The 72089-nt window shown below is 39.6% G+C and overlaps 2 protein-coding genes across 3 annotated transcripts; both read left to right on the top strand.

The window, feature by feature from the left end:
* Positions 1–16990: 16990 nt before the first annotated feature.
* Positions 16991–38207, top strand: LOC309715861 (protocadherin alpha-C2-like). Its single transcript, XM_082549298.1, has 6 exons — positions 16991–19831; positions 20807–20868; positions 20952–21064; positions 21375–21644; positions 30942–33391; positions 35704–38207. Exons 1-6 carry the CDS (start codon positions 17315–17317, stop codon positions 35728–35730), a joined length of 5439 nt encoding a protein of 1812 aa, XP_082405424.1. The 5' UTR covers positions 16991–17314; the 3' UTR covers positions 35731–38207.
* A 9109-nt stretch (positions 38208–47316) lies between these two features.
* On the top strand, positions 47317–68837 carry LOC309715124 (protocadherin alpha-C2-like). 2 transcript variants are annotated; one of them, XM_082547973.1, is made up of 4 exons: positions 47317–50135; positions 52466–52524; positions 55815–55900; positions 64858–68837. In XM_082547973.1, the coding sequence occupies exons 1-4, from the start codon at positions 47595–47597 to the stop codon at positions 65169–65171; spliced, it is 3000 nt and encodes a 999-aa protein (XP_082404099.1). In that variant the 5' UTR covers positions 47317–47594; the 3' UTR covers positions 65172–68837. The 2 variants fall into 2 exon arrangements, with proteins under 2 accessions (XP_082404099.1, XP_082404100.1); XM_082547974.1 differs by lacking the exon at positions 52466–52524 and having other exon boundaries at positions 64858–64953.
* Positions 68838–72089: the final 3252 nt, after the last annotated feature.

The following is a 72089-nucleotide window of genomic DNA, read 5'->3' as shown; positions in this document are numbered from 1 at the left end:
TAGTTTATTATACATTTATACATTACAGCTATTGATCTTTTCAAGTACATTTCCTATTCGATTTAGCAAAGCATAGGCTGGTGTCTCTAGAATATAGTCTACTGCCAGGTGCATGTCCATGAAGTCTGTAGTGCACATGTTAGTGTTATGTACTTTTCTTTTCAACTGTGACAGAACAAAACCAAGCAGGCTTTGCTCAGTTCATTGCAAGATCTACATGGTGGCTGCTCAGCTAACTCCTACAGTGTGCAGGGAAGTCACAGATTCTCACCTAGAACTTTTGCTCTAACAGCTCACAAATTCAGACTGTAACTGTTTGGCTCTCAGGGCATATACAGCCAGCAAATTCTTATGCCAAGTCAAAGAATGCATTCAAAATAATTATGGATGAATAAATGTGCTATTCTGTGAACAGTATTTATGATAACCTGCTAATAAGAAAATGACAGTAGCTACGCAAAACCTGAAAATCAAAGACTGCATATTTTAATATTTGTCACACTTCAATGTTTGAAACAAATTTCACTATTAAACAAAGATAACCGAGTAAATAGAAAATGCAGTTCTTAAATGATGCATGATCATTTCATTTGTTATCCAAAAAGTAATTCACCCCTTGTTTGGGCGATCATGGCTCAAGAGTTGGGAGTTCGCCTTGTAATCGGAAGGTTGCCGGTTCGAGCCCCGGCTTGGACAGTCTCGGTCGTTGTGTCCTTGGGCAAGACACTTCACCCATTGCCTACTGGTGGTGGTCAGAGGGCCCGGTGGCGCCAGTGTCCGGCAGCCTCGCCTCTGTCAGTGCACCCCAGGGCGGCTGTGGCTACAATGTAGCTTGCCATCATCAGTGTGTGAATGTGTGTGTGTGTGAATGGGTGGATGACTGGATATGTAAAGCGCTTTGGGGTCCTTAGGGACTAGTAAAGCGCTATATAAATACAGGCCATTTACCATTAACATGAAATAACAGTAATTAACCACATGTTTTTGGAAAACTTGGTTCATTTTCATTAGACACACCCAGACCTGACTACTCCCAGACCTGTTGAATCAAGAAATCACTTAAACATAATATGTCTGGCAAAGTGAAGTAGGCAAAAGGATCTGAAAAGACATCATGCCACAATCTAAGTGAGTCTGTAAAAAGCTACAAACCCATTGCTAAGGCCTTGGTACTCCAGTGAGCCACGGTGAGAGCTATTATCCACAAATGGAGAAAACTTTAAAGAGTGGCGACCCTCCCCAGGAGTGGCTAGGCAACCCAGATTAATCTAATAACACATTAATGACTCATTCAGGTGGTCACAAACGAACCCAGAAAAATGTCTAAAAAACTGCAGGCCTCACTTGTCACAGTTAAGGTCAGAGTCCATAATTTAACAATAAAAACAGGCTGGGCAAAAATGGCATCCATGCGAGAGTTCCAAGAAGAAAACCCTGCTGACCAAAAAGAACACAAAGATTCTCACACATACTAAAGAACATTTTGATGATCTCCAAGACTTTTGAAATTATTCTGAGGACTGACAAGAGAAAAGATGATGCATTGCTGCTTCATAACCTGGACTATTTGCCATGTTTCATGGAACCATGAATTCTGCTCTCTACCAGAAAATCTAGAGACCGTCTGGCCATCATTTCATGACCTTAAGCTTAAGTGTCCATTTAAAACCTTTAATCAAAAAGTTTAACCTTTAATTAATCTTGAATATGTGGAATGGAATTCAAACTTCCTTTTCAGTAAGCCTTAAAATGCAAAACATACAGATCCAACTGGGATGCTGAAAAAAATAGTGTATTACTGTTTTGTTGTTGTTGTTGTTGTTTGTTTTTTAAAGTGAAATTAAGCAATGCATTAGGAACTATGTACAGCCTTTTCTATGGCCAAAGCATTCTGCGAGTTATGCTACAAGACACACAGACCTCATGGGTCTTTAAAATGGGATCATTTCCTTCTGTAGTAAATATTTCATTTGCCTTTGTCACAGCTAAAGGTCAGCTAAAGGTTCAATATCCCAAAAAGTTGATTCTGTTCATCTGGATGTTGCATTTTCAGTGGTAGCAATGTTTCATCACTCATCCAAGTGACTTCTTCAGTCTCAGCTGACAGCAGGTTCCTCCACTCTCATAAACAGTACATTTGCACAATGAGTGACACCACTGACTACCAATGGGCCGTGAGGTCAGTTTCATGATCATTAATATGCTAATTGTCATAACAGTGGCCATGAGTACTATTTACAGAGGTTTATTCAGTATATTCAGTTTTGAATATGATGAAACCGTGATTACATTTCTTCATCAGTAGTACAACACTGAAATATGTGACTAGTATTAGTTTGGACAACATATGCATTATAGTGCTCTGTATTTTCTACTCGGGAATGCTTCTTCCCTGCTGGCTTATTCATAATTCCACTTCACAAAGCTACATCATATTATTACTAATCTAAGACACAAGATGACACCAGAGCCTCTGCAACATCAGTTTTCATTCAATATATTCAGATGCACTCTGAAAAAACAAAAACAAAAAATGGCCATATAGCAGCCTTGCCTGCTTTGTAAGAAATGTCATAAAATACATTACTGTTAATATTAAAATAGTATACACACTAGATAGTGATCTAATTTTCTACATTTGAAAGGTGCCTTACCTCAAGAATCACCACGTTACCTTTATTAATTTTGCTTGCTTATGCAATTATTATTGCCTTGGTAATTCTATGCTTGTACTTTAATATTACACCACTATTTCCAGATTTTTTTTGCAGGATTTAGACACTCACTGTCTTTCTGTACTCCAAGGCAAATCCCATGACAGTGCACGATTCTGCTTTTCATTTGAATAAACAATTTTTCCTCACCAACATGGGACCAATCAGACACCTCCAGTATTGATGACAATATTGAGGAATTCTACAAATTACAGAACAATGAAAGAACAGGAATGTTACACATTAATGTATATTTGGGTCATTACATTTGGGGGTATAATCAAGCATAGATTTTAATTGTGTACTTCTGTTTTTCTATCTTTTTCTGCCAAGAGTCCCACAAGATTAACTCTAACTGAATATGATATACACCTGCCCAAAGAGGAATACCTATTACCATTTTTATTTCATCCATTCCACTTAGAACAGACTATTTTTAAACAGAAAATGTTATAATCCCAGGCTAATTCCATGACAATGCAGGACTCTGCTCTTCGTGTGAATAAACAGTTTTTCATCACCAACATGGGACCAATCAGACACCTGTATGACATTACTGAGGAATGATGAGAATCGCAGAACAATGAAAGATCAGAACATCAGAAGATTGTGTATTTGCCAAACAAAAAGATTTCCACTACTTTTTGGATGTAATTAAGGTTATTTTTTAATTGTATAGTTCTATTTTTTCTCTCATAGTCTGCCATGAGTACCACAAGATGAACTAGCTGACCACAGGGGAATACCACATACCATACATTCCAAACAGATTATTTTGGAACAGAAAAAATGCTGGTCATTTCATGCTCTGAATTACTTTCATTGTTCATTTTATTTACAGTGCTTCAGTGTAGTAGCCAGCAAGCTCTATTCAAGCAGAAGCTTTTAGATGCTATAACAGGCAGCACCACTGCTATACATGTCATAGCATCAAATTCTATTTCTAAAATGAATTTAATTCATAATATAATGTTAGGATGGAATAGAAGTGTAAAAAGATCAACAAAGCCTTTGCCCGTCTTATTTGCCTGTAGCATTATTGCCTTAGAAATGTTCAATGAAAAACAATTCTGCTACTATCGTTTAAGCCTGCACCAAAATCTGAGCAGCTTTCCATTAAAAAAAGAAAGGCATATTTTTCTTTGTGACAAATAATGAGGATAAACATATCAGAACATATCCTGTCTTCGGATAAAGATCGGCAATCAAGACTGTCCTGATATCCTCTGCAGTCTGCCATAGCTCCATTTCTTCTTGCTCTAGGGGAAAAGCTGCAGTGTGTCATCCAGCTGAGAGGGTCATTGCTTGCCAGTTGCTCTCCACTGAGCAGTCGCCTAATGCCAGAGCAAAGAGGAGGGCAGGGAGGATTGCCTCCGACACTGCCCACCCAGGCAATCAACTGTTGGAGGATTTGTGGGAGGTGGAATTAGTCCATCTCCACTGACTCTGCCTGCCACTTCTACAGGCTCTTCCCAATACCTGTCCGCCTACTCAGCTAGCCTTCCAACCTGAACTACATCTCTCATCTGACTGCCTCCATGCAAACCCTACATTGTAAATGATCTTTTGCTGTTTATCCACCTAAAGCAGTCACCCTAGCACAATTGCCTCATATGATTGTCACCTTTTGAGACGTTTTCTCTGCTGAATGTTTAGGGATCAAATTCAACATGCTCCGTTTCAAATGTGTGCAGTATTACATATTAAACTTTTTTTTTTGCATTTTTGTGGCCCTGTGGGTGTTTTTATCATCTTGTCTGATATACTCCCACCCACAGCTCTGTCAGATGAGCTCGAGTATCCCTTCAGTGACACCACCTGTCAAGTTCCAGTGTGTTCATTTGATTTGGTTTTAAATTGTGTGCTGGAGTATTTAGAGAGTGACATTACAGGAGTGACATTACAAGAGTGACATTACAAGAGTGACGTTAGTGATATTATGCTGACTTTACACAGAATATGGTCCTTTATAATATAGTCCTTGAGATGATGCAGTAGTCAAAAGTGATATTACATTCCAGATGCAATCCTGATGACAGTTTTGCTCCGTGACATTTCCAATTAAGTGTACACATGAAATAGATTATTAGGCTATGTATCTATGAGGGATGTTCTTATTAATGTGAGTAGAGTAGAAAATGTAATGTTCATCAAGGCTACAATGCAAAAAAACATACTAGCCTGACATTCAGAAAGGGGTTGTGCCAAGTGTGCTGTGCAAATTAAATAGCAAAGTGGTGTAATTGAGTTATAGATTACAGGCTACACCTTAGGCAGTCACCATCTATAAATTTAGATATTAATCTATTCTACCATATTTTGACACTGAGTAATTTCAGTTTATCAAATTTTCTTAGAAGAAACAGAAGAGGAAATAGAAATGTTTGAGTGAGTGAAGTTATATTTGAAATGTGATAAGAATTTATGACACTGTGTCTCTCAAAAGTAAAAACCACTGATTTAAGTTTGACCTCTATTAAGGTATAAGGTAATCTCTTAGGACATTTACCCCTACTTGTGATCCTATTACCCCGAGATGGCTCCCTGAACATCCTGTTTTCAACAGCTCCCTTGTACTGTTGCCCAACATGGAATTCAAGTTTAAGGGTCAACATTTTGACAAAGTGGGTGAAATGTAGAATTTCTTACAAATACTGTGTATGCCTGCAAGTGGTAAGAACAGGACTACCAAGGAATGATCCAAATGAGTGGCGAGTGAGTGGTGAAAACCTGCCAAGGAGACTAACTTGAAGCGTGCAATCTTTTGTTTTTTACAGGTGTGATCCCACTTGCATTTTGATTACATCCCATAGATATACTTTGTACATATACTGTGTTTCACACTGTGTTTTAAATAGGTAAATGGCACACATAATTATGGTTAATTAAAGAATTGTATACTGACAAATGTCTGTTGCCAGAGGGCTTTTATTTTTTTTGCCTTGTAACTTTCAGGCTTTTCACTCTGCTGAGAAATGACAAATAGAATGGCATGAGCACTAACAGGAACTGATACAATTAATTATTATTTGTCTTGAAATAAAAATGTGTTCGGCTTGTTTGAGAATTGTAATCGTCTGTTCAACAGTTGTCTAAATTGCCTATATTAAACGAGTCATCTTATGCCAATTAAAAAAAGAGAATTTAAATAGTTGCATGTCAACTATATTATTTTGCGCCAAATAAACAGTTCATTTTCATAAACAATTACTCAAAACAAGATTGCTGAATTATAAGTCCATCTGTTTGACAAGATGTATCAAATGATTATTTCCTGAAATGATTACTATGCATCAAATTCAGCTGGGAAAATAGTCTAGTGTTACAGCTTACTTATTTATTTTTACCAGATAGGTTTTAACGTATATTGCAAGCAGAAAAGTATACACTTGCTTTTGAATTTAAAGACACAAGGAGAAGGAAATTGTTTGTTTAAATTTTTTTTTCTCTAAAACTATTATTATGACTAGACCACATCCGACTGTTATTGTGGTCAAAAGTACTGGTTTAGAATTTTAAGGAAAAGGCTGTTAAAACTGAACACAATATCCATATTCCATGGGAAAAAGATTAGACAGATGCTGACCTCTACAGGTGTGTTGCTGCCTTGCATTGTTGATGGATATCGCTTCATATTGTGAGACTCATAATGTTGCTTTCATCAAAACAAACTAGGATGCACTGACATTGCTTGCAACGCACAAAGCTCCTGTTACTAAGCAAAGTTTATAGGCATACATGGTTGTATGCTCTGTATAGTTGTAGAAAGGGTAACAATAGCTCATTAAAGGGAACAAAATGATGAGCATGAGGTACTTTAAGAAATGTGGTTTTGCTGAGGCACTGATAGATAATGAAATGTCTCACTGGAGACAAAATGTAGTGGCAGAGCAACAGGGAGGCAGACAGCTAAACCAAATAACTGGGCAATCAGCCTCTACTGACAAACAGCCACAAGCCTGACTGAACTGGGAAAAATAGAGCAGTGGAGAAGACATGGCGGCAATGGAGCACAAAGTGGAGATGACAGCCTTTAGGACACAAGTGACAGCAATTGAGGGTAGACTGAGTACAACTGAGTGTCAGGCAGAAGGAAAAGCCATGCTGGTGCAACAAGCATTAATGGTGACTGGCACATGGTTTAAAGACAGACACAGGGGTCTCATTCAGAAGGTTCGCTTAGGCTGTAACTTGCTGCTTACCGGTCATCTGGTCAGCTGTTTATAATGATGTTTTACACCACTGACCTTTAAGTCTTATTTAGAATGGTAAAGTTAGCAGAGTTTCTTTGTACTGTTGCCAGTCCTCCACAGTGAGGAGAAGCCAAGTAAAGGAAATCATATGTGATTGCAAGAGTAGCACTCACCAGTTTTAATTTTAGAGACTAACATGTGACATTCTACAAGATCTAAATCAAATGGGGATTCTTCTGAGCAGAAAAGGCAATCAATCGAAGATTGATTGCCTTTATATGTATCCATATAAATGGGTGGGCCATTTATATGGATACACCGTAATAACATGGGAATTGTTGGTGATATTAAAGTCCTGTTTGTGGCACATTAGTATATGTGAGGGGGCAAACTCCTCAAGATGGGTGGTGACCATGGTGGCCATTTAGAAGTCGGCCATCTTGGATACAACTTTTGTTTTTTCAATAGGAAGAGGGCCATGTGACACATCAAACTTATTGGTAATGTCACAAGAAAAACAATGGTGTGCTTGGTTTCAACGTAACTTTATTCTTTCATGAGTTATTTACAAGTTTCTCTTTGTTCACAGCCATTGACATGTCGAAGAGGTTAATACGTGAGCAGCGGATCGAAATTGTGTTGATATCTAGTGAACGCAGTAACCGGGTCATTGCAGCAGATTTCAATGCAAGACACCCTACGAGACCACCCATCTCCTATGCTACAGTTAGCAAACTGCTTGCTAAGTTTTGTGAAACTGGTTCAGTGTTGGATTTGCCAAAATGTGGACTCAAGAAAACTGTCACTAATGAAGAATCATCAGTGGCGGTCCTAGCTTCATTCAGCAAGAGCCCACAGCGTAGCACTCGCCGCATGTCACTGGAGAGTGGCATTAGTCATACATCCCTTTGGCGGATATTAGCTACTCACAAATGGCACCCTTACAAACTCCAGCTACTGCAGCATCTCAACGAGGATGACCCAGATCAGCGCACAGAATTTGCAGAATGGGCAAAACAAAAATTGGACGATAGTGGGTCCATTCTTCATCAATGGAAACCTCAAGGCCACTGGATATTTGAAATTGCTACATGATGATGTGTTTCCCTCTTTATGCACTGAAGCGGACACGTTCCCTGAGTTTTTCCAGCAAGATGGTGCACCACCACATTACGGGTACCAGGTCCGAGCATTCCTAGATTAACAGTTTCCTGGAAAGTGGATTGGTCATCGTGGGCCAGTTGAATGGCCCCCAAGGTCTCCCGATCTGACCCCCTTAGACTTTTATCTTTGGGGTCATCTGAAGGCAAATGTCCATGGTGTGAAGATACGAGATGTGCAGCACCTGAAACTACGGATACTGGATGCCTGTGCTGGCATTTCTCCTGCGGTGTTGCTATCAGTGTGTGAAGAGTGGGAGAAGAGGGTTGCATTGACAATCCAACACAATGGGCAGTACATTGAACACATTTTATAAGTGGTCAGACACTTGTAAATAACTCATGAAAGAATAAAGTTACGTTGAAACCAATCACACCATTGTTTTTCTTGTGACATTACCAATAAGTTTGATGTGTCACGTGGCCCTCTTCCTATTGAAAAAACAAAAGTTGTATCCAAGATGGCCGACTTCTAAATGGCCACCATGGTCACCACCCATCTTGAGGAGTTTGCCCCCTCTCATATACTAATGTGCCACAAACAGGACTTTAATATCACCAACCATTCCCATGTTATTACGGTGTATCCATATAAATGGCCCACCCTGTAGTACTGCATAACCTCTACATGTGACAATTTAGAATTTTTTAATACATCTCATCAACTATCATCAAGCTTTTTATTTTTTTTATTCTGTATGTTGGTGTTTTGATGGGACCTAACTGCTTTCCCAAACAACACCTTTTGTTTTTCACCCCACAAGTTTGTTAAAATTACTTTTGTTGTATTATCCACATGCCTGTCTGCCTCCTGGGGCCTCCACTGCAGTACAAAGCAAGTTCAAATTACCCAATATTGTTCCCTTATCTGGCTTCACTTACACCAACATTGGAAATCCTGCTAAGCAGTCACAGACATAGACAGTCCTACTAACAGCAGAGCAGAGCACTATATTTTAAAAATAAAGATCAAAATATTGGCTAAAGAAAAATAGAAGCTGAAAGCAACAGTACTGATAAAAGAAAAAGAGAAAAGCTTTGACAGGATTGTAGTATGATTATAGCTATACACTTAAATGTCCATAGAGAGATTTTCCTTTTGTTACATTGTTCATAAATTGCTTTCATAGGTCTGAAAACCTAAGGTTAAGGTTACCTCACTAAGCCCCTAATCCTGCGTCATAGGACAAACCTCTGGTGTCTGCACTCTGGCTCGGTTTTGAAATAATAATGACAGCTCTTCCAGCATATCAGCAGCCTTTCTTACCAAATTCCCACACAACATCTCACTTTCCCAAATTGTAATGTAAAAGCTACTATCTATTTGAACCAGTTCATTAGTTAATGGGGACCATTTGGTATTTGATCATACTGATTTTGCTTACTTGAGTGTTTTTACATTTTTTTATACATTTTATTTTGAAACCAAAGAAAGGAACAGAAGGCGATATCGGGACAAAATAGTAACAAAATAATAATTTGGTATAAACATTAAAATGAGTGTGTGTTTTGTGTGTGTGTGTGTGTGTGTGTGTGTGTGTGTGTGTGTGTGTGTGTGTGTGTGTGTGTGTGTGTGTGTGTGTGCATCATTCCTAAGCACAACTCTGTTCAGTCTAAGAGGAACAAAGAGTAAGAAAAAAGCTAATGAAAAAATAGAAATAAAGCTAGATAAATAGTTAAGCATGGTTGTGTACTTACAAAAATATAAGGAGATGTATTGGGAGTACTGGAGAAGGCACTGGCAAATTATCGATCAATCATGAGCTATGGACACGGGGGTGACTCAGGATGAAGTCCTCATCGAGACCTGCTTTGGCGGTTCAATAGGACAGTGTCTGCCAGCTTTTTATGATGTTCAATACAGTGTACTTTTATCTGTTATTAAATTATGCAGTTTTAAATTGCCCCCAGACCCAACAGAAGGGAGCCTACTAAACGCTTTTCTCTTCTTCAAAGAAAAAAAGAGTAAAAAAAAAAAGCATGTTTACTTTTGTTATGAATTGTATTTAATTTGTGCCACTTTGCAGCTGTGGTTTGCTACAAATGTGAACTTGAACTGTTCTTCTTGTAATGCTTTAAGATATGGTTTATCAGCTTGTTTTTTCCTGTGGTATGAATATAGTATTTTTTTTTTTGTCTCACAGAACGCAATTTTCTTCAAAGCTTACAGATGTTTGCCCCTCTTATCATAAGTGCTAACTGGATCATTGATGAAATCAAGTGTCAAAACCACATTGTTTTGCTGATTGTCTGAGGTTGGCTGCCCAAGGCCTTGTTTAACATAAAAACACAAACAGAATACAAAAGATGATTTTTGGCTCTTTCTTTATTCCATAGAGTTTAGCAAGACAGAGGAGAGTGCTTACAGCACAGGGTATAGAAGCAACATTACACTGGCAAATGCTATCAACCTGCTGTGTTAAGACATGTTCAAAAATGATACTGAATGAACATGTGCAGCTTTAGCTATCTGGAAACAAAAGCATGCCATTAGTCTGAGATCTTTATTAAAAATACGTCTTCTGATCACTTTTGTAGCGATGATTCTAATCATATAAAGTTCATTTCAGTTATACCAGTTATATTGCATAAGAATTAAGGCTTTATTGTAAATCTGTGTGTATTTTTGTTTGAGCAGTCCAAGCTGCAACCCTGTATTGACTGTGAGCATGCTTATGTACTTTGAAGCACTGTCATGAATGAGCATAAGTGGTAAATCATATTCAGAGACATGAAAGATTTATTGCCAGAGAAATGATAACACTCAGCAACACCAAAAGTAAGCGACGGAGAGAAAGAATTTAAAATAGGCATGCTCGGTAATTGTCAGATATATATAGATTATCTGCCATGAGAGGTGTGCATATTGCAGAGGGATAGCATAATAGGTTTGAGTTGATAAGAGGATGACAGAGAAGTGATGTCAGTGAAACACACACAGTTGAAAATCAGCTAAATCAATATTTATGTGTGGTGTGCAAGCTATACTGGTACACCAAAATGGTGCATTTCCACTCAGGAATTAAATTAAATATATATTTTTTTAAAATTACTCATTTTTTTGACTAAAGAGCACTCTTCACTCAAGACTACTGTGATGAAACTAAACTTTAAAAAAAAAATCATATTGTAATGTAGAATGAAAAGCATAATTTTCCATTTCCATTTTCATTTATTTTCCTAAAAATAAATAATGGGGGCAGCATGGACCATCTCTGCGTAATATCTTAATAACCTTCCACTCATTAGTGTGCTTGGATTACAGCTGCTCTGGAGGGTCAGCAGCACAAAATAGGTCATGCATGTGTGAAGCATTATGGCTTACATTTCATTATGTTTTCAGAAAAAGAAATATTCACATGTGGCAACTCGGGTACAGAATCTCAGTACATGTTTGAATAAAATTCGCTGATATGCATGTGTAGGCCCATTACTGCGACTCGAGACGCAGACCGTGGAGAGGCAGGAGAGGAGTTAACCGGGGTGCCTGACCCGGTTTATCATAGATGAAATGTTAGCTTCTCTGGTTTTATCTCTAAAGTCGGATGCTTTTCCTCATTTTCTCTGTCCCCCTCGGGTCCTCAGGTGCTGCTGCATTTCAATGCCATAAATTTTGGTGTGAAGTTTGTGTTACAAAAAAAAAAACAAATTTTAGAATCCAATTCTAAGTGAGTGTCTGGTTCTAATTCAGTGTATTTTCAACAAAACTTAATTTCAGCAACTTAGTCACCTGAGTGAACACCTTAACTGCAGTCCACTCAACATAAGGTCCAAAACATGACAAAATCCAGAGACTTTTAAACAGTGATTTCACACAGTGTGACATTACTCAATCCAACAGCAATTACTACCCAGCTAAACTATTTTTCTGATAAAGGTTTTGAAATGCAGATCATGCTGTGGGGCTAGAAGTACTTAGCACTGTCAACTCACAGCAAGAAGGTCCTGAGTTTTAATCCTCCAGTTTGGAATTGTTATGTTCTACCTGTTCTGCCCGGATACTCGAGCTGCCCAGCACAGTCCTAAGACATGCTTGTTAGGTTGACTGGTGATTCTAGATTCCAGTGAATGTGAGTGTACATATTTGTCTGACTCTATGTGTTGGCCCTGCAATAAACTGTGGGCCTGTCCTGGGTGAACCCCACTTCTTGCCCTATGACAACTGGTATAGCCTCCAGCCAATCTAAGATCCTGAATTGGATAACCAATTATGAAATATGGCTTGATGGGTGGATGGATCATGCTGCAGTCCTGACACCACCTCACAGATGTACATTAGAACTACAGATCAGAGGTTTGTCAGCATGCAGCTATTCTTCACTTGCTTTGAAATACGACTGTGTGTCAAGTCTACGGCTGAGCATTACTTACTAAACATTAGTATGAAAATAGGAAACATCAGGGCTAGGTTAAAGAGATTCAAACAGTAAAATTGTTTTTCTAAGCCAAGAGGGACTTTCTGAACATCAAAACATGGCTATAGGTCTCTTTGTTTTTTCCACGTCATTTCACTGGTAAATAATTCAGAAGCATTATATTTAAATTGATCTGACTAATTTGTTTACAGCAAGTTCCTGTTCTGTGGCACATGAAAGGCAGACCACAGGACAAAATAAAACAAAACAGAGAGAGGAGGAATCGAGAAGTATGCTGCAGCAGGATAATGAGCCCCAAAACACCTCAAAGTTTTGCAAGAACTACTAGAAGACCAAAGAGTACTGAAAGATATGGATATTTCTCTACAGTCATCTAACCTCCACCCCTCTCAATATTCATGAATTGAGAGAGCAAAGCATTCTTGAAGTCACAAGACATTTTTTTTAAAACTCTCGGATCGTGCTGACAGAAGGTTTCGCACAAACTTGTTCATGCGGCTCAAGTGCGTGCTGCTTGGCCCAATGCCACAATTGCCACAATTCCAGTGAGTAAATAACTAGTGAGAAAAGTTTTGTATACCATGACACTGAAACAGTGAGCAAACAGGCATAGTTCCTGAAAGCAGCTTAATGGTATTCATTCATTTAATAATGAATAAAAATTTTACAATTTTAAAAAATCCCAGGAAAATTAAAAAGTATCTTTTCATCAAGCTTGAACACAACCATGTGGCAGCCTCTGGGACTTAAAAAATGAAGTCAGTGCCAATGACGAGTTGAAGCTGGCTTCAAAAGTCAGTCACTCCCCACAGACCCCTGCTAAAATTCCCAACTTGCCACATAATTGAGATGTTTACTTTGTGTTAATTTTTGGCCAAATCTCTTACAAAATCATTGATGCCTAAATCCAATGTTTACAGGTTACTGCAATAACACCATGTGACTCAAGCTCTGGGTTTTAAGAACAAAAATCGGTTTTACCTGCCATATTATTTACAACCAGCAGTGTGAGTTTACTTCTTTGAGCAAGCCAGTGAATTGGCATGTAATTGCAGCAGGTGTGTTTTGCTAAAAAAAAAAAAAAAAAAAAAAAAAAAAAGTTAAAATGGCAACTGAAAATGAAAATGAAAATTACTAAACCCCAAGCAGAAATACATAGACATACTGATTACTGAATAGACATGTCCAGTGTGAGGAAATGCCACTTTAGCTGGTTGGTATGATTGCAAATATGCTCGGTCCAGATTGTTGGTTGAACAAAACAAACAGGGAACAAAGATCTTGCGGCTTTTGCAACACATCCAAAGACACAATTAATATTTCACTCAGTGCCTTTGAAGACAGTGTCATATGCCTATTATATATCATCAGTAATACAAAAAATTTCAGTCATCAGCTATGAGACCCTCATTTTCACCAAAGTGTCTTTTTTCACACATCCTGTTTCAAATTATTATAGTGACAAAATAAGAATGCCATTGACAACATTTTCAACAACCTACAGATACCAAGCTATCGTGATAAATTAACAATGCAGGTCAAAGACGTTGAAGAAAAGTCCCAACTCCTGTCTCCAGTCTGATTCTTCATCCCTGCTAGTTATGAATACAGCAAGAAAGGAGAAACTTCTCAAAATGCTATACAGACTGTCCTATGAGTGAAGAATACTATTCTACACAGAGTGAGCAGTCTATGAGTTGAAGCATGCTTGTGAGCTGTAGCACAGAAACATCTGCTTGTTGGCGGGGGCAATTGTTTAGGCTGTCTGTATCCGGCAGTGACCTGAATTATTCCATAATCTCTGAGCCTGAAGGATTAAGACGAACTTTCTTCTTTAGAGGCAAAGGCATTTCCTGCTGTTAGGGTGTGTATGTTTCTCACCTGTGATGACTACGACTATTATTATTTACTGCAAAGTCAGAAAATGTTGTGACTTTGCAGTGGCAATAATAGACCTGTGTAAGAAATATTAATAAACGGTCTAGTCATGGGTTACGTGTTTCATAGTTTTAGTCATCTGCAAATAAAATCTTAATGAAAAAATGAATAAAGTTTAAATTTGCCTAATTAAGCTTGTGTGAATTATTTGAATCTAACTGGAATTGCAGATCTGTATCCATTTTTTGCACCTTGCCATGTTTTTACTCTTATTTGGTTTTAAGAGATATAGAAATAAGATGCTGAAAGAATACTAATTACTATAATATTACACTCAATCCGTATATTGCCAAACAGTCCAATTCAGAGGTCCTTCTAGTAGAGCTGGGTTTATATCCACTAATTGGCTCATATGTTGACTTCTGACTTCTCATTTTTTCCAATGAAGGGTGATATTAGTACAAGATTTCTTTTTGACTTGTTTTGTTTTGTGTTTTTTAGTTCGGGGAAATGCAAAATAAAGATAAAGCAAGACATAATGTTATCACGTAAAAAAGAATTCTGCTTTATTGGTCCAGGGAGGAAAGGGTTTTATGTAAAACCTTGAGGAGACTTTAGACAGCACAGGCACAATGTGATTTTACTGCTGTGTTATGTTAAAAAGTACCTGTCATTGTGCTAGTTTTATGATGAATAGTATGCCGATTCTTGCTGCACAGCAATTTCTGTAAAAATCGAATGAAGACAAAGGCCTTAACATCTAATTTCCTCTCCATTCTTTCATTAACTGATTTTTTTGTTACTCTGTGGGGTAAAGAACAACAGTTTTGCAGTGCAACAAAGACTTTAATAAAAAACACAATCAAACGCACGCATGAGGTAATATCCAAATGGATCTTTTCAAGACTGTTCAATTACTTTTAATGAAAATCTGTGTTTACAGATGGATTACACAAATTGAAGTAAACCCTCTTTTTTCTCCTCTTTTACTGGGTGCATTTGATGAACTCAAATCACCACTTACTTTCTTATCTACCCTATATGAATGTATGCACACTAGACTGGCATATTATTAGCAACCTTTTCCTGTTTACCAGACTGTGGAAATTTATGCTGTTCATAGCAATTTACAAACCATCCAATGTTTGTGTTTAGCACCTCTTCCCCATTCGGTGACTGTCCATGAAATAACAGGAACACAAGAGGGGGATCTAAACACTTTGTGGCAAGAAAAACAGGATAGGTAGCTATGAATGTTCCTTGGAACCATGACAGTCGATCATGTGAAAAGACATTGTTGTCAGTTGGCTGTCGGCGTTTCATGCCAGTTGATGCGTAACATCTGCAATAGTTTTTTAAAGGGTTAAATGGAATTCAAAATGATTAGTTGCACTCAGAGCATGTTACATGATGAGCAGACCATTTAAGCAGAATGCAAAACACTGTTTCCAACGTTTTTCTGGGGTTTTTTTAAGGCAAAAGTAGGCTAACCTTTTCTAATCCTGCAGTTTTAAAGCTGAAAAGTGGTTAAAGACAAAGGGATTGATAGTCTACTTTAGCCCTTTAGTGAGGTGTGTGCGTGTGTGTGTGTGTGTGTGTGTGTGTGTGTGTGTGTGAGAGAGAGAGAGAGAGAGAGAGAGAGAGAGAGAGAGAGAGAGAAAGAGTCGGGGGTGACAGTAAGATAATCTCTTTTGTGTTTTTGATCCCTAAATGTGGTGGTTGTGTCCCCTTATCCCAGCTACTTAGTTTCTGCTATGCGTAAGTGATGCCATGTACTTAGGCTATGAAAAGCAGGTCAGTATGACCACTGAGAGAAAACCACATGTGCATCGCATGGATAGCCGTGGGATTATTCCTCACAAAATGTCTTAATTCCACTGTTCACTAATGATCCAGGGAAAATGCCCTCTAATCTCCATTCCATTAATTAAAAAGAGCATGAGCCAGTAGAAAACCTCACCATCTGCTGCAGTTTCATTCCTGCGGACAGATTGTGTTTTCAGTTTTAAACAGGGGAATGGGGATTTTTTTTTCTTTTTTTCTGAGCAAATGGGTGAAGTAAGCATTGAGGTGGGTAGTAAACATAATGCAACTGCTCTATTTAAGTACTAATACACTGAAATATGTTCGGAAAAAGATGTTTTAAACAGTAACAGTGCCTGCCAGGGTACTTTGATGGGGTTTGCGCTTATTCATAACATTTTTACAGCTTACAGACTTCGCAGTCAGAATGACATTAACCTTTCGAAACTTCATTGATGTTTTGCCATAAATGAATATATACTGATTGTTTTTCCCTTTTATTTTCCTCTAACCTGACAAAGATTAAAACGAGATTCTTACACCGATGTTATTCTAATAAATCGTTATCACAGTTCCATTTTTTTTTTTATAAGATAACAAGTTTATGAGTTTCTACACGTGTTATTAATTTCTCAGTCATTTGTAGCAGGATCATTTTTGTTCTCTTTTTATTTCCTTATTTTGATATAGTAAAGGCATTTTTTGAAAATCTGAAAGTAGTTTGATTACATTGCACAATTATAACTTTTTGCCAGTTTTGTGGGTTAGCGTGACTACACTGCAGTAAGGTGTGCTTATGTCCGATTTCATTTCACTTTTATACTCTGTTATAAGAAATTGAATGTTGTACTTTTGACCTGCAGTCAAAGTCTAGAGACTGTGACATAAATTTGATCAGGCTAGTAGGCGAAAGATTATCCCACCAGATGTCGTTTCTCCTCTATTGGAACAGTGGGGCCAATAATAAACACACACACTCACAGACACAGTAATCTGAGGCAGGCGAGTAGCCCTTGCGCGTCCCTTTCTCTCTTCTCTTCTCTTTTCTCTCGGGCAGGCAGTGGCTGTTCCAGTCCAGCCAGTGTCAAGTTTTATCCCGGCTGTATGTTGGACAGTTCAGATTCAATCATCTTTTATGAGTACACTACAGACATAGTCCTTGTGAGTTGCCGAATTGCTTCTGCCTACAGATGGACATACAGGGCGCGATGAAAAGACTGAGTGGGAAATGGCATGTAGTCTACTATTTGGCATTGTTCATGTATTTATTGGATGCAGTCTGGGGACAGATACGTTACTCGATCCCAGAGGAACTAGAGCATGGAGCTTTTGTTGGCAATATTGCAGAAGACCTGGGTTTGGATTTGGATAAGCTCTCCGCGCGCAGATTCCGGATAGTCTCTGGCACTAAGAAGCAGTATGTGGAGGTAAATCTGGAAAATGGAGTTTTGTTCGTCAATGAAAGAATTGATCGCGAAGAACTGTGCGAGCAGAGTTTGTCCTGCTCTTTTCACTTGCAAGTGGTTATAGAAAACCCACTGGAACTCTACAGGGTAGAGATAGAAATTTTGGACGTGAATGACAACTCCCCTAATTTCCCGTGGACCGAATTTAATCTGGACATATCAGAGTCATCTGCGCCAGGTTCCCGTTTCCCACTTGAGAGCGCACAAGACTTAGACGTGGGATCCAACTCCCTCCGCACCTACTTGTTAAGTGTAAACGAACACTTCTTCTTGGATATACAGACGCGCAGTGACGGCAGTAAATTTGCAGAGCTAGTTCTGCAAAACCCGCTGGACAGAGAGCAGCAGAGTGCGCATCAGATGGTGCTCACGGCCGTGGATGGAGGCGCACCGGAGAGATCAGGCACTGTGCAAATTGACATCACCGTTCTGGACGCAAACGATAACGCGCCTGTGTTTGATCAGTCGTTTTACAGAGTGAGGCTGGCCGAAAACGCGCCCAAAGGTACAGTTGTTATAAAACTTAACGCTTCCGATCTTGACGAGGGTTCCAACGCTGATATCAGCTATTCATTCAGTGGCCACGCTCCCATCAAGGTGCGCCAGCTTTTCAGCGTGGATTCAGAAACGGGGGAGATCAAAGTCAAAGGAGTGATAGATTATGAAAAGACCAGGATGCATGAAATTTATGTCCAGGCTAAAGATAAAGGCCCATCTGCCGTAGCAGTTCACTGTAAAGTGCTGGTCAGCGTTTTGGATAAAAATGACAACCTCCCAGAGGTGATCTTAACATCTGTATCCACACCTGTGCAGGAGGACGCTCCTCCCGGGACGGTAATAGCCGTCATAAGCGTGATGGACAAAGACTCAGGTGAAAACGGGAATGTGGACTGCGAGATTCCTCATCACGTCCCATTTCAGCTCCACTCGTCATTTAAGAATTACTACACTTTGGTTACCTGCGATTTTTTGGATAGGGAGGCAGTCGCGGAGTACAACATCACTCTCACTGCCCGAGATATGGGTTCCCCTCCTTTATTCACCAGGAAAACAATTTTAGTGCAAGTGTCTGATGTGAACGACAACACGCCGAACTTTAAACAGCCTTCGTACACTGTGTATCTGACAGAGAATAACGCGCCGGGGGCGTCTATTTGTGCGCTGACTGCACTGGATCCCGATTCTGGTCAAAATGCGTACTTGTCATATTCAGTCCTAGAAGGTGACATACACGGAATGCCCGTGTCCACGTATGTGTCCGTAAACTCAGACAACGGTAACATTTACGCGCTGCGATCCTTTGATCACGAGCAACTCAAAAACTTTCAGATCACGGTTCAAGCTCAAGACGCGGGATTCCCGCCTCTGAGCAGCAACGTTACAGTGAACATCTTCATTTTGGACCAAAACGACAATGCACCTGTTATAGTTTCACATGTTCCGCAAAACGGCACTGCGCCCAGCGAAACTGTGCCCAGATCAGTTGACGCCGGCTATCTCGTTACCAAAATCAGCGCGGAGGACGCAGATGCGGGTCAGAACTCGAGGCTTTTCTATGAGATGCTCCAAGCAACAGACCTGAGTTTGTTCAGCATTGCTCTTTATACGGGCGAAATCAGGACGATACGCCAGTTAGTGGAGAAAGACCCCACGAGGCATAGACTGGTCATTCTGGTGAAGGACAATGGTCAGCCACCCCTCTCGGCCACAGTTTCCATCATTCTGTCAGTGGTTGACAGCCTGCCAGATTCCCCGCCCGATCTGGGTGACCTGTCACTAAGCCCACATCACAGCACCAACTTTACACTGTACTTAATCGTGTCTCTGGGCGCAGTGTCCTTCACATTTCTAGTGGCTATTATCGTCCTCGTTGCGGTGAGGAGACTGAAAGGCAGACCTTCCAACAAAGAGTCCAAGTTCCCCTCCATCAGCTGCTGCTGCTGCTGCTCTCGTTCAGAAATATCCACTACCACAGAGGTGTTCAAAAAGTCCAACTTAAATGTCCGCATGTCCACGGGCGCGTCAGAGGTAAACAGCAATGGCGCACTCCCCCAGGTCTATTGCTACAAAATGTGCCTGACACCGGAATCATCCAAAAGCGACTTCATGTTCCTAAAACCGTGCAGCCCGGTAATGTCAGTTCAGCAGAATAATGCCAAGAGCACAGACTACCTGACTTCTGGATGGAGCGCGCTGGACCACAATGAGCTGTCCAACAAAAGAGCAGCAACCCCAAACGAGGTAATGTGCTGAAATGAAGTGAATGAATACACTAAGACAGTGCTTTTCCTTCTCTGTCTTACTATCTTTAAGGCATCACAAACTATATCCACTCTGTCATGTCTCATCCCAGCCCTCTTCCTGCCATGCTGCATTTTATAGGCCTTCTACAGGCATAACTGCCATAAAACATCTAATATGCTGGGAGAAGATGGAGCAAAATCATTTACTTTACTTTACTGATGGTTTCCAAACACATGTATGCTAATCTGTAAAATCCCAAAGTCAGATTAGATGCTATTATGTATGCTGTGTACACGCACACACACACACACACACACACACACACACACACACACACACACACACACACACACACACACACACACACACATAGATACATTTACATATAAAGATACATACATACATATATTATATACTTTACTACTTTATTTTATTCATCCCTTTTTTTTGGAATAAAACAAATGAGGTTGACTCTACACCTAGTAACTAATGAAATAGAAAATACAGCCTCAACCCTGTACCTTGTAGCAGTAAGCTACCCTGCTGTTTGGAAGATCACAGTGTGACAAGGTGTGTAACACGGGCATAAAAGGTGCTGCAGGGATAAAAGAGATACACGTTTTTATCACCAACTTGAAGCTATCTTTTGATGTTAACACAACTCCTGGCGCATTTGTGCTCTAGTCAGCAGCATTAGTGTCTGCACCTCACATTAGCCACATATTCTCAGATTAAGCAGTAACTCCTTTATCACTTTTCAAAGCCTTACTTTTATGTTTGACAGTCGCAAAAGATATGTAAGACAGAAAAAAATGTGTCACAGGTTTAAAGCTTTAAACTGACTTTCTGTTGGCTTTCTCTTAACTTCAAACCTATCCACCGCTGACAGCCAACAAGACTACACCTACACAGCAGTGTTCTCCCTGAAGTTCTCACTGATATTCAAAGTTTCTTTATGTTTTAAACTGGCAGCTCAAGTATTCAAACAAGGACTGGACGTGGACCAATAACCAGCGCAACTCGGCATACAAGAGGTGAGTACATAGCTGATTCAGTTGGGCAAACACTCACACACACACTTGAATTTACACTTCTGTTATTTCTCTTATCTTTCCAGGTATAGCTCAGCAAATATGGAGGGCACGCTTTCACGCCAACCAAAATTTGACTCTGATGGGTTTTCCTGCTCTGTGGCACCACAGTACTGGACTTGGGGGAACCACATGAATGGTGGGTGGTAGATGTGCAATTTTGGCACATTATTGTTCATGTAAACGAGGGTGGCGGTGTGGCTGGGATTTCTGTGCCTGAGGATTTACTGCGACATTAAAAACCAAAAGGGAGATAATACCAGGCCCCTAAACCGGGGGAATTTTAATGCATCAACATGAGGATTATAAGTCCCTGAAAGAAGTGTTATTTGCACAAAAAAAATTAAGAAAATGCCTTTAAAACCGCCTTATTCAAATCAAAAAGACTGTATTTAAATATGAAGAAATAATCTCCAAAAGCAAATTTTAATGCATGCATATTTTTACAGACTGCAAGATGCCTCTTCAAGAGGGAGCAGCTCCAAACTATTCATGGACTAACAAGTCCACACAGCCTCATCCTGAAACACCGGACTACCAGCACAACGTGTACATTCCGGGCACCACAACTGGATACAGCACTCTGAAGCTGGCACCAAGAGGAGAACTGGACGTATACAACACCTTCTCCACTTTTGGAAAGAAAAAGAAATTCATCTCAAACTATGAACAATCTTTTGACAAAGATGGCAGTCATATAAGTAATTCTATATTTAAGTAATCCAAAACGTCAGCGACGACATGCCAAACACTTGTTGTCAATGTACTGGTCATGTTTCCGTAGCTTCTCTGTGTGTCAAAGCTGTGAATAAACTACTGTAACTGTGCTAGCAGTACCTTTCATAGGTTTCTATTAATAGCCAGCATTTAACAAATGTACTTTTAAGGTGTGATTTATTTTCTAAAATATAAAACTACAACTGTTTTACTACGACAATAAAAGGTTTGTGCGACTAGTATCCTGCATGTCTTTATCCATTTACTGTCCATAATGCACAGGCAATGCAAAACAGTATGGAAATGTACCGAAAGAGAAGTCGAGAAAAGCAATGTAACATCTTTTTTTTTTAATTAAAGCAATTAATCTGTCAAATATAAATAAAAAAGAGGATTAAGTTGAAGAGTGTAAGCACTGAAGCTGTACATCTTACACTGAGGGATTTTGTTACAGGGAATAACATCACAGCTATAATATATTTCCTCTGTCTCGTGCAGTCGACCATCACACTAACACGTCACAGTGAATTGTTGGTGACATTTTGAAGGGCAATAACGCCAGTGAAGTGATGCAGATCCTGTAAGGTTATGGCAAAAGACTTACAGCTCCTGGACAGTAAGTGGAAAGCATAAGAGCACATAATTCACTTATGGGTTGCATGTATTCATGATGTATTCATTATTAGTGGTTGGGCTTGTATATTAATGAGTGTTTACATAATTATTCTTAGTAGGAATTATTACTCTGTATATATGCTATGTACAGAATAAATGAATAAACTTGAGACCAGCTCAAAAAACTTCATTTGTTTTTGTTATGGTTTTTTTTTTCTTTTTTTGGGGGGGGGGGGGCTCTTTCGACAAAGCTGCTACATTTTTATGGCTATGTGAAGAACCAAAGTTAACTTTGGAAGTTAATGTGACTCAAAAGTGATGGTCACTTTCACCATGAATAACTATGCACATGGGGTAGCTCAGGTAGTAGAGCAGGTCAACTAGTAATCTGAAGGTTGGTGGTTTGAACCACGTCTGCTCCAGTGTGCATCCTGAATGTCTTTGGGGAAGATACTAACCCCAAGTTGCTCTCCAGTGCCCCAGTGGGGGTACGAATGTGTGTAAATGTTAGCGTGAATGAGGTAAACCGCTTAGAGTGTTCAGATAGAGTACAAAAGTCTTATATAAGATCCCATCCATTTACATCAGTGCACTATGGTGTAAGAGTGAAACAAATAGATGTTCTTTTTGCTACCTATTAAAAGACACCACTTCAATGTGGTCTTCCATTAAAACGCTTTTAGAAAACGATGAGTAAAAATCTAATCTTCACATTAAATCAGTTGTTCTTTGCCAGCTGCTGACACTAATGCTGGGCTCCACTGGTTCCAGAGGTGAAGCATCCAGTCATATTTTAAAGATAAAACTATGATGTGTTTGGGCATATGGCTTTGAATGCCTTTTAACCTTCTTCATGAAGCTTTCCTTAGTAAAGACACGGCTTTTAAACTGCACTGTGGGAATTATCCACAGGATCCATTGTCTTTAACTGAGCTATTACAGGCTAGTGGGTTAATCATGGGCTAGGGCCTGACTGCCTCAGTGAACTGCTTCAAGCTGAGTGCCAAGGGCCATTTTGGACTCTGAAAATCAAGTCATGAGGATAAAACCTGGAAAAAAAAGAAAATTTTACTCTGTTATACAGAGACTATTAGGAATTTAGAAAACAAGTCCAATTATGCCCGTAACAACATCCTGCCAGAAATGACAGATAACGAAGCCAAGATTTATCTTTGACTGTATCATAACCAAAAACAGCCGAGCTTAGCAGTCCCATGTGCTCTAAGCAGGGACAGACAGCATATGCCCAGCTTCTGCTCTGTGTAAAATCTATTCACAGCCAAATCTGTGCTGCTTTATTTTCATTTATCTCCAGTGACTATTCCCCCCACCAATCCATAGCTCCCACATCTCCAGCCAAGTGCAGGGATTTCATCTAATCTCCACCAGAGGGCGCGTTTACTTCATACATCTCTGGTGTGTTTTGGTGTGTCTTAAATGCGTTAATAATAATAAATATTAAATACGTTCCTGTTTCTTTTAATTGGTAAGTTAGTTGTTATGTCTAATTTGTGGTTTGATAGGAAGTGCAATATATATATATATATATATATATATATATATATATATATATATATATATATACATATATATATATATATATATATATATATATATATATATATATATATTGCACTAAGCTAAGATACTGCGCAGGACCCTCAAGCTCCCAGGCCTCTGGTAGAGGACCCGAGCTTGAAGGATAAACCGCCCGCAGGGGCGTGCTGGGTGTTTTACAGGGCGTTGTTGGAATGCTACTACGCAAGTAGTATATATATATATATGGGAACCATGAAGAGGTACTTGCAGAGGGTCAGGCAAGTCCTGAGGAGTCAGCTGAATGGTAAGAACAAGATCCGGGCCATCAACACGTACGCCCTGCCCGTGATCAGGTACCCTGCTGGGGTAATAGGCTGGCCAAAGGAGGAGATAGAAGCCACTGACATAAAGACAAGAAAGCTCCTTACCATGCATGGAGGGTTTCACCCCAAGTCCAGCACCCTGAGGCTGTACGCTAAGCGGAAGGAAGGGGGCCGGGGACTGGTGAGTGTCAGCACCACAGTCCAGGATGAGACAACGAACATCCAAGAATACATTGGGAAGATGGCCCCAACTGACCGAGTGCTCAGTGAATACCTCAGGCAGCAGAAACCCAAGAAAGAGGAGGGAGACGAGGAACCATCATGGAAGGACAGGCCCCTGCACGGTTGTAGGGGTTATATACACTGAACAAAAATATAAATGCAACACTTTTGTTACTGCTCCCATTCCCCATGGGATGGACGTAGAGACCTAAAATTCATTCCAGATACACAATATAACCATCCCTCCCAAACAGTGGTCACAAATCAGTCCAAATGTGTGGTAGTGGGCACATCTGCTATATTGAGATAATCCATCCCACCTCACAGGTGTGCCACATCAGGATGCTGATCTGACATCATGAGTAGTGCACAGGTGTACCTCAGACTGCCCACAACAAAAGGCCACCCTGGAATGTGCAGTTTTTTGCACTATTGGGGGTCTGGGGACCCAGAACCGGTCAGTATCTGGTGTGACCACCATTTGCCTCATGCAGTGCAACACATCGTCGCATGGAGTCTATCAGATTGTCAATTGTGGCCTGTGGAATGTTGGTCCACTCCACTTCAATGGCTGTGCGAGGTTGTTGGATATTCGTGGGAACTGGTACACGCTGTCGTATACGCAGGTCAAGCACATCCCGAACATGCTCAATGGGTGACATGTCCGGTGAGTATGCTGGCCATGCAAGAACTGGGACATTCTCAGCTGCCATCTGCCCTGAACAATGTGAACCATGATTCATCCGTGAAGCGCACACCTCTCCAACGTGCCAGACGCCATCGAATGTGAGCACTTGCCCACACAAGTCTGTTACGGCGACAAGCTGGAGTCAGGTCAAGACCCCGATGAGGACGACGGGCATGCAGTTGAGCGTCCCTGAGATGGTTTCTGACAGTTTGTGCAGAAATTGTTTGGTTGTGCAAACCAATTGTTCCAGCAGCTGTCTGGGTGGCTGGTCTCAGACGATCTTGGAGGTGAACCTGCTGGATGTGGAGGTCCTGGGCTGGTGTGGTTACACGAGGTCTGCGGTTGTGAGGCCGGTTGGATGTGCTGCCATATTCTCTGAAACGCCTGTGGAGACGGCTTATGGTTGAGAAATGAACATTCAATGCACGGGCGACAGATCTGGTTGACATTCCTGCTGTCAGCATGCCAATTGCACGCTCCCTCATTGCTTGTGGCATCTGTGGCATTTTGCTGTGAGACAAAACTGCACATTCCAGGGTGGCCTTTTGTTGTGGGCAGTCTGAGGTACACCTGTGCACTACTCATGATGTCAGATCAGCATCCTGATGTGGCACACCTGTGAGGTGGGATGGATTATCTCAATATAGCAGATGTGCCCACTACCATACATTTGGACTGATTTGTGACCACTGTTTGGGAGGGATGGTTATATTGTGTATCTGGAATGAATTTTAGGTCTCTACGTCCATCCCATGGGGAATGGGAGCAAAAACAAAAGTGTTGCGTTTATATTTTTGTTCAGTGTATATATATATATATATATATATATATATATATATATATATCAGTGATTGAGTTATCAGTTGGTAGAAAACCTTGCAAGGGTTTAGGAGTGGAATAAATTCATGTTAAGGCTGTTATTTCCTGTTACATATAAAATAACAAAAGATGAAGAAATTTTCTTAAAATTTCCTTAATAATTGAAATACATTTTTATGAAAGCCTAATAATAAAGCCTAATAATATATTGATATAATATATTATATAATTATTGATCAGTGTAGTGTTCAATCTATGTTAGATGTACATCTTTGGAAGTCAGCACTGATTCATTGATAGTGCAGCTTTTTAATTCAATTATGTAAAACAGACTCAAATGAAATTTTTAATTTATGTTCCCTGAAGCACATCTCCTTTCATTTGAAAGTTTTACTACTATTTCCATTATTTTAAAAAATTAAAACCTGAATTGTGTTATATTCTGAGAAGTTTATGCCTCATTGTTTTTGTTTCTTTTTCCAAATGTTTTAAAAGTATATATTTGAAAACTTTGCCAGGAGAAACCAGAACAAGGCAAGATCCTGAAAACAGAGAGATACATCTGAAAACAGAAATCCAGTATATAAGGCAAAAACAGATGTTTTACCACTCTGAGTTGGAAAGTTAATATTTGTTATGACTTCCTTTTTTTTAGCCAAAAAAAAAAAAAAAAAACATAGCCAGAAATTTCTTAAACAAGCTCTGTTGTAATTTTTCTAAGTAGTCTTCAGGACTGGTCCTCCAGTCTTCTTGAAGGACATTCAAAGCTCTTTTTTGGACGTGGGTAGTCTCTTGTTCTGTCCTCTGTCAAGGTGATTTCACACTGTTTGAGATTACTGAAAATTAACCTGTTGCCAATCAGATGTTTCAGATAGTCAGATAGTATTTGCACAGCAGGTCATTATTTAATGGTTCTTTTCTCCCTTCATATTTTGTCAGTTTTCACAAGTTCTGCAAGACCACTGAATGAAACACATCATCAAAGCATGACAGAACCTCTGTCATGGTTTACAGATGGCTACTGTTGTACCTGGCCTCCTTACATATTGATGAGTGAGTACATACATACATACATACATACATGTACATACATACATACATACATGTACATACATATAAATAAATTTAATTTTTAAGCTTGCCACTTGCAAGAAATGTGAACAAATTGGTTCTTTGCTTGTTGTCTGTTATATGTAGACACAACACTGGTTAATCGGTTGAGGAGGATGCTTTTGTTATGTTTGAATGATTCATAGATAGTGTTTAACAAACAAACAAAAAATGCTTAGGTACAAGGACTGCTGAAAACGCAAAATGAAATGAAAAAAGTATCCAGTTATCATGGATATATACATAATTAAATAATACATTTAATGTGGATGGGAGGATGGGGTGTGAGGGGGGCACTTTTCAAATTAGGGTTGGTTCAAGACTTTTGCACAGTCCTGTAGTTGTAATCTTTCTAGCAAATGATTAAACAAGCTGAAACAAACTGATTCAGTAAATCTCTGTTCCTAATTAAGGCTCAGATGGCGTATGTGGTGCTTCTTGTTACGCTTGGTGAGGAGCTTGATCTCTTCCTCCTCTTGAGTAAAAGGTTAAAATGAGTTAACGTGTCATAATTAATTAAAATTAATTAAAACGCAAAAACAGTGGGCTATGTGAAGCTGCTGCCCTGGCAATCGCGGTTATAAGTTGAGGAAAACAGCCAACAACAGAAGGTATGTAATGAACTATATTTTACTTTCTGCACAGACTCAAAGTCAACTCATGGAAAGATTGAAAGAATTCATGATAGTAATAAAAACATAACAGTGTTTACATATATGGCACAGGAGCAAAGTGTTTGAGCAATTCTTTCAAATGCATTAAAGACAACATGGTGTGTGCTTTGCATGTACAGTGTTTTCTGTAATTTTCTGTGTTGTCACTGGATGGAGCCAAAGGAAAAGAGAGAGATTAAGCATCACCCTCATCTTGTCATCTGCCATGTCAACACAAAATGGTTTAAGCTTGCAGAAAAAGCTGACAAGTAAAAATATGACAGCTAGGAGAAATAATGAGAAGCACTGTATGCTGCATAGGCTGTATTAAAGGGGGAGACTGAAGCTTCTTTGCAGTAGCTTAGCTCAAAAGGAAAAGGAAACTTTGCATCACAGGATTAGTAGAAGAGACTCAGGCTGCATGAAGACATGGAGGTAAAAAAAAAAAAAAGAAGCTAAACTAAAGGGTGACGGGTTGTCTTCACTGACATCTCATCAGTAAAGTTAGTAAAAAAGAAGAAGAAGAAAAAAGACTGCATCTCCAGTTTAAAATAACACTTTTAGATGGTTTTAAAATATACATGAAACAAAATGTGACCATTTAAAATGATTAAAGCTTTTATATATATATATTTTTATATGCCTGGATTTTCAAGTTGGACTCTTTGTCCTTATTGCAAACAATCTTCTGTTTTTCCCCTTGCTTTTGGAACTTTAACCTTTGACTGAATCATTACCTCCATTTAGCATATTTTTTAAGAGCTTGACTCTTTTTGGCCATTAATAACAGAATAACCCTTTAAAAATCTTTCTTGTTGCAAATGCAAGTTGCATTTTTCAGTTGCTCAAGCAAACTGAAAAAGTTTGCATGGGCCTCTAGGGAGCAGTTTCACTGGAAATGCATGCATTAAGTGGTCAGAAGGATACTCTGTCATGTTTGAATGTTTCGTGGATCCAAATGATTTATTAAGTGATTAGCTTTTTTCACTCCAAGTGGCAGCCAAAAACAAAGTCCACAAAACCTTGGGGCGACAGCAGAGGGCTGTCTTCAGAGAACAGCCTGGAAAAGAATGCAAAGGGACAATGAACTAAAGCAAACTGAAAACAGACACAGGAGGAGAGGATATGCGAAACACCAGGGTAATGAGATACTGCTGAAACTAATCCAAGAAGACAAGAAACCAAGCTGGGAACAAACACAAGCGACTGAAGCTGCCCAAATAAAACAGGATGTAACAAAATGAGGGCACACCTAACACCGAAACTGAGATTAAACCACAGACACATAGAACACAATAGGGCAGGAAAAGTGAAACAGTAACTATATTTAATGATTTAAAAAGTAATCATATCTAAAACTAAGAAAACCTGAAAATAGAATCAAAAGCAGAACACGAACAATGCACATGATGCACACTGATCCGAAGATCGTTTGTCCCTTACACATACATTGGAAAAAGAACTCTTGTAAGATGATGGATACTTTTTTTTCAGAGCATCCGAAATTATTGTTTGTTTGTTTTTTTCAAGCTGTTTAATTCATTTAATTTGGCTCTGGAGAGTCTGTAACAGCTGCATGATTATCTTATCAGAGGCCTTTCATGTGTGCTGGGAGCCAACAGAAAGTCAATCAGTTCAGCAAATGAGGGTCTTGGTTGCACATGTCCTAAATGAGAACTAATGTGCATGCTCACGGGCCTAAAATGTGGAAGCAGATGTAAGTACCTCATGGAGGACCTTTGGTATATGCACTGATAAGCAACTTTCATTCAAATGAATGAGGCGCTGTCCTGAACTGCAGTATCCACTTTTCCTCAGCTCACCCCAATTGAAGCCCCATTCTTCATTCAAAGTCACTTTATTGTGTTTTCTTGTTGTTGTTTGGGTACTTACAAAAAACATTACATTTCATACATACTCTATCCATTTGGGCACTTTGGTACATTTTTCTTCTTCGTGTGGGTGCCTTAGGTTGCACTGTATCATGTTTACCGCTGAGCACCTTTGAGGGTCATAAAAAGCATCTCCTTCATTTCTTTGTCAAGTAACAGTGAGAGCTACAGCAGATAAATTTGGCAACACCTCCATGGCGTCCGTTTCTGACATCCATTCCTTTTCTTCTGCTTCTCCACTTCAGAGGGGGCCTGGAGTCTATTCCAGCTGTCATAGGGTGAAAGATGGAGTACACCGGGGTACACCGATATACTGGACAGGTCACCAGTCTGACACAGGGCAAACACAGAGAAAGAGAGCAACAACATTCACACTCACATTGATGCCAAATTTTAGAATCACCAGTTAACCTAACCCCAGTAACTGCCAGTCCCTGACAGAACCCACGCAAACATGGGGACAGCATGCTAACTCCACACAGAAAGGCATCACAGAGCGACGACGGTGATGAAATGAACATGATTTTAAAAATGAGACATAAAGGGATATGATTCTGTTAACTCTTCTGACTCAATTGATTATATTGTTTGACTTTCATAACAGGCAGCACGGTGTCACGGTGGTTAGCACTGTTGCTACACAGCAAGAAGGTCCTGAGTTCAATTCCTGAGTGTGAATGGTTGTCTGTCTTTGTGTGTTAGCCCTGTGACAGACTGGTGTACCCCGCCTCTTGCCCTATCACAGCTGGAATAGGCTCCTGCGACCCTGAAAAGTGGAAGTGACTGAATGAATGGACTTTCATAACATCAGAGGACCAGAGATGAGCAAACACATGCTCACCAAATTTATGATTTTTCTAAAGCCTATGATATGCTCTTAATCAAAGACGCTGCTATTATGCAAAGAATGAGTTAATTATCAAATATTAATTTTAAAAAATACATTAACCGGAACTAGTTATTATTGCTGTTGTTGCTGTTTTTTCTTTGTTTTTTTGTTTTTTAATCCAGTCAGCCATCTGTCAGCCAGCCATCCATTTCTTTTTTTTTTTTAAATTTTTAATCAATCAATTATTTTTTTTTTTTTGCTCTATGCTCTATTAGACAACACATGATGCAAGCTGTTGCACAAAATGCCAAAAATATTCTTTAAAAAACACAAAGAAAGAAAGAAGGGTTCCATATGGGCACCCTTTAATTTCACTGAGGAGACCTCGCCAGTCTGCTCAAGCCCTGCTCAGACGTTGCATACGCCCCTGCAGAGCAGGGCTGTGAGAGCCCCCCCTCTCCTCCTCCAGCGGCACTGTGCTGTAAATGGCCTGCTGCAGCTACAGCTACAAGTCGTGGAGGCAAGAATGACACCGGCGCTCCCCTACATCAAGACAACTTGAGCGTAAGAACGGATTTGTTTCATTAATTCCTTTAAAATAATAATAAGATATATACCAAAACACGATGGCGCTTATCCCTGCATCTTTACGGACACGGTTAGTGGTGGGTGTTTTTTCGTTCTTTGCAATGTGGGGATTTGCGCTCTCCATCACTCGGTACTCTATTCCGGAGGAAATGGAAGAGGGTTCCTTTGTTGCTAATCTGGCCACAGATTTGGGTCTGGATATTCGCAGTTTGGAGGAGCGCAAAGCAAAACTCGATGTCATTCACAGTAAAAATTACCTCGACATCAACAAAGATACGGGGGAGCTGGTTATCCGCGAGAAGATAGACCGGGAAAGCATATGCATGACTAAAACAACCTCGTGTTTTCTGAAAATGGATGTCATACTTTCAAGCCCGGTTCGCATTTTTAACATCGAGCTGGAAATTATGGACATAAATGACAACGCGCCGGTGTTTCGCAGAAAGACAATGCACTTAGACATTTCGGAGGCAACCCTTCCCGGTGAGAGATTCTCACTGACAAACGCCGTGGATGCGGATGTGGGGGCGAATTCAATCAAGACCTACTATCTCAGTGAAAGCAAATACTTCAACATCGACATCCAGACCGGCAGCGATGGCTCCAAATATGTCGATTTAGTGCTTAGTGGTAATTTGGACCGTGAGGAGCATGCTGTTCACGATTTAATTCTAACCGCTGTGGATGGAGGTGTGCCTCCTCGCTCCGGCACAGCCAGCATCATTATTAACGTCCTGGATATCAACGACAACGCCCCCATATTCAGTCAGCCGGTATATGCAGTCAATGTCTCGGAGAACTCGGCAGCAGGAACGGTGGTCATGACCTTAAATGCAACAGACTTAGACGAAGGCACAAACGCCCAGTTGGTATACTCACACACACTGTACACATCGGAGAAGACACAAGAGCTATTCTCACTTGATCCAAATTCAGGTGAGATCAAGGTGAAGGGGGTGATCGATTATGAAGAGAGTCAGAGTTTTGAGATGCACATACAGGCACAGGACAGAGGGACGAACCCTCTGTCCGGACACTGTAAAGTCACAGTGTTTGTGACAGATCTCAATGATAATTACCCTGAAGTGACTATCAAGTCTCTGAAAAGTTCGCTGACTGAGGATGTCTCTGTAGGGACGCTGATTGCAGTGGTCAGTGTGAGCGACAGGGACTCTGGAGCCAACGGAGAAGTGGAGCTCTCTCTAAATAGGCAAGAAACGTTACCGTTTCTCTTAAGCAAGTCCTCTGAGGGTTACTTTGAAATGCTAGTGTCAAAACCACTGGACAGAGAGGTAATAAGCAAATATGACATCATACTGAGAGTGACAGACAAAGGTGTGCCACCCTTATCGGAAAATGAAACCATCACTTTGGAGATACTGGATATCAATGACAATGCACCTACATTCTCCCAGTCGTTCTACACAATCCATGTCATGGAGAACAATCCACCGGGGGCATTATTGACATCTCTGAGCGCATTTGACCCAGATCTGAATGAGAACCAGTACTTGGTTTATTTCATAATGGAGAAAGAAATCGTTAACACTTCTATGTCGATGTTGTTTTCCATCAATCCTGAGAATGGTGATCTTTATGCCCTGAAGACCTTTGATTATGAGAGAGAAAGGGACTTTCTTTTCCACATTGAGGCAAGAGACTCTGGTGTTCCCCCGCTGAGCACCAATTGTACCGTGCATATTATTATTCTGGATCAAAATGACAACACCCCTCTCATAGTGTCACCTTGGCGCGCACAGGGCTCTGTTATAGAGGAGGTGATACCGAGGTCGACTGATAAGGGACATTTGGTGGCCAAAGTGATCGCCATTGATGCAGACTCTGAGCAGAACGCCAGAGTCACATATCAGCTACTTCAGATCAGCGATTCAACCCTCTTTAGCCTGGATCAGTACAACGGTGAGATCCGGACAACAAGGATGTTTAGTTACAGAGATCCAAGACAACAGAGGCTGGTAATTGTTGCTAAAGACAATGGTCAACCTTCTCTTTCTGCTACTGTCACCATCAAGATATCAACAGTGGAACATGCAATGGCCTTTTCAGAGACTACAGAGCTTCCACTAGACTATGACATGTTCACTGACCTAAACCTCTATTTAGTGATCGGTTTAGGAGCCGTGTCCTTTCTGCTACTGATAACCATCTTAGTTATTATTGTGCTCAAGTGTCAAAAACCAAAGCCAAAGGCCATCAAGATCCCTCCAGCCAATAGAAATAGCGTGATCAGCAGGAACAGCGTGATCAGCCAGAGAAGCTCCACTATCGCAGATTCCACGCTGATCTCCAGCGATGCCTACTGGTACAGCTTGTTCCTCGCAGAGACCAGGAAGGGCAAAGTGGTCGTGAGACAGCCCATAATTCCCAAAGGAGCTGGGTATTTTGTTTCCAGCATACCCAGGAGCATAGGGCCAAGTGAGACCACAGATTCCAGAGCATCAACACTGGAGGTATGTAGAAATATCGGATGGGTTTGGTAAAAAGCTTAAAAACGTTGAAATTGCCCATATGGAAAAGATATATATAAATCTTATAAAGTTTGTATCTGTCTTGTGTGAAACTTGTATGAAAAGCATACAAGCGTGAAAACACTTGAGTTGAAGTTTCCTTCAACCTGCATTCAAGTATAAATCAGAAATACTGTACTTATACTCGACAACATTTCAGAAGTAAATATTGCAAGTTTGAGGTTAATCCTGAAGTGAAGATTTTACCAAGTCTCGGGATCCCCTGAAGGAGGCCAACCTCTGGCTTAGTTTAAACTATTGAACTGTATATAAATCAAATGACGTACTGTAATATGTAATAATGTGTCATTTTTCAGTGTGTTTAATAATAATATTTATGAAGGATTTTGAATGTTAATTCAGGCTGTTTAAAAGTGTAGGACTGGTACTTTTACTTGGGCAAAGGATCTTAGTACTTCTTCCACTGCAGTGACTCCTCGCTTGTACTTTGAAATGCATTCAGGATAACACGACTGACTGAAAAATCAAAGCGCTTTCTATTATTTACCTTGGGTCTGTGTCATGGGTCTGATGGGCTAGTTTTCTCTGCAGTCTGAAATCTGATATGAGTTGAAAATAAAAGTGGGGCTAAAGTTTTTAGAATGGATGAATTTGATAATGACTATAAGTAATTTCATTGACATTAATCAAGTGAAATGTATATTGTAATGAATAATAATGCACCTATTTTCAAAATTATTGGAAATAAGTTACAAGTAAGAGGACAGCTCAATTTATTTAGTTTAGTTTAGTTTTTTCATCAAGCATGTGTTTCTAGAGCAAATCATCAGTGCTGCTATTGCATAATTAGGCCAAACAAGTCCACCCCACAAAAAATTGTCACTTTTTGATGTCTTATGTAGCATGTAGGTCATGTACTGCAGATGCATAGCACAGAATAATAGCATAACTGGTAGGTGCAAGAGGGGGAGTACTACAAAGAAGATCAGACGTGGGAGGGTTGTCTTCAAGGACAAGCGAGATGCCTCTTGAGTCTCTAGCAGTGTTCTGGCACACTGTAGACTATCAACCATGCATGGATGCTAAAAAAAATGATCCAGATGTTGTTTCTGTTTGTACAGCTGGACCTGCAGAGTAAACTGAATCGAGTGATCCGCTGAATGATCAGCATAAATATGCATGTTGTACGGGGGCATATGGAGGGAAAGAGACAAACACCCATGTATGATGTGGATGTATTGTGAGCGTGAGTTCGAGTGTCTGCATTACCACTGAATTTGTCTCTTTTTTTCTATTCTTAAGTACTCAAAATGAAAGGAAGTCCATTCTACAACTGGAGGTATGCTGGTTGCTAACTACATCTGTAGAGCCACTATAATTGTGTAGACATTTTCTATCTCTTTCTATTTGGTGTTCGTTCTTCGTTTGGCTCTAAAAATTTGGATTTTATACAATTTTTTTTTCTGATTCTTCCTTTTTTTTTTGCTGAAATCATTTCCCAAGATATTTTCCTGATTAAATAGAACAGGTTACACTAGCCCACAAAAAAACAACACTCCCCTCTAATTCACTGCTACTGTGAGCATTAAAATCTAAATTGGCTGGTCTCTGAAGTGAGAAAACCATGTATCAGCTTATAACAAGAGCTGAGATTAGAATAAAATTGGCTGCTTGTCAGATCTGTGTTGCGCACATCTGGCTAGCTTGGTAGAGATTCAGGGCAAAAGTGATGGCACAGACATAAAAAAAGGATTAAAGAATGAATTGCCCTGAGTGGATTCTCAGCATACCTGAGAGCAGTGACTATATAAACTCAGATCTCCACATATAAACTCTGTTAGGTGACGTTTTAAATGTCGCAAATGAATTATGCCCTATTCTTCTCCCCCCACGTCAAAAAAACATTAGACAGTTTAATATTGGCATACCAAAATACCAAATAGCACATTGTGATGCTTGCTTGTGCATGCTTTAGTCACACCTTCTGCTTCCCTTATTTCAGTTAATGACTTTGATATTTTATTTTAGTCATGTATGTTAGTCAAACAAATTTTTTTGTATTTTTAAATTTGTAGATTGATTTTTTTTTTAAAAAAAACAAATTTAAAAAACAATCCTGATTATGATTGATTTAGTGACTTATCTTTCAATTTAAAAGTCCCTAACGTCTATTGACATGTCAATGATGGTGGCAGTAACCAGTCACGATCCACTGTTGCATGAGTGAGGACTTTCTGTAAGTTTATATTAAGACTTACTTCCTGTGTTGGCTAATTCTATGTTCTTTCTCTCAGCAGGGGCCCAGAAGAGAACTGCCATGATATAATCATCTCTTCATGGGAGTCTTTGGCTAAAAAATCTTCCCTGTGACTCACAAAGAAGATGTAAAAAAAAAAAAAAAAAACAGAAACAAAAAAAACATCTGCTAGTCCCTCTGCTCCAGCTGTTCTTTCTCTCTGCTTCCTCCATTGGCCACTAACCACCTCAGCCTTCCAGCTTTGTTAATCTTTTAAGCATGAATCTGCATGATTCTACAACTAAGTATTCAGACAACAATTTGAAATAGTTTCTGGCAGGATATGTGGACATTACTGAGCAGACCTCATGTCATAAATCATTCCCTTCATGATGTTCTGAAACTTTTAAATAGACAATTTTGCCTTTTTTCTCCAGAGTTTAAGCTGAGTGTTGTAGTTGTAGAAACCTTCAGTACTTTGCAATATTCTTAAGTTCAAGTCAGGCAGCATTTCATATAAGCAAGAGTTCAAAATATGCCTAAACCTAAATATACAAGTGAATCAGGGTGAATATACTTCTTCCATAATACTGATATAACATAACTGCAGCTGGTTATGTCACTGATTCAGCCTTTTTGTCTTGTTTCTTTTTCGGTTTTTAATAAAACGTTTCTACTCTATTATGGGTCTTGCTGGTTAGTAAGATTCATATGCTTTTAGTTGAGCTGTTTTCACACATGTGCTCCAGAAAATATTGAGAGAATTACTGAAGGACATTGTCTACAATTGCCCTTTTCACATGTAGCACACAAAAGGGGAATAGTCGGTGTCAGATGCTTTCTCATTACCAGATAGACGAGAGTGCTGCCTTGGCGGAGTGTGCAGAAAGCACACTTGCTGTGAATTCACTGGGCAATTACCTGCTCTAGTCTCAAATGGGTGCATTCAGATGTTACGTGGTGTTTTTACTAAAGAGCTGTCAGGGTAAAGACTGTTAAATGTCCAAAATGACATTTGCTTTCTCACGTAGAGCTCTGCTGGTTAATGCTGAGGAAAGTTTAGGCCCACAGTGCAAGTGTGAAAACAGCTGTAGTAAGTTTCTAAGAAAAAGAGCAAAAAAAAGATTTTATTCAATTTTAAATTTTTTAAACAGTATTTGTTGTACTAGAGAAGTTATGAATGTGTCAAAGTGATGAAAAAGAATGAAAGATAAGAAAACTAAAAAAAAAACAATCACATTATAGGTGATACATTGTTTCTCTTTTCATTTGATTGTAGATAGATTAGTCGTATAGGGACGATAACAAGATTACAAAAGTTAACTAACAACAGATTTACGTTTTTTATCTGACGTGTATGAGCTACACAAAAATATTGAACTACACAAATATTGAACAATTTTCATTTTCACACTGTAGTTTGAGCTTGTCTCATTACGTTGTACTAAGCAAGGGGTCTGGAGGAGGGGTGCGCTTACACCTCTTTTTTTTTTTTTTTTTAACTGAGGTAATCACAGAGTGGGGTGAGGCCAGAGTGGGGGACATGTACAACTCTCAGACACAATGAACCGTATTTTGAAAAAACACAATCAAATATCAAATGTCAGTTTAACTGTCTGTGAGAAGATTTGCTTATTACAAGCTATCATCTCTTCGGGCTCATTTCCTTAAAAGTTCACAGTTCAAATAATAACTGTGTTCACTCATTGCACAAAGTGCAAATTGATTAATTTAATATGAAAACAAAGGAATAATATAGAGCAAGTATATCCAAATGTATTTATCTTTGCCAGGGTACAAAGGGATATCAGGTACAGGCATGGCAATTTAGGAATATTATTGTTTTTATATATTTTTTGGTAGTAACTTTTAATGCTGCTTTTGTGAGCTTATTTGAGGGCATTTTTTGTTGCATATTTGTAGTTTAGTGTACGTAATGTTGTTTTGATGGTGTACATATTAATATATAAATAATAAAACTAGAATACTTCTCTTGACCTCAAAAGTAGCGCTGTTGCACTACGAATAAGCCCAGGACTTTCATGACTCAGAAACAAGGAGCTTATTAATACCACTTATTAGGGTGCTAATTGATCAAATGTAACTGTATGTGGTAAAAGTATTGGATTATGAGAAGAAGAGCGCAGTGTTAATTATGCTCACAGCATTAAAGTGCAGACTCTGCAAGTTCAGAAATCTGCTGAACCCATACGTGGAGCGTGAAAAGCATTAAGCAGATGCCAGCACTTTGAATCTGAATCTAAATGTGATCGGAGCACTCCCTTCAGTAATGCAGTGAAGGTAGAAGATTTCAGGAAGTATCAGTCTTCACATTTAGAGTCAGTGAAATTGAACCTCTCTTCCTCTCTTTTGCACCAGGCTTTCCAGACATAAACACATCTTTCTGGCTGTCTGTCAGGCTAACGATGTCACGTAATAAACGATTTCTCGCTGTGAAGAACGTTTTATATGTTTAATTCATGCCTGAACCAATTCGAACAGTGTTTAAAATGATTTTTTTTAGAATTGCACATACGATGAGCTCTTTGTGTGCCTTCTGCATTGTAAAAAATAAACATGACTGTTGATGAATGAAATAATGGCATTCCACTAGTATTACAAATTACACTGACACCCATGATACAATACCTTGAATTTCTTGTTGGGTGGGGCTCAGCCTTTTGGTTTCAGAGCAGGTTTTCAGTTAAAAACAAAGAAACAAACAAAAAAAGCAACAAAAAAAAACATGCATTTACTGTAAAATGAAGTGCTTTGTACTTTGTTTTTTCTACAGTAGACTTTTTTGATATTTTCTGTATTCACTGTGACTGAATGGCACAGGAGGTGCTTGTGCTCAGTATTGTAAACGTGAGTAATTCTCATGCGTACACAGCTCAGTTTTTTTTTTTTTACTTTTCTCCTTCTCACTTATTTGCCAGTCAGACTGTACAGTATGCTTTGAGAGTCGCATCAAATGTTAGCCAGTTCCATCCCATTTAATGAATCAAAGACAGTATGGGTGAGAATGGTCTTGCTTTGTTTTCAAGTCTAGTCAATTGTCAGATTTTGATGTTGCTTATTTGGCTTAAATGTTCTGCCTGATCATGCTAGTTTGAATAAAGCTTTTTAATCTGTCTTTCTATTGTTTCTCTAATGAAGAATGAAGCTGAAGTGATCAGAAGTGACTTCTTCAATATGATGTTCTCTCTTCCCCCTCTTCCTTGCTCTCTCAAATTCCCTCACATACACACATTTTGACCCAGTTTCTCTTTATAACGCTCTGTACTAATTCTTGGAAATTGAAAACTAAATAAAGGAGATGCGCCTGCAGTTCAAATCACAGAAGCAGACAAATAATAGCTTTGTCAGGATTAGTAAAAGCCATGAGCCAAATTGCAGTAGTCTGCTCTTCGCTGTGGCCACACAGGGCTTTTAGTTTGTAGTCCTATGGCAGACTCATGTATGAGAGTACTGTGAATTTGTATCACTAGCTATTGCCACTGCTATCAATAACAGCAAATTTCTATCTGTTATCTGGCTAAATAATAACAACTTCCATACCTGGATTGATGTGATTTACAGTGTCTTTCACAGTAATGATCTGGCTTGCTTTTCAAACAAAATCAATACCTGTATATAATAAAACTATTAAGGATAGTATTGACTGAAATCTAGTAGATTTGGATAATAAAATTGAGAAACAGTCCTGTGTCTCAGCTGTATGCTGGTCAGTTCAGAAATACAGCACCTTGTAAAATTACACAATACTATAGAGAAGGCCCAAAAGTTCTTAAGTAACTTGTGCTTTAAAAGATCCTGAAGTAGGTCAGTGCAAATGAGCAGTGCAACTGTGGCTACATCCCATGTGCTGAGTGCTGTTCCCGCCAACTCTTCCCTCAGGAGAGCTACGTTTTTTAAACCAACGCAGTCCATGTTATTGAAATTGTTGTGCAACCCACCAGTGATAAACACGAGCAGAGTGCAACTACAGTTCAAAAGGGTACTTTTAATCACACTGGTTCCTAGAATGTTTAACTGTTTTACAATGTTTATAAGTACTGTACTGCACAAGGTCATCATACTGTAATTAAAAGGTAAACCAAAATCTAAAATGTAAATACAAATTAAAAAGTAGATTTCAGGAGGAAAGAAAAGATTTTGTATCCTGACTAAACTGAAACAGTTCCCACCAGTAAAAAATAAACTGTCATGATTCACTCTGGAAGCCAAAACCTCTGATAACTGTGCTGCAGTATTTAGGGCAGCACTGTCTAGCCACCCAGCTCTGATCTGTTTAGGGATCCACACAGTTTCAATGCAATAAAACTGGTGACCTGCCCAGGGTGCTCTGTTCAGTGATTCTTGTCCCACCGTGAACCCAAACAGAGCAGGCAAATGTGGAAAATCAAACCGATGTTAGGTTAGGTTAAGTGTTTTCAGAGTGCACTTATAGTGAAGCAGCAGCACTTAAAAAAACAAACTCCTCTCTGCTGTAATCTGTAATGTAGTAGAAGTTGTTTTGGGTTTTTTTTTTTTCAGACAACTTTGTGGTCTGAAGAGGTATGCAATTAAGCACCCCATTACACATCATCACCACTTTTTTCTGCAATGCTGCAGTGCTTCCATATCTAATGTGTGGGCTTCATTATAAATCATTTTAAAATCTATCTGCCTCACAGTAAAAAGAAATGTTTTTGTTTGCAGCTAGCTCATCACACAGCACTATATCGATCCGTTAAGTGTGGCAGTGTGTTTTAATCTTCAGTACTGAGATACAATATTCAAAACAGAGCTTTGGGGAAGCTGCTTAAGCATATTTTTACCAGATTATCTGGACTGACTCAAGTCTATATTTTGGCCACTGTAAAAGCTTCTTTTAGATCAGCTTTAGATCAGCTTCAGTGTGTGGATTTGCATTAACTATAATCAACCTAAAACAATTCTCCTTTTTATGAATTAATGTGATTTTGATTTAGTTGCTTTAAACACATGTTTAAGCAGGGTTTTTTTTCTCCAATAAACGAAGTTCAAAAAAGGAGTCAGTGACCAAATATTATACCTAAAATATAAAGTAGACATCTGGTGCCTACATTGTGGATCGTCCACTCTAGATAACTCTATATAAGCCCATATTATATTCCCAAAAAGTATTCACTCACCCATCCAAATTTTTGAATTTAGATGTTCCAATAAATTCCACGGCCACAGTTCTATAAAATTAAGCATGTAGGCATGCAGACGGCTTCTACAAACAAGAATTGGTCACTCTCAGGAGTTCAGCGAATTCCAGTGTGAAACTGCAGGATGCTACCTATGCAACAAGTCCACTTGTGAATGTTCCTCACAGCTAAATATTTCACCGTCAGATGTTAGTGGATGTGTAACAAAGTGATTGGGAACAACCGCAACTAAGGGCACATCAAATTACAGATCGGGGTTAGTGCACAAGGTCGACAACTTTCTGCAGTCAATCACTACAGACCTCCAAATTTCATGAATGTGGTTCCATAGCCGAGCAGCTGCATGCAAGACTTACATCAGCAGTTGCAATGCAAAGTGTCCGATGCAGTGATATAAAGCACACCGCCACTGGACTCTAGAGACGTGTTCTCTGGACTGACAAATCACGCTTCTCTGTCTGGTAATCCAATGGACAGATCTAGGTTTGGCAGTTGCCACGAGAGCAGAACTTGTCTGAAGTTTGGTAGAGTGGGGGATTATGGTGTGGAGGTGTGTGGAGGCCCCCTTAGTCCCCCTCTTAGTTGACCCCCTTAGTTCCAGTAAAAAGAACTCTTAATGCTTCAGCATATCAAGATATTTTGGACAATTTCATGTTCCCAACTTTGTGGGAACAATTTGGGGATGGCCTCTTTTCTTCCAACATGACTGCACACCAGTGCACAAAGCAAGGTCCATAAAGACATGAATGGTGTGGAAGAACTTGCCTGGGCTGCACAAAGTTCTGACCTCAACCTGATAGAGCATATTTGGGATGAATTAGGGCGGAAACTGCAAGCCAGGCTTCCCATTCAACATCACTGTCTGACCTCACAAATTTGCTTCTGGAAAAATGGTCAAAGATCCCCATAAACATATTTCCAATCCTTGTGGAAAGCCTATCTCAGAAGAGTTGACACTGTTCTAACTGCAAAGGATGGACCCACATCATATTGAACCCTAAAGAATGGGATGTCACACAAGTTTATATGTGTGTGAAGGCAGACAATCAAATACTTTTGGCAAAAATCTGTGAGGTCGACGCTTACACTACCAGAACACTCAGGCAAAGTCAGATAACCTTGGCAAAAATATTATTTAGAAACTCTTAATCAATGTGAACAATGGTAAAATGTGTGCACTCTTAAGACTTATTGTATTTGCAATATTAAGATTATCCTTTAGCAGGGAATCTCTACTCCAACTTAGCATTACAGTTTTTTCTAAACTACCGTAGGTTTCTACTACTACTGCCGTCACCACTCCCAGGGTATGGGCCACCAAAGTTAGATCTCCAGAGTGGTTCTCCTGGTTGAAAGGAGAATCGGTTCGGTGGCTTCCTTTCGGCTTTCACCACCTAGCGTCATTCGTCCCTGAACTGTCGGGGGTCCTCCATCTTCCAGAAAGTTAGTCTCTGTTTTTCTTATTGGCATTTCCTGTAGTGGTTGAGATTTTCTCTGGGGTGGGGTTGCTAACCCCAGGCCCAACCCTCCTCCTTTAACTCCTCCAACGGCGGAGTTAAACAAGGTTTACCTGACCCATATTTGTTAAAATCGGATAATAAAGACATCACTCAGATTTGGCAAGAAGTTACTGGGTCAGTCTGACTTCTGAGGATGGAAGAGGAGCAATGCTGGATCGTCCAGTATAAAATAGTTATCACACTTGTCATCTGGATATGATGTTCAGAAAAAAACAATTTTAAATGCTTGATTTAATCAGGTCAGATCAGAGCAGCTTTACCTGCTACACAAGCTTACCCTTGTTGTTTCATTTAGGAACCCATGTTGCTATTAGATTGGCAGCATTATCGGTCAAAGTGTCAAACAGCATGTGAGAACTTGACCCATTTATGCATGAGTCAGATGAGCAGCCAAGATACCCTGGCTGGAGCCCATGCACAATGGGGTCATGAGTCTTATCACCTAGAGCTTTGGTCTTCACTACAGCTAAAAGAAAACTAAAGAGGTTTCCTGCAAAGTATCCCTGTCATTTGTTTGATTTTGTGAGGAGGCTGTGTGACAAAGATAAAACAGTTATTACATTATTGCAGAAAAGGACATGACCAGGCTGTCACTCTGATTTAGAGAGACACACTGGACAAGACACTGATACAAATCTGTTGCAGAATCTACAAAATTTACCGTTTATTTCACTAGATCTCCACAGACAAAATCTGTCTATTTTGGTGTGTTTGTTGTAATTTGTTGTATGTATTGAATATTAAAGATGTGGATATACAAACACGAATAACCAGGATACCAATAAGCAAGCTTCCCACTCGCAGGGAGACCAGTGATGGAAATAGTGAATGTTGAACTGGAGGGTAATCTTCTGGATGTACTATGATGGAGTGAAGTGCAGTGTGACTTATGCTCCATCTTGAGTGATGCCTGTGGCCGGTTATCTATGTGCATGGTTGCCCTTGCCATGGGGTTACTGCTGCACTCATTTATGATGCGTCTGCTGGTTGTTTTAGATGCAAGCAGGAGTCCATTAAATACTGTGCAGTTTGGCAAAATGGCCATGTCTGTCGCAGAAGTCACAAAAGGCTTGTGTTAAATCGAACATTAACATGAACAGGCACAGACTTTCCTCAGCAGGCAAAGTTAAGATCAGTTCAAAAATCTCTGTGGTGAAAGGTGTACTCCCACACTTCTTTCTTTGTTGGTAAGCGTAACACGGACCTTTCTTTATGTTGGAATATAAATAAGCATAGATCTGTGTGAGGACAGCACATCCAATTTAGCTCACATATTCATCAAATTGCTGTTGCTATGGAAACAGAAGTCTTATGCAACAAATGCAAAATGGTTCCTATAACCAGGTGAACAGCAAGGAGAATATCTGAATGAAAAATGTGTCTATCTATAACATGCACATACACACACACACACATATATATATATATATATATATATATATATATATATATATATATATATATATATATATATATATATAGCTTGAGGGTCCTGCGCAGTATCTTAGCTGTTCCCAGGACTGCGCTCTTCTGGACAGGGATCTCCGATGTTGTTCCCGGGATCTGCTGGAGCCACTCGCCTAGCTTGGGAGTCACCGCACCTAGTGCTCCGATTACCACTGGGACCACCGTCACCTTCACCCTCCACATCTTCTCGAGCTCTTCTCTGAGCCCTTGGTATTTCTTGAGCTTCTCGTGTTCCTTCTTCCTGATGTTGCTGTCATTCGGAACCGCTACATCGATCACTACAGCCGTCTTCTCATGTTTGTCTACCACCACTATGTCTGGTTGGTTAGCCACCACCATTTTGTCCACCACCTCCTCTATCTCCTCTCTATATATGGCGATATTCAATAATTACTTAATTATATTTTTTATTACATTATTATCATATCATTATATTGTTTCATAACTGTGTGGAGTTCACACAGGAGGTCTGAGACTTAATATTGTAAACCTTTAATTCTTTTGTGCCTGTTGTTTTTCACTATCACAACCCTGCATTAGCACCAAGATGAAATTTAATAGCTTGTAAAAATCCAAATTAGGGACTAAAGACATGCTAATTCTAGGGCAGGATGGGAAACAGCTTTGTGCAAGTAGCAAAATATCTTCTGTGTACTAAATAAAAACACATCGATGGCTGTTTTAACCTATTTTCTCCTCATTTTTTCTTTACTTCAGCTATGTGGTGATTCATGATATCTCAGTAGCATATGGCATTGACATTAAAGTGATGTTTTGTTGCAGAAATACTGATAAAACTTTGATTATTATTGCAACACATTCTAGTGGTCCAGCTAACTGTGCATAAATAGCCAAAGAAGACATTATGGCTTTCCTCCATTGGATGCATTCATCCAGTGATCTATTCTGCTTAAGGCTATCAGGACAGCCTTGCCAGCTGTTGTGACCGACTTTGCTTTCCTGATTTGGAACGATTTCCCAGACCTTAGCTTAATCAGAAACAAAATGCTGCCCTTTTACATTGAAATGATACAAGTCATTTTTTTTCCAGTGGTTTGCTAGCTTTCACCTCAAATTGCTATTACTCTTCCTTGTTATTCACCATAAAGCTCTGAGCTTCATAATGTGTAATCAGTAGAGCTTCCTTTGTATTCATAGTGTGATAGGTGTTATGTTCTGGCTCTACCCCAAGCCATGGTTACTGACCTAGCAAACCTCTGTCATGGTTTTCTGTGATTTATGATCATTTCCTATGATTCTGTTGCTCCTTTAGTACTACCCCCCCCCCCCCTTCACACACACACACACACACACACACACACACACACACACACACACACACACACACACACACACACACAAACACACATATATTATATTAGATATCTCTAATCAAACAGCATCTTGGTTCTCTTGGCTCATCTGTTCACCTGAGCCTCAGGTACCTTGGTGTGATCTTTGATTCTGCCATGTCCCTAGAACAACACTCTTGCCAGTTGTTTAGGAATTGCCTTTTTTAGCTAAGAAACATCTCCAAACTGCGAACTTTGCAGTCTGAGTTAGAAATGGTTATTCATGCTTTTATTTCATCTCGCTTAGATTGTTGTAACAGTCTTTTTCTTTGTTTGGGCAAAAGGAATCTTGACCGTCTCCAGTTAGTCCAGAATGCTGCCGCAAGGCTTTTAACTAAGACACCAGTGTTACGTTCATTACACTGGCTTCCAGTACATTTTAGAATTCATTTTAAAATCTTGGTACTGACTTTTAAAGCTTTGAATTGTGATGCCCCTGCTTACATTTCTGATCTTTTAGAACCCCACGCTCCCTCTCGCAGCCTGAGATCATCTAATCAAAGGCTGTTGGTAGTCCCACGAACTCGTTTTAAGACTAGAGGTGGTTGTGGACTGCTCTCCCTCCATCATTACGTTGCCTTGATTGTATTTATTCTTTTAAAAAGCAGCTTAAGACTCATTTATTTAGATTGGCTTTTAATTAGATTTGTGCTGTATGTTTGATTATTAATGTATTCTGTTTTATATTACTGTGAAGCACTTTGTGGTTTTTATCCTGTGAAAAGTGCTATATAAATAAATTGATTTGATATATATATATATATATATATATATATATATATATATATATATATATATATATATATATATATATATATAGTCATCATTTTGTCATCATTCACCTGTACATCGTATATCACGTTTCATACAAGGAATGAGACTTCTGCTTTATGGGGTCATTTATGGGGCTTCTTTAATACGATTATGTGACCTGACAGTCTGAGGTCTGCCTCTGACAGTGATCCATGTGGAGAGGAGCTTGTGATTGTCAGTACAATGCTTTCTTGCTGCTGTGCCTTGCCTAAATGATCGCCATGCGGTAGGCTGCGCTGCAGAATCGCCACTGGCAAATTAACCATCCTTGCGACTTCGGAGCAGACAAAGGACGACAAATATGAGCCAGTTCCCGGACATGTGTCTGTGTTTGTGAACACGTTTCCCCACGTTTGTATTTTATTACGCTGAGAATTTCGGCGGATCCATTCATTACCACCGCCCCTCACTTCTTGCGCAATAGTGAATCCAAGAGAATCTGCCAAATAAAACATTTTAACTAAATATTCACGTTATATCATCAATTCCCTGTAAGTCTGCGATTAATATTTTGCCACATGCTGCACAGCTAATTTTAATTACCGGATGAAAGTCTGGTAAGACTGGATGCATACGCCAAATATTTATGTGGTCTTTTTGTGTGGTCGCCATTCTTTTTTTTTCTGGAGGTGCTTTAATATGTGGTTAGCTCACAGACCTTACACAGGGGGGATGAGAGGAGAGAAATGGGTGGAGGGGGAAGCGGGGAGCTGCGCCACAGCGGAGAGGAGAGAGCTGAAATCTGAGTGCGCGCTAGGGCGGATAGTGTCCTTCCAAGGTCAAGTCACCTACATTGAATTTTATGAGTTCCGGTTATCCATTCAAAATAAACCTAATATGAACAGACTGCACTGCTTTTTTTGCACAGAACATACTGTGTAAATATTTGATCCGTAGTGCTTGGTTCATAGTTCCATTTATTAAACTAAATTAAATACATAAACATAATACTTTTTAATCATGTCATACAACATGAGGCACAAAAAAAATGTAACACATTTCAAGCATCACGTCTCACATAAAAGTCTTTAATCAATACTAAAATAACTATTTAAAATGGTAATAGTTAAGTGACATATCACAAATTTTTATGTGATTATGAACAAATTATTATTCATAATGGTTCAAAATTTTACAATTTTTTTTGTAAGTAAGGAATTACAGAACTCCTCGCCAAGCTGTGACCTTTTTCCTTTTATTTCAGCGCCTAAAATAATCCCACACATTGGATTGGTTAAATCGTTTTTTCTTCTCTTCTAGTGCAAGCAAACTTGGGCACAGACCGCTTATAATTTTATTTTGAAAGGGACAGCAGTCTTTTCCGATTCCATAAGGTAAAACTTCGCCTGCCTTGATTATCTGACGGCTCCAGCGACAGGGAAACACACCCGTCAGCAGCGCGCATTGGAGACAAAAAAAGCGCCTCACGGACAAAGGTAATATGGATGCGCTGGAGAGGATTCGCTTCAGCCGGGTATCACAGTGGATGAGCCGCTTCTGTTTCATTTACCGGGACACCAATTAGCCCACCTTAATGAGGTGCTGGGATGCGAGATACTGCAAGCTAAAAAGGCGGAAGGCTGCATTTAATCCGTCTGCGGATCCTGTGAGCTTGCAATGGCTGTGGCTGGGCTGTGCAACCGGATAGGGAATAATGTGCCTTTTTATTTTGTGATATTTTCATTATTTTGTGGCCTTTCATTTGGACAGTTACGATATTCGATTACAGAAGAACTAGAAAATGGGGCACTGGTTGGTGATCTAGCGCATGACTTGGGGCTGGATATTCGAAAGCTCGCCACCCGAAAAATCAAGGTAACCTCCAACAGCGGCAAACGCAATGTGATTGTCAACCCCAAAAATGGGAAATTGCTTGTCAATGAAAGGATTGACAGGGAGGCACTGTGCGATTTATCCAGCACCTGCCTCATTAATCTAGAGGTGCTGATTGAAAACCCCACTGAAGTGCACCACGTCGAGGTGGAGATTGTAGATGCCAACGACAATGCGCCGCAGTTCCCCAGAGACGAGTATCAATTGGAAATAATAGAGTCTGCTTTACCGGGGTCTCGTTACCCAATTGAAAACGCTCAAGATCCAGATACTGGGTCAAATTCTGTTCGCATGTATCAGCTTAGCACAAACGACCATTTCGCGCTGGTTTCTAACAAACCCTCTCTAAATACAAAGCACATCGAGCTTGTGCTCAAAAAGCCCCTTGATCGCGAGCAGACGCCTTACCATCAATTAATTCTAAGTGCTGTGGATGGTGGGACGCCGGAAAAAACGGGGACGACTAAAATCAGTGTCCGGGTACTGGACTCAAATGACAATATTCCCTCATTTGACAGCTCAGTGTACAAAGTGAAAGTGTTAGAAAACTCCCCCAAAGACACCCTGGTGATCAAACTGAATGCAACTGACCTGGATGAGGGCACAAATGGGGAGATTTATTACTCCTTCAGCAGCTACACCCCGGAGAGAGTGAGGCAGATGTTCAGCATGGACACTAATAAAGGAGAGATAAGAGTGAGAAACAATGTTGATTATGAAGAGACTAACTCCTATGAGATGTACATTCAGGCAATGGACAGGGGCCCCGGTGCTGTGGCAGCACACTGTAAGGTGGTAGTAGAGGTTGTGGATGTGAATGACAACGTCCCTCAGATAGTGTTGTCATCTCTGTCGAGCCCCGTGAGGGAGGATGCCCGTGCAGACACAGTTGTGGCCCTTATTAGTGTTACTGATCGAGACTCTGGAGCTAACAAGCAGGTGAACTTGGAGATCCCAGCAGGCCTTCCATTCAAGATCAAGTCATTCAGAAACTATTACACTCTGGTTACCTCAGCCTTTCTGGACCGTGAGACCACTGATGCCTACAATGTCACTCTGAGTGCCACAGATGGAGGAAATCCTCCCCTATCCTCCCAGAAGACTATACAGGTGGATGTGGCAGATGTTAATGACAACCCTCCACGATTTGAACAGACCTCATATACAGTCTATGTGGCTGAGAACAATGCCCCCGGGGCCTCTTTGTGTACTGTGAAAGCTCGAGATGCCGACATCAAAGAGAACGCACGCATCACCTACACAGTGCTCAATGACAACAACCACGGCATTCCTGTCACCTCATATGTGTCTGTGAAGGCCGATACAGGGGAGGCTTATGCCCTGCGAGCCTTTGACTATGAGTCACTGAGAGAGTTTCACTTCCAGGTCAAAGCCCAAGATGGGGGCATTCCTCCGCTCAGCCGCGTCGCCACAGTCTACATCTATATAATGGATCAGAATGACCATGCACCACTGATAGTCAACCCCCCTGGCAATGGCACGCGCTCCTTGGAGACGGTACAAAAGAATGCCGAACCTGGTGTCCTTGTGACCAAAGTGGTGGCATACGATGCAGACGCTGGTCCAAATGCTTGGCTGGGGTATGTGCTGGAGACAGCCACTGACCCGGACTTGTTCAAGGTGCATGAACACAATGGAGAGATCAGGACCACTCGGAGGATCTTGGAAGACAACTCCACCTCCTTCACTCTAACTGTTCTTGTAAAGGATCATGGCCAGCCTGCTCTTTCCTCCACTGCTACTATTAACGTGGCAGTCATGGAGGTGCCACCAAAAGTGGTGTCTGATCCCAAGAGGATTATGCGACCTCAAGGCCCAATCCCTTTGTCCAAAGTGACCGTCTACTTGACCGTGGCTTTGAGTGCCACGACCTTTGTTTTCCTGGTCACTGTGGTGGTGCTGGCTATTGTCCGCTGCCACGCCTACTGCACCCAGCCTGGGTCCTGTTCCCCATGCTGTGTGTCACAGAAACCCCCTCCAGATGGTGGGAACAGCAGCGTGAGTGCTGGCGGAGGTGGCAGCAGTGGAGCTCCAGGCCAGCCTAATAACAATGTGGTGCTTCGGAGAGACCTTAAAGTGGAGCCTCACTACATCGAAGTACGTGGGAATGGCTCCCTAACGAAGACTTACTGCTACAAGACCTGCCTGACTGCCACGTCTGGCAGTGACACTTTCATGTTCTACAACACAGGACGACCCATCAGCGGCACCTGGGGCAGCGGTGCCGACCGCTTTTTCACCAGTGGAAGTGGATTTGTACGCAGACTCAGCATGCCCGATGCCTCCCTCCAAATCTGCCCAGAGGTGGGTCATGAATTTTTTATTTTTACCTTTTGTTCGCATAGCCGGAAGGTCAGGAACCTTCAAGTTTTAAAAAGTGTCTTGAATTTGACCAAGGTGTAAGCAGTATTAGGCACTTTTAAACATACCAAACCGGACTTTTCATTCCAATATGGTGCCAGTGTGCAGTGTTACCATATTCTCTGTCACTGTCACTTTGTTGCTGCAGGGAGATGACATGTTGCACATCAGGTTTTTACCCTCTCCTGAACTGAATCCCTGCAAGCTTCAGTCTCTTTGTTTAGTTCCCACTTGCACTGCAAACTCACTCAGTGTAGCCTAGCTCAGCACTCACACCGAATTAGTGTCAGTTGTGATGCTTTTCAAGGGTCCTATGTTATTTCTGATGATTCAGAGATTTGTGTTTCACCTTGAGATTGTCATCACGTCTACACCAGGAACAGGTCATGTATCATTCCTACTACTTGGTCACCCTCTTTGCATGCAGTTTTGATTTGTCTGTGTTTTTGTTGTGTTGAGTAAGGCAGTGACATAGGAGCAGTTGGGGTTTCCTGACTTGATTTCTGATTATGGTTAGTTTTGAGGTTTATTTTTATGGCTGTATTGCATTTATGACTTCTGGGTGATTTTTTTTAAAAAAAGAGAGAATCATTAATGAGTTAACCTCATTTAATAATAGAGCTTTTTAACTGGCAATATTAAAATCAAGGGTTTGGCTTATGTGATTTCCTGAGCACATTATTTCCATTTGTGTTTATTTTAAAGTTATTCTAAAGTCATTTAGATTATGTCTTAAAGGACTCTTGCAAAAAAGTTTGGGGTGACACATTCTGCTTTTATCACTAATGCTTGCTGATGATGCAAATATTCATTTTTTCAGTTATTTTTAGTTTTTTGCTTTTTTGTTGTTGTTGTTTTTTAATTTATATGATGTTGAAGGTTTGGATTTTCCACGAGTTCCCTGTCTTAATTAGCAGGTGGCAGTCTCTGGTAAATTAGTTATTTTAAAAATAAATCTGATCAAGACAAGTGTAGCAGTGTAAATGAAATTAACCTCCACACTGTGTTCATCAGCCTTGCAAATTAAATTTACTCAAATGGGCTGGGTCTACCAGCAAAAAATACTCCCCCCTGATATGAACTAAGGAACATGATGTGCTTTCTTTATCTGGGACACTTGCTGCTGCCAGCGCAGGTTTGTTTCTTAAACACAGCTTTTTTTTAAATTCAGCGTTGTGCATGTGCCTACTCATGAAGAACATGATTATGAAAGAGTCCGGCATAATTAATGGCTGTGAAGCATTAACTTGTAAATGGTAAATGGCCTGTATTTATATAGCGCTTTAGCTCATTAAAACAATGACTTGCCCCTCTATGCCATTTATATTGCAAAGAGGGGGACGTTCTTTGAACTTAAATGTAGAATCATCAGTGAAATCTACAATGACCAAAGTCATATTGGGACTTCCACTTATTTCTGGGAGTCCTAGCAGGCTTTCAATGGTGAATAGCCTCAAGCCCCAGATCTGAACTTCACCAATACTTTTTAAATTTCTGTGCTCATGTGGAATTTTGTTTATCAGGTTTTCAGTGCAAGTATAGAATGTGCTATGTACTATTAAAATGTGTCCATACAGTTACCATTGATTAATGATAATTTAATGTTTTAGATGAGATATTCAGAAAAGGAACACAAGTAAAGAGGAAATACTTTTATAAATACTATGTGTTGATAGCTGAGATAGCCGTATCTTAATATAGCAAGGACCAATGCAGGCCAGAGATAGTGGATGTGGCTGGTCTCTCTTTTTTATTGGAGTTTAAAGGCAATTATTTACCAGAGGGCTGCTGGGAATTTGAAGCACTCAGCTAGGTTCATCAGGAGCAGACAGATTTACTCCAGTGACACACAAACACATACGCATCAGTCTGTACTGTCATCATAGTATTCCTTTAAAGGGCATTACTCTCCCAGCTCACACATTTACAGAACAGTGGAATGAGAGACTGTCCAGAAGCTGTCAATATGGCTTGCAGTCATTGTCCTTATTAAAGTCCTTTCGTGTGTGTGTGTTTGTGTGTTTGTGTGTGCGCGCGCGTGCGTGCGTGCGTGCATAAGTGTGTGTGTTTGTGCTTGTAATCAGTGACACAACTGCAGTGTTCCTATCACGTCCAGAGCTGGGATGCGTATCATGATTAATTGATGAGGCCATGGCTCTGCACAGTATGAGATCAAGCTAAACTTACTCTCTTCATCCTCCCTCTCTGTCTCTACCTCTCTCTCCTTCATTTTCTTTTCTCTCGCAACCTCTCTCTCCCTCTTGCTCGCTCAGCCCAAAGCCCCGAATGCTGACTGGAGATATTCTGCATCTTTGAGGGCAGGGGTGCAGAGGTAAGCATTTTCCACGTTAAAGTCTTGTGCAACTTTTTATCATCTCAAAAAAGGTTCCACCTTTCCACTCTACTCATCCTGCCGCCATCTAGTCTGCACCATTAGAGAGACCCCTCATTTTGCTCTTGCAACTATAGCATATACGATTCCCCAAGCAAATGATTTATTCACATGTTACAGTTACATTTATCCCTACACCTCTATGGAAATGATTCAAAAAGCTACTGCAACACTAATGCTGTAGCTTTTCAGAAATGACTGTGAGTGGCGCCTAAGCATTTGTTTGAACCTTTAACCTCAACCTCTCCCTTTGGGAAAAGGCCTTTGCGGTTCGGTCACTGGATTCATAGCCTTGGTCCTCTGCAGTGAAATACTATATAGGTCATCTACATTCTGAGCATCACTCCCTCACTTGCAGTCTTTAAGCTGGAAGCATGAAGGACAAACAGGCAGATGATGACATTTCCTAGATTATCACATGCACATGTGCTTCAGTGTCTGCATGTACAACTGCCCCTCACCACCACCCCATGCATGCGTTTGCATTTCTCTGTGTATCACATATTATTGTGCAAAGATGATGTTTTTTTACATCTCTAAGTTTTTCCACTTCTTATTGTTAGACCAAATCCACACAAAACAACACCTCCAAAGACATATTAAACTAAAACATCTGAATTGTTTTAAGTCTACAAACACTGTAGTACTCTAGCCATGATTATCCTCTCCTAAAATCATGATTTCTAAGATTTGGGCTTGAAACCTCTCCTAGGTATTGTGTCAACAATAGATTGCTGTGATTTTAGTGTGCTTGCTCTTTCATGAATATTCGAGTATTCCCACCTACATATATCTAATTAATGAAGCACTACACTTTAAGCAGTGTCATTAGCTGCAAATCAGAGAATACTGAAATGAAGAGGATCGTAGAAAAAAGCACCAACGATTAGAAAAAATTCTACCCAAAAACAAAACTTAACAGTTTTCCCATGATTATGTCAGAAAATGTCATTTATTTCCCCATAAGTTGATCTAAAAACAGCAGGGACATCAGGAATTAATGTGTTTACTATTCACACGCCTATACTTTCTGCAAAACTCTCCCAAATTTCATGGTACCAGTGCTTACCGCTCATTTGTGAAGTCATCTTCTTAGTCTAAGTTGATTTAATTGGATATTAGTGTTAATTTGTATGGATCATGTGCACTCTGTCATCAAGTCACTGTTACATGACATGGATTCAGATAAATCATCACTGCAATTTGCCGCTGCCACTTCTTAAATGACAGTGACTGTAAAACACACAGAGACACAGAGATGGCTCACATCAACACTTAGCCACAACACAGGCGTGCTGTAATGTAACAGCATGTAACACCAGCACTGTTGACCCATATTCTGAGTGTAGACAGAAGTGCAGTACATCAGTACTTTCTGTGTCATATTCGTATACATCAAACTGCTTAGAATACACCTGGTCATTTTTTCTTCATGGGGAAATCAAGATAATGCAGGTTGCAGATGATAGTATTAATGTGCTGCAGAAAAACCTAGTCAACAACAATTAACTATATATGTATAACAAATGGATGAGGGAAAAGATTTTTTGCTAGGGTGGGTGTGTCAGTTTTATATAAGCTCATACACTCATATTTAGTCAAATATTTGGACTTTCTGCCAAATGCATTTCCTCAAATGTGATTGTTTTCACACCACGGTGTCAGCGTGGTAAAGATAACGCTATAAAGCAAGCTGTCAGTTGGCTTCCCTTAGCTTAAAAACTGGAGACCAGGATGGAAAGGGGCAGGTTTGCTCAGTCACTCAGAAAATTGGACAAACTAAAATAATTGTTTTTCTTTCTCAGAACTGAGTTAAATTCCTATTTTTGCACCTAATTGTACCCTTGTTAGTCTTTCTCTCTAGCAGCCAGAGTAGGTGAAAGCCAGATCTCTTCCTCTTGTTTGGGGGTTGCTAGGGCACTGGCCAGAACTAGCTTTCCTATCATCAGAAGGAGAACTTCTAGCAACCTTGTTACTGCTGGCAGATTCAGGTTGGCTGATTTAGAAAATGCTGATATTTTTGGCCTGATTTTCAGACATCTGGGATCGACATCTGTTCATCCTTGGATGCAAACGGATTAACATTTGTTGGTAGGCTTATTGCACTCGTAGAAAAGTACCAAGTGCTCTTTAACTTAAATAGTTTTGCTGTCTTCACTTCACCTGTTTCTCCCCTACTGTGCTTCTTATAGCTCAGCCCCTGCTAACACACACAAGGTGAAACAAAGATCACAGGGAAGATGAAAAGCTAGCACACCCAAAAATGATGGCAAAACAAAGTCTCACACTGTACTAAATCTGTAATTAGTAAAAAATTTGATTGATAGACTGTTAAATGACTTTTTCACTGGTTTAACTGATCTTTTTAAAAAGCTCTACATTTGAAAAGCTCTATATATACTATTGCCATCAGTAGTATTCTTATGTATTTGTATAAACATGTAACAACTACATTAACCTACATTATGCTATTATTTCAAAGTGAATATGAAAGTATTTGTCACTTAAAGTGTTGAATTACTTTTTTTAAAGGCACACAGCGGTTCTTAATCCTGGTCAACTTCAACCACAAACACAACCACATAAAACAGCTGGTTATCTGGGACAGAACAGCTATTTTCAGTTTCCATTATAAGCAGCAAAGTTTAAAGAGCACTTCATGTAGTCCTACAGTAGTCGTCAGTATGCATATTTCTATTCTGTGAAAAGTCGCTCATTCTTTTATGTGCTCCGTCTTTCTTCATAGCTATTCCTAGACCAATTTAAATGCATTACAAAAGCCCTGAGTCTTTAGATATTCTGTCATATGAGGCAAAGCACAGGTATTCAGCCTGAAGGGTGGGATGGTTTGGGTTTGGGTTTGGGTTTTTTTTTTTTTTAAAGTGGGGGTGGGGGGCTGTACCCACTTACAACAAGACCACATGAATGTATCCACAATTTCTCTTTCTGGAGAGCCAGAAAGCCACTGTCAATGTCTAAAATAATCAGTATTGCTGTTTGAAAGTTTTTAAGCTATTTGAATACCACTTAATTTGCCTTATATTAAACAGAAATGTCATCTTATTAGACTATTATTTTAAATTGCTCAGTTGTGGATGGATTCCAGGGTCTGCACCAACAATCATTTGAATTTCATAACAAAATCTCCGAATGTTAAGGAAAATGTGTCCTATTTTTAAATATTTGAATGTTTGCAAATTTTTCACTGACTAAATGTGATTGCCTTTCAGTTCCGTCCACATGGAGGAGTCCTCTGTGATGCAGGGAGCCCAGGGCATGCTGGTTCAGAACTGGCCCACTGTATCTAGTGCTGCAGGTGAGTGGAAATGTAGGAATCAGGATACAGGATGAAGATTTTTTTTAACTGATTTTGTGTTAGTTAGATGTAGTTCAGAATATTTAGCTAGAAATAGTTCAGATGCCCAAAATATAATTTGGGTTAAACCATCTAGGTCAAGGTCAAGTTGATTTATATAACACATTTAAAACAACAGTGTTGACCAAAGTACTGTACATTAGAAAAAAGTGTCCCAAGAAAAAGTAGACTAAAAATCCAAAACACAATAAAACAAAATAAAATGAAATGAAATAAAATAAAATACAAAACAATAAAATAAAGCAAAGGAAAAAGTTCTACTTTTTGATGGATGAGAAGCTGTTTTTGTCCTTACATCATGATATAACTTGAAGGGCAGCTGAACAGTGAAGCCCACTGCGAAGGTCAACACCTTATGCCAAAATCTTAAAGATTTTTTTCCTAATTTTGACAGGTTCCTCTTTTGAAGAAGAACCCGTGTTCAATCTCTACCTGCAACTTTTTTTGTAAGATCATTTTTTTGGCCTTTTAACCTTTATTGGATAGAGACAGTGTAGGTAGACAGGAAAGCGGGGAGAGAGAGAGAGAGGGGAAGACATGCAGCAAAAGGCCACGGGTCAGACTTGAGCAGGTGAACCAGTCACCTGCTCACCCACTCAGCTAAACCAGCACCCTAATCTATAACTTTTTATCCACCATTAATATTTACCATAAATAAGTAATTGACATTTGTCTCATCATGTAACTGTCAGCAAACAAACAAATTAGCATGTATGCAGAGTTCCATAGGCCAAGCAACATGCATAGTCAGATAGCCACCAGAGCCGTTGGACCCTTATGCAGAGCACTTTCATACCTAGAATATTGTCACTTTCCACAACAGCAGCAAGCAAGAGCTAGAAATCAGAAAAGGCAGCTGTCTCTTATAAGAATGAGTTAGTGAGTGGGTGACAGTGCTGAAAAATGTTGCAACACAACTGATGTGTAAAGAAAGCTGGACTCATAGACCTGTGCTTTACAGAAAGTGTGTCTTAGAGCTAATGCTTAAAAGTTTGTGTGTGGAACTTTACAAGGGCACAGAGGCTGGAAGACTTTGGTAAGCAAGATTTCAAAACCATGTTTCAGCACTGTGAACCGTCCCCCTATTCTTCCACCCCCGCTTCCATTCATTGATTTTCTGTCTGGCTTCAGGAATTAGGACATACGTAGACACTTGAGGGTGAAGAGTAGCATCACAGTAAATCACTTGGCAAACCAGGGACAGAGTATGAATTTACTGCCTGTCAGTAAACATGAATAAATAAAGATTTTTTTTCTCTCTGTATAAAAGGAAGTTGGGAAATTGTTTGAGATACCAGCTGCATCATTTCCCAGTTCTAGTGTATTCCCCTCTGCCAGAGTGCAGCAAAAAATGTGCAATTTTTTTACTTACAGCAGATGGAAACCATCTGGCCAACTCCGCCCCTATAAAGACTCAAATATTGTCTCAAATATTATCTTTAAGCGAAGTGCTCAGCATACTGCGGTCCTTCCAGTTGTTGCTGATGCATTAGGAAATACATTTTTAGAAGTGGCTTAATGCAATAGCACAGACAAGTTTATCCTCTCTGTTACACGTCATCCTTTATTGTGACACATTTTCACATCTGTAGCAAACTGTTATCACAATGAAGCCTTTAATAATTGACCAATTATTAATAATTGGCCAATTATTAAAGTTCTTCATCTTCCATCAAGTGTTGCTGGAGTTCCTGCATTGTGAATTCTTTCATCCTCTCCATGCACCTTGGAAATAGGTGAAGTTGTGCCAGAAATCTTTGCTGCGATTTATCACAATGAAGTCTTCCGACATGCTGTGATGCATCTAAATGTGGCACCTTCAAAACTGTGTTTATGTAAGTGACCCTTGGTGCAGATGAGGAGACATTTGTGTGATGCCAGAGGGGGAGATGTGCTGTTATCACAAACAAGAAAGTGCCGTAAAAAAAAGAAAGATGTGGCAACATTTAAAGAAACTGTGATTAGAAGATGAACAGAGGAGACGTACAGGGGGATGGAGGGAAAAAAAGCGAGGTGTGGGGGGATGGAGAAACAGAGAGAGAAAGGTTAAGAGGATTGGCAGGTTCCTGCAGTAGTGGTGTTGCTAGGGAACACCATGTGACCTGTTGCCTGGCAACACTGTCTAACTGAGAGATTGCTGCAGCAGCCGCACCCTCCATCAGCAGGGAGTGGGCGAAGGCAGTTTCCATAGCAACCGGTCATATCTCTGAATGGAATATTTAGAGACAAAAAAACAGAGGAGTAAAGGGGAAGGGGACTTGGCAAAATCGTGGTTTTAAGAAAGAAAGAAAAGGCATTTTAGAGGATATCAGGTGGAAAAGCAAAGTTTATGCTTCCTATGCAGAATACATGTGGTACATGTCACATATATGTACGAGCACTGTGACTGTCGCATGTCAGTGTGCCACAAACCATCAGAGGGATTCATTTCAGATGGAACCGTGTCTCGGAGTAGCCTATTTTAAATGTAGGTTACACCAAATGAGGCTTCCGACACCCTTATATTTTCACATCAGGTGCCACTACATGCTCCTCGCTATACTTCCCTGCTCACTAGCAGTTACAGTGTAATCCATTTGCTGTGAAGTATAGGCTGTTAAAAAGAAACACTGGCTGGAGCATGTTAGATAAACAGCAGCACAAAGGCAGCAAAGCTCTTTAAAATTTTGCACTCTGTGACATGAAGAGCTTATATACACCTAAACAGGAAATGTCTGAATTAAAACGTGGGTTGTTTTTTAAATTAACAATGCCAGAGGTCTGGATTTTTTTCAAGCAGTGCATGAAGCCCTAGAATGTTCCAAGACACTAAGGCGATACCCATTTGTTTCAGTATGCTGTGTCAGTGGATATTGTACTTCTCTGTACATCATGCAGAGAAATACAAACTTTTTGACCTCTGCTCTGTGTATACTATATCCACACACATTTGGTACTCTAAGCAGGTAATGGTAACATGGTTACAAATCAAAATTAAAATTGTAGAAAATCTAAAGATCATCCAAACATTTATTTACTACAGATTATAGATCCAGATGTTTCCACCAACGCAAGTAGCAACATTTCAGGATGAAAAATTAAGCAGCGCTGGCTCAAAGGTTAAGCCAATCCCTCCCTCCCAATGGTAAATTGCCAGACAGCAGAAATAAATGTTTTTACAGCCTCTATGGAGACCAGAAATTATTTGGCCTTTATGGGAACTCTAGAGTGAGTTTTAATATATTGAGATCACCTGTTTAAATTGCTTAAAGGCTTAACACTATGTATTATTAGGCCCATGGCCCCTATGACTGATAGGTAGACGCTAAGCTTTACCTCAGCTAATTTGAGTCACTTAACTGGAAGTCTCTCTGGTACCTTCTGGAGTATTTTTAGTGTAGTTATCTAACAAATAGTATGGTTTGCTGTGAGGTATAGACCTTCTAAGAGTTTCTGCTTGAGTTTTGATATTTGACAACTGATATCTTTATATCCATTGATTCAAATATGCTCACTGCTTGTTCAAACCCCACCACCACCACCACACACACACACAAAAGAACACAAGCCATGCAGGCATCAGGGGCCCGTTCTTCGTACGTCGCTCACTACATCCAAGATCAAATGACACATCCAAGACCAAACCATCGCGCTAACCGTGAGCTCGCTATTCCGGTTCCCCGAACACACCTGCTGTTGACGATTAGTACAGCTGGACGCAGTAATGTGACATCACTGGGTGTCGTAAAAGGGGCTACGCATCGATAGTGGAAACATTGATCGGCAACCCTCTGATTGGTCGGCGAAAATGTCGACGGAGCGCACTCGGCTCGGTATTTTTCGGCAGCAGAGCAAGAACTCTTGAGTGAGGGATTTCAGGAGTTTCAGAGTTTAATCAGAACGCAAGGGAACACTGCAAAGGCTGCAAAAGCAAGGAGCGAGGGCTGGCAGAAAGTTGCTGACAAATTAAACTAGTAAGTAATTTAATAATAACAATAATAATGGAGTGGATTGATATAGCGCTTTTCAAGGCACCCAAAGCGCTTTACAATGCCACTATTCATTCACTTTCACATTCACACACTGGTGGAGGCAGCTACGGTTGTAGCCACAGCTGCCCTGGGGCAGACTGACAGAAGCCAGGCTGCCATATCGCGCCATCGGCCCCTCTGGCCAACACCAGTAGGCGGTAGGGTAGATTTATTATATTACACTATATTATCCAATATTATATTACATTATATTATAATATGTTATATTATATCCCCTTTCACATTAGAGCCACAACAGGACCCACTTGAACATGGGAACAAGTAAAAGTGAAATATAAGAATGTTCTACAGAATGGTAATATTTATCACTTATATTGCTTTTCGTCTCTTGGAAAGAGACCCTGGAATAATCTGTTTGTTTATAACAGCAACCAAGAAAAGGGCAGAGCAAAAAAAAGACAGGTGGTGGTCCTGCACCCCCTCGTCAACAAGTTGGTTAAGTAAATAATACCCTCACGGGAAAATCGATATCTCTCTATGAGCACACTGTCGCGCTGAGCTAAAGGATCCTGTCTGTCCCGCAATATACGCTGAATTCTGAAAACTCTCCTTATCAATCTTGCACCTTCTGCAATGGGCTGCTTGCGTATACGGACAGGACATGGCTGCGACAGACTTCCCAAATCCACCTTCGCTTTTATAGCCGTGGTCTCTCATCTTGATTACACAAAGTAATTTGCAATTGCTACTCTGAAATATGAATTACATCTGTAATAATCACATACATGTGATAGAATGTTAATAGTACATTTTCCTTTTTTAGGAAATGACCTGTATGTATCTGTGTGAAATCAATAAATGGATCAGGTGCTGCATTGTCTTTAGTTACATTGATAATATTTATTTATGGTGAAACAGTGGTAAAATATCGCTGTTGCTTTCGTATAAATGAAGCGGACATACCTGCGTGGCCGCGATCTAATCCTGTTTACATAAAGTAAACCTGCTCCCGAGCAGGTTTACGCTTACGGCTCTGTTGCTATGACAGCAAGTCCCGGATGAGCTTCGGGGAACCGAACGATCCAAGATCAGGCGAAATCGTCAACAATCAAATCCAGCTAACCTACTTAGCGAGGTACGAAGAACGGACCCCAGGCCTTCAGAACAGGAATTCACAAACAGTGTGACATCACATATCACATGGATAAGTCTCTTTTATATACAGTCTATAGGTGAACTTCAGGATTTTCCTTGGCACCTGAAATGTATTTAAATAAACTTGATATTCCATGAAGATGAACTCCTAATTTGACCTTTCACCACCAGAATACAAACTTAAAGTACACAAAATGTTTCTAACTCGTATGGTAATCATCGAATTACACCGACTACATTATACATAATACACGAGGTTGAAATTTTAATGACCTTTTAATGGCTTGTTCTCAACTACTGTGTCACCACTACTGTCCAAACTACTGTGTCACGTGTAATTTTATGGTGAAAAGTAAACTGCAGGCTATAACGCTTGCCCCAAATTAATTTTAATACTGTGTTTTCACATTGCATGTTTACATACATTAACCTGTAAAAATGAAATGTAAAATGTGGAAAGACCCTTTGTGAACATTTAACTATCAGATAAGACAATATTACTTAGAACTCCCAAAATTTAAGCAAAAAAATCACCTTCCTTTAAGAGGACTTATCAGGTAACAGGAAATGGTGTGTCTGTTACATAAAAATGAACTGTATACTATGTATAGAGCAGTAAAGTGCACTATATTTTCTTCCGCAGTTTTTCGTGCATCTGAGCAGCTATCTTTTCATATTTTATTACTTAAAGTTCTTTCTTCTCCACATGAGAAGTGGACTTTCTCACTTTAGCAATGGAATCAGTTAAATCGGACTTTGTTGAGCACAGATTAAACATATGCTAACAGACTGTCAAATGGTATAATCCTAATCCTAAAATGACTGGCATTAGAGTTTATTAGTAGTAAGTCCACTAATGTTAATGTGAGATAATAGCATCTGACACTAAATAATTACTAAGAAGCTGGTTATTTAAGCAAAGAAACAAAAAAAATGCAGAAAGTTGTGTGAATTTTAAGAAAAAAGGTCAACCAGATTACTCTGCATGCCTTCAGTAGCAATACCCAGGTGTTAATGTGGCCTGGAAGGATCTAGAACAGCAGTCCAGCTCCCACAGTTGGCGACTTATAAAATCTGATAGGCAGGTTAATGCTTATTACTATTGAATGAGTTCATTTTCATGCGCTGCAGACTAGCATTGCTTTCAGTGACAGCCTGGAGGTATTTGCTCACTGGTAAGAAAATAATGACATCCCACAGTGCGCTTACACTTTCAACACATCCCGTTTTTCCTTTCTCTTCCCTGTGATGCGTTCACGGCGCAGACGTAAAGTTGGTAGAAGTGCTTAACTAGCTGCTGAGCAGGAGGGAGCATAAACTCGAATGTATCTTTTCAAACAGCTCAACAAATATCAGCAAACAAACAAACGCTTTCTGCACAGTTTGTCACAAAATGCATCCATCAGATAATTGCGGTATTTCCCACGGAGAGAAAATAAAACGTTAATGTGTGACACTGTCAGAGATGGAGAAACATGTAAGAAAGAGAGGAAAGGAGATCATTTTCAAAGGACTGCTCAGCAAGTTAAATTTTATAGACTAGAAACTTGAATCTTACATGTTATACCCTCATTCATTTTAAACGTCGGTAAAACATATAGTTGATATAGTGATGCACTATGCTGGGCTGGTTACGTCTAGGGTACTATTACTAGCTTATACTACAATAAGGGTAGCACACAGAAATGTATATTTAAGATGATGATGCCGATTAGATTCACTCACTGAATCTACCTTTTATAATTCCTCATTACCCCATTAAATATCACCTTAAATCTTGCTGAATTCGTTTGGCTAAAGCAGTGAATATTGGACTAGCAGCACAGGTCAGCTGATCGCAGTCTACATGCAAAGAAAATTCTACTGAGCTTGCTAAACAAATTATTATTTGACTTATTTCGAAGTAATTCTTTCCCCCACGTTGCACTGCGACACCCAAGCTTCCAGTTCCCCCATCTGCCAAATCCCAATTTGACCCCTGGCTATACCCCATTGTTTCTGTTTTATTTTGGCTTTTTTTCCCATCACCTTGTCTTCTATGTGCTAATTATAAAATGTTAAACATGTGTAATAATTAAATGATCACTTCTGCAAGCAGAAACTAATTCGAACTAATAATTTATTTCTCTCTTATCTGACTACTCCTTCTATATTAAAATCAATGACCCTTTCTGGCATTGTAGTTTCTTTATTTAATATCTAATGTACTTGCAATGAGTCAATGATAAATCATATATGAAGAATGCCTATACACTTTATATGCTCACTGAGGTTAAACAGCACAATAATGCAGAGCGACTGACTGACCAGTTCAGTAGAGACCATTACATCTGCTGTCATTGTAGCCTGTACGTGTTATATATTTTTATACTCAATGGACTCGTTGTGGGGACTTTGTGGGACACTGTGCGTCTGAAGAGCGCACATTTTCAAAATAGTGTACTTCCCAGTGGGGCAGTGGTTGAAATCATTTCAGCACTCCAGCAATGTCATAAATAGCCTACAAAGAAAAATCAAACAGAATCTTTTTGTAGGGGCCCGTTTTTGATCTAAATATTATCCAGGCTGAAAGTAGGTCAGCGCAGAGGGAACTGGTGTGAGCCTGAGAGCGCCGTGTCTGCAAAACCCGCCCACCCCCATCTTTCTTACTGCCTCTCTCTCATTCACGCTCTCTCTCCCTTCTCTCTCCGGCTTCATCTCATCTAGCATCCGCTTTCTTTTTGCATTACGAAATGTATGACCCTTTGACCTCAATAGATGGGTCCTTTTCTCATGTTTCAAAATAATTATTCAATATAGGCTATAGATCCCTTCTTCATTTTTTATTTTTTTGTCAATTTGCAATCTGGGTTTCTTAATCTTTCACATCCATGCACTGTTGAATCCTTGTCTCTGGCTTCCAATGAGAGTAGGATTATGCTGCAGCCATCATCCAAATACAAATCGCACTGCCAAGTTAAACATCCCTGTGGTTTAAAGGTTAGTCCCCTCCAGTCCCCTTCAGTGAACTGGGTTGCATTGCTCTCCTTAAAGTATATGAATCTTGGCTATTGTCAGGCCAACATTTAACCCTGTAATGCCAAATGTATCATATCATGCTTCTACCACTTACAAGCAAAACGATCAAAATATCGCTGCGTGTTAAGGCCGCATTGAAAGAGTATACAACGCGTATGTGTAAATGTACCAACAAAATGCACCTCATTGATAAAAGATTAATGGAAAATTGATATCAGTCAAAATCAGTCAAGTTACACATCTTTACCACTTCTTTCGACAATTGATGCTTTCATTTGAGATTTTACTTCCTTAATATATCTTATATAGCTTTGATCTCAGCTCTTTTCTCCTTTTTTGTCATTTCAATTTAACTTTGCTCTTACTTTAAGATTTCCAAATTATTTTGGTCTGTGATATTGCATTTATTTTATTTAGCTGAGTTTTTCATTATTTGGCTTTTGGGATAGTTTAGCTTGGAAGCTTTAGAAACAAATGGATAGCTTTAGCCTAACTCTCATTAAAGGTATTTAAGTCTGCTTACCAGCATCTCTATGGTGCAACTGGGTACCAGGTAATGTGATGTTTTTAAAAAGTTAATATTTTTTTCCTTTTTTTAATCAGAATCTCTCAGCTAGAATGCTAAGTATATCGATTCCCTAAAATTTTAAACAGTTCCTTTAACAAATAAATAAAATGTAATGAATTATTCTCTTTTCATTGTTTTTCTTTTTCCTTTTTGTTCTTTTCCATTTTTTAATCACGTGTGTGTAGATGGAGAAGGTGGTGGAGAGCTATCACCTCCAGTGGGCGCTGGAGTTAACAGCAACAGCTGGCACTTCAGATACGGCGCTGGACAAGGCTATGGCCTTCCTCAGCCCCTGAAACCAGGAGAGATTCCACCTGAAGCCTTCATCATTCCTGGATCTCCAGCCATCATCTCTATCCGCCACGACCCAGGTCCTGTGGATGACAAGGGTGAATTCATAAGCTTTGGCAAGAAGGAGGACGCCAAGAAGAAGAAAAAGAAGAAGAAGGACAAGAAAGATAAGAAGGAGAAAGGAAAAGATGAAAGCGGTGATGACTAGAGAAGTGGTGATATGACAGCAAAGCTATTAACAAACTACCCAATTTCAGAGCCAGAAAAATAAGCCAAATGCATATTGTAGAACCAAGGGAGCCTCCTTGCGCCATATTTGCATAGACATTGTATAGTGGCCAAATCCTCATTAGACCAGGCCTGGCTCCAAACGTCATGCGAACTTGTTAAACAAATGCTCTTTATCGAAAGAATGGACCAAATTACACCAGAAAATGATTTATTGTCTTAGATTAGCCTTTGTGATTTGCTGCCCACCCCCACTTCCCCAACCCCTTCCCCCACCCCCAGTTTGTATAACAACAACAAAAATAGCACCCAAAAAAGGTGTACTATTTGTAACGACCATTGTCCACTGAGGCTGCCTGTGATGACATCTCTGGCCCTCCTCCTTTTTGACTAGTTCAAGGGTAAGTAAAAAGTAAAAGAAATAACTTTAAAATTAAAAAAAATAATAAACGGGGCTATTGTCTTCAGAATTATGGAGGCGTTGTAGAAAATCTAAAAATGTGGGCTTTTATAAAAAATAAATACGTAAAAAATATAATAAAATGAGCAAAGACAACAGCATATAGTATGCGTAACATAGGATTAGCACCTTTGAGACTACAAGGTGCCTGAAAGAAGTTAGACCACGCTCAATAAAGAGCTCTGTTTCAGTGTAACATAGCACATTGTGGAGGCTGAGGACCTGGACTGGGTTGCACCAACTATGCGCAAGTTTGTTCCCAGGTTAGGGTATAAAGTGGTGGCCTCATAACTGCTAATTCCTTTGCAATTAGCATGTCGCTAAATTCAATGATAGAGTAGGTATTAAGACGTGAGTTCAAAGGTGAGATCTTTTGATATTATTAAAAGTTAGAATGAGTAGCAAATAAGTAATAGCAATATACTGGATGGTTTTGGGACTAGATTGGCATAAAACATGGCCGATTCTCATTTGACTTTTAAAGGAAAATGCTAGTATTTGAATGTTTTAGTCCACTTTCTACCAGTCATTTTTAAGGCTAATCATTTTCTAAAGCACATCATTTTGTTTTTGGAAATTCTATTGGGGTTTTTTTTTACCTGTTTTTTTTAATGGACTATAGCACAAAAATGCATTAGCTGAGACTCGGAACTGTTTCACACTGAACACATCGAATTTTGTCCTTGCTTTAAGCCGTATTTTCATCACACTATAGTGTAGCTACTGCACTGACACAATTAACCAGATTAGGTACAGTACCTAAGGCGAGTCTCAGCGTATTATTTTTCACATTCCATGGAATCTAATGCCAACAAAAAAGGAATGACACACTAAATAGTTGAAAATAGCCCAAAGTGTTTGTGCAATGTGTAGACAATGGACAGAAACATTCAAAATCATGGCTGTGGCTCTTCAAGTTGCAAAACAGCAGGGAACTGCTAAAGAAAAAAAAAATGCTGCGTGCAGAAAACTAGATTCTTTATTGTTAGTGAGTGCATTTGTGTGACTTGTATCATTTGCACCTGCTTTATTGCTTGCTTAATATGTTTAGCGTTTACTTAAGGTTACGTTTGGACAGATTTCTGTAGTGGTACCGCTTGTAATTTTAGCAATGCCTGAAATGGGATTGTGGCGACTTCGGCCATAACTAGGGAACCTACGTGCAGCTGATGCAACCAGCCCCTGACATGGCTTCTTCTCTTGGAATGTGACACAGGTTAATGGGGTCTGAATTAGCACACCCAGTCTGAAAGACACATTACTGTACACAAACACTGATTTTCTCTCTACCGCTTACACACAATCCAACAAATCAAACATACGCACACATGAACACATAAATTCAAAATACACGAAAAGAATACGCAGCCCTTTGTGGAAACTCCAAAAACTGAAGGCCAATGCCACCCTTAACATGGGAGTGTATTATATGGCTAGGAAGCAGGAACGCTGCTTGTCGCTTCATTTCTGTTCCGATCCGTCCTCTTCTGTCTTTGAATGTTAAATAGTTGTTCTTTAAGCCTTGCGCCACTGCCTCGCCTGCTTCAGTGCTTGTAGGATGTGCTTGCCCGCCGCCTGTTTCCTCGCTCTACTCCTGTTTCCTCAAATCAACATGGTTGGACATCTTTCCACTTTGCTTCAATGAACTGTACAACAGTAACATGTGTGTATTTGCATATTTACACAGATACAGACACATAGACATATAGACACATGTCACACTCTCATAGACATTTTTTTTGTCTCAACTTCAGCTGAGTTTAGGCGTTTCTGCCAGAATGTCTCCTCTGGTTGCTCATTGTTGACAGCTCTGTCATCTCTCGCATGACTTGTATGCACTGAATTGCGAAGACGCCTGAGAGCTTAGCAGAAACTGAGATTATGCTGTGCTAGATATGAGGCAAGATGGAGTGAGAGTCAGAAAATAGTAGTCATAGTAGTCCATTGTGTAGATACAGTGTAGGAGACAAAGAAACTATTGGGCAAGTCATTTCTCCTTTGCACAAGCACATGTATTGCAGTTAACACTGACTGGGAAGTACAGTTCAGCTGCAGTACAAAGAGGCTGGAGGCTGCATTCAAATTATGATAATTACTATTATAATAAAAATTGTGACTGAAAGGTGACAAAAGTTCATTGGCTTCACCTGGCATCACCTTAAAATTTCCCTTTTTTTGCTTTATGGCTCCACATGAACATGGGGGGAAAAAGTTTGCTGGGAAGTTTTGGCACTGATATTGTGTATAAACATAGTGTGGTAGAAATGGGAGCAGCGTCAACATGATTGAAAGTGTCATAAAATCTCACCTCACTGTTCCTTTTATTAGACCACCATATTACCAATCACTATAGGGGTATATAGGTGCTGCTCAGTCCTTCCCATGCACACTATTCCCTCCTCACCTGCCCTGTTCTTCAGGTGTACTTCTGTGCTGTCAGATCACCAAGTGGCTGTTTGCATGTTATAAGCAAAGGAAACAGATCCTATATAGATACTATATATATATATACATAGATATGTTTTTCCACTGGGAAATGCGTATTGGAATATTTACATATACCTCTGATACACATTCTCAAAGACAATACACACACCTCTCCATACAGACACAAACATACAGTAAATACAGACATGGCAGCAGCAATTTGTGGAAAAACCTAAAAGAAACACATTTTCTTATCATGTTGAAAATAAATTTAATCTTCTAGATATACATAATGCTATTGTGTTATGCTATGAAATGCCTTTTTTTCTTTCTGTTTTTACCCATATGATTTTCATGGATAAGAAAATCAGTCCTTAAACTAACTTGTGTTCAACTTTGAAATGATGATCAAAAAGACACTATTGTGAAATGATATACTTTGCTCACCCTCTGTACCTTTCCCTTGCCCAGTAGAGAAAAAGGCAGAAAAATAAGAAAAAAAATATCAAAATACAAAAAAATGAAATAAAAAAAAATAAAGTTGATGTATTCTCTGCTTGTGTATAGTGAATGTTCCTCAGTCGTTGGGTGTGGCGGTGAGTGGCACATACCAGTCGACTGTGACAGTGCAGATCTGTTAATAACTTTTTTGTACACCTGCTCATCATTGTAAAGGTGATCATAGTGATTCTTATGATTTAATCAATCTGGTAATGTGTTTTGTTAATACGTCACAAATAAAGTTTTTTTTTTCTTAAATATCTCAAACAGTGTTTTGAATTCAGTTGAACTAACAGCTTATTTTCTCCTTCAGTAGACTGTGACGCCCTTTTTTTCCTCTCCACTTTTGCAACAGTGGAATTTTGAAATATGGGAATGCAGGAAATGAGAAAATACAGCATTAGTATCCGAGGTCAACAAGATCTCAACATTTTAAAGTTGGCAAAGCCATGAAAAGGGGACTGGATGATGATTAACGTGGGACTTTAACATCCCTTCTATTTGAACAAAGACTTGTCTTTCTTTAGGAAAATAGGAAAAGCCTTTATCTATTCATTGCACTGGCTCCATCTGTCTGGAGAAGTAATTAATGCACACCACCCTTCCTCCGCTTTCTTGCTGCAGCCGACCCATACTGTTCATATTTAATAAGCATTTTGTTTGCAGCATATGTAATAACTAAAAAGGCTTTCTTTTTGTGGAATTAATATCTAAAGACATCAAATTCTACTTTAAAGATGACTTTATTCTAACACAATTCATTCTGAAGACACTTGTACATAGGATTGTGACTTTCCTCCATTCCTGGGTAGCACAGGGGGGCAGTGGTTAACAAGAAAGTCCCTGCTTCAAACCTCATGGTCACCTTTTTCTGTATTAGCATTCTAACCAGGCCTGCTGGCTTTCTTCTGGGTACTTCCTGGCAATTCAATTCAATTTTATTTATATAGTGCCAAATCACAACAAAAGTCGCCTCAAGGCACTTCATAGAAAAAGGCTTTCTTTTTGTGGAATTAATATCTAAAGACATCAAACTCTACCTAAAAGCCTAAAAGCACGTATGTTAGTCTAACTGGGGATTTTAACTCATTAGTGTGAGGTAGATAACATGGTTAAAGTGCATAGAACAATGTAGTGCATGAATCTATGGTTAAATGTGATTTAGGTATGTCTGAATTGCTTTGAGCGGTCAGTATGATGGAAAAAATGTTACATAAATGTCAGTCCCTTTCCAACAGACTGATGATAATTAGCAGTCATACTGACATGTTGTCAGTGATGTAAAAAAATAGAAGAGGAAGAAACAGTGAAGGGGCATAATTAATGTTTATCTGCCCTCTTGTGGCAGTTTTTTTGAATGCAGCTTTAAAATGAAAAACAAAATTGCTAATTTAAGGGTTTGGATTTCATATTACAGCTGTATGGCACGCTATTGAACCTCACTAAAATATGTTTTCACCATTGTGACTCAACAAGAATATAGCACTCTGAAAGCTGCTGAATTGCATACAGCTTTTCAGTAACTTCTCAAATATTTGATGGCAAGGGCAACAACTTTAGACTTACAAGAAACACCCTAACGGGTCTGCAAAAGTCTTATATGATCCAGACAGAGTCACAAGCCATGTCACTTCATCACCTTTGTATAACTTAATTGGTAACTACAACCAAACTCTCGATAGTCATATTGCATTGTGACAAATGACAACAAGAGTCCAAGGATTAATAATGTCGCTCTCTCTGATTCACATGTACAGACTATTATCAGGAGTTCTCATGGTTTAAAAAGATGGGCTATAATTATTCTAATATGTCATTATATTTGCCTAAAGGAAACATGTTTGAAAAAAAGAGAAAGAGCCTTAGTAAAATGTAAATGTATGTGCATCTCTTAGACCCACATCTAATATTCGAAGCCCACTTGTCAAATTATCAGTCTATTGTCACCACGCTAACAAGGCAAAATACAAATATACACCCTCGCAAGATTTTTTTTTTTTAAAGGAAAGCGATTTTCCTTTTCAAATGTCTTCACTAAAGCATAACCAACTGTTATGATGAATAAATGCAAACCACACAAAACTCTTACAGTGACAGTTAAACCGTTTTCACTGTAGGCATTTTCCCTGATACAATACTGTGTAATTGCCCCGAGGCTATGAGATAATATTTTATTCACAAAGTCAGCCTCATGTTCCCTACAGCTGCAGTGATGGAATTTGAGTGCAATCTCTTGAAATCAGAAGTCAACACACAGCCTGGTTTCCATAGTCAAATTTGCTAATATCTGATGATAACAATAGTCTGATAAATAATTATATTACACATCATATTTCTCATCTTTCCAGTCTAAACGGAGCTGACTACCAACCAAATTATTAGTCAGCAGCCCGTCTATGCTATATAGAGTCACAGAATGGATGCATTTTCCTTGCGCAGCAGGACTTTCATTATTTTAATAGATTAGTGTATGAAAATAAAACATTAAAGTATTAGAATATTCTTAGTTTGATTTCATTTGTTTTTGTATTTAATGTTTTTGGAGGTTTTAACATCCATGACAATCCTCTTCATCCTGTCTAATTTATCCTTTCTTTTCTCCTTTAATTTGCAGTGCTGTCTAATGCTGGCTGAAGATTTAATCTTGTGAAAGTAATAAAATTGTAGGAGATGATGCAAAAAAATCATTTCAGGTGCAAAAAAATCATGAACATCAAAACATACAGTAATAAAACAACTCATTCTTATCTTTTTATTTTAGGAATATATTATTTAGAGATTGTACAAAGATCACTTGACTATAATCAATATTATGATGTCCATAATAGTGCATAACCTGATTTATTTGACAGCAAATATAAACATTACCATACTTGATTATTCATAATTTCAATATATCCTATGAATATCCTGTTGATGCAGGCATGGTGATTGTCATGGTCCTGCGACCATGACTCAGTGACTTTATGTTTATGTACTTATTGTTATTACTTTCATTATTATTCATGGCTGTTTTGGGATGGTTTGTGTTTGGGATTTTAGACACTGGGTTCTGGGTTTGTGCTCCCTCTGTTGGTCCCTGGTGTTAGTGTTCCCCTGTCTCGTCAGGTTAATCAGGTCCAGCTGTTTCCCCCATCTGTGTGTGATTTCCCAGTGTCTCTTTGTGTATTTATAGCGTGTGATTTCCTCTGCTCCTCGTCGCGTCGTCTGTGTTCCTACCTGTGTTCATCCTCTGTGTTACCCTGCGTACTCTGCATCTACCCTGTGAAATCCTCTGCGTGCTCTCCCTGCTGTTCTCCCTTTGTGTTCAGGTTTGCCACTCCTTTGTGTGGTTTCACCCAGTTTAGTTCATCCGTAGTTCTGTTTTGCCATCTCCTCTTTATGTTTGTTATTATCAATAAATCACCCTCACACCTGAATGAGTGCTGCGCTTTGAGTCCTCCTTCCACTCTCCACACGGCCGCTGCCCCGGACCGTGACAGTGATAAATTATGTTAGAGGCTGTGGGCT

Source organism: Aulonocara stuartgranti (genome assembly GCF_965226115.1).
Source record: "Aulonocara stuartgranti genome assembly, chromosome: 10".
Taxonomy (NCBI): domain Eukaryota; kingdom Metazoa; phylum Chordata; class Actinopteri; order Cichliformes; family Cichlidae; genus Aulonocara; species Aulonocara stuartgranti.
The sequence above is the reverse complement of the archived record's forward strand: the minus strand, read 5'-3'. Positions and strand labels throughout refer to the sequence as shown.

Bases quoted from the DNA above. Each gene is read 5' to 3' on its own strand.
- LOC309715861 (XM_082549298.1), top strand. From the start codon at position 17,315: ATGGACATACAGGGCGCGATGAAAAGACTGAGTGGGAAATGGCATGTA. The intron at 19,832-20,806 runs GTAATGTGCTGA...TTAAACTGGCAG, and splicing joins GAGCAGCAACCCCAAACGAG to CTCAAGTATTCAAACAAGGA. The intron at 20,869-20,951 runs GTGAGTACATAG...TTATCTTTCCAG, and splicing joins CGCAACTCGGCATACAAGAG to GTATAGCTCAGCAAATATGG.
- LOC309715124 (XM_082547973.1), top strand. From the start codon at position 47,595: ATGGCTGTGGCTGGGCTGTGCAACCGGATAGGGAATAATGTGCCTTTT. The intron at 52,525-55,814 runs GTAAGCATTTTC...ATTGCCTTTCAG, and splicing joins TTGAGGGCAGGGGTGCAGAG to TTCCGTCCACATGGAGGAGT. The intron at 55,901-64,857 runs GTGAGTGGAAAT...ACGTGTGTGTAG, and splicing joins CACTGTATCTAGTGCTGCAG to ATGGAGAAGGTGGTGGAGAG.